General features: G+C 40.8%; 1 long non-coding RNA gene across 2 annotated transcripts; it reads right to left on the bottom strand.

Moving 5' to 3' along the window:
- Positions 1 to 35,679: 35,679 nt before the first annotated feature.
- Positions 35,680 to 66,074, bottom strand: LOC132400294 (uncharacterized). 2 transcript variants are annotated; one of them, XR_009514215.1, is made up of 3 exons: positions 65,787 to 66,074; positions 44,426 to 44,559; positions 35,680 to 36,396 (listed from the first exon to the last, which is right to left on the bottom strand). It is a non-coding gene; the product is annotated as an uncharacterized LOC132400294 (long non-coding RNA). The 2 variants fall into 2 exon arrangements; XR_009514214.1 differs by lacking the exon at positions 65,787 to 66,074 and adding an exon at positions 48,191 to 48,265.
- Positions 66,075 to 72,089: the final 6,015 nt, after the last annotated feature.

Below are 72,089 nucleotides of genomic sequence, written 5' to 3'. Positions count from 1 at the left end.
AAAGTATACCATACTGATAGACTGAGTGACTGCGTTCTGACATGAAGGAAATTATATTCATCTGGGGCTGTGACATTTAAATTTAACAAGAGCCAGCAGTCAATCAGGAATTTAGTCACATTGACATCTAAATGTAGCTTAGTCTACCATGATGTCAGCTGTGGAAACATTTCTGAGGTCAGCACTAATACTTCCCAAATAAAGTCTGCAATTAAGCAGACGAAAGATTGGCAGACTTATATACATTTACATTGTGCGGTCTTGTCCTTTAAATATCTACTTCAAATGCCCAGAGAAGTGACATAATCCTGAAGAGACTGAATTAGATCTCTATCCAGCAGCTCCCTGATGCAGTATATTATAAAGTTAGCAATGTTATGAAGGAAAAGATTATATCTTGCTTTACCTTACAATAGTTTTCACTGACCAGTGTTGAGAGAAGTCCAATAGCAGGCGTTCAATTTTGTTTAGTGCAGAAGTGAAGCAAGCTTATCACTGAAATGCTCCAAATCTAGATATACAGATCATCCCCAAGTTATGGCAGGGTTTCCTTCCTGTGAATTGTTCATAACCCAAACTGTTTGCAACTCAGAAGTAAAGCCACAAGCTGAGTTTCCAGATGGCAGAAAATGCCTGTAATTCCACAGCAGCTGGCCAAACCATTCCACCAGCCCCCATACACTCACTAATATACACAACTGAAAATAAGTCAAGTGTTCATAACCTGGGGAGGACTTGGATAACCCAGTTTATTAAAATTTAGGATATACAGTAGCTCATGGCCTATGAACTTCTTACCCACTAATGAACCTTTGCTCTAGCCCAGCCAGTAGCACACACAAGTGAATTCAAGCACAACTTTCACATAGTGCCATTTCTAATCAGCAAAGTCATTGCACTTTTCATCCTATTGTTATTGCTCAAAGTACCCTGCTGAATGGGAAAGGGAACAGGAATCCATCTACTATAGTGTAGTTGTAAAACTGAGCACTGACCACCCACATGAGTACTCATATATTCAGGGAGAAGAGTGGCAGGGTTTCGAACCCCAAGGCATCAGTAAAATACCATTAAAAAAGCAAGTGCTAGGAGCAGAATTGTTTTATCTCTAGACAGCAGTGTAATGCCAAGTCAATAGTTATTCTCATTAATAATTGCTACTGTTACATGAATGGCATCATGAAAGTGCTCAGTCAAAACTCATTGATTGGTTTAATGTTAAGAATTATATCAGTGTTCATGAAGTGAACATTGAGAAAGTGCCTATAAGTTCATCCACGGTCAATAGGCTAAAAATGCAATACTGTAGCATTTGTGCACTCTCATCTGCTTCAGAAATTCACTTTTGAATTGCTTCTATATTGCTCGTTTAGTTCTATTGGCTGAGGATGGAGTTCTCCTTCAGAGTTACCTAAAACCATTGATCATCTTGTATCATGGTTTCTACCTTCAGATGCATGGAAGTATAGAATAATTTGGTAATACTCAGTTAATAAGATGCTGAGCATTTTCTGTCCATCGTCAACAATTGCACTTTCATAGCCCGAAAGGATTATTGATGTTGCCATTGGCTGCTGCAGACCAGCCAAGGGAAGCTCTCTGAAGAAATGCAAATGGGGTTCCTTAACAAATTAGCCACCGTGTGTTGGCTCATCTCTGTGAACATAAACAGACAATATACAGTACAATTAGTGATCTCGATAGAATTCATGTCAAATCCCAGGAGCTTGAAAGGGAGAATTCAGCAGATGGAAATTCTCAAGTAAAAAAGATTAAATAAAATTTATTATAGACTTCTATAGCACACATTCAAACTGGATATGATCATCATTCAGCATTTTCTATCATTCTTAGCATGAGAAGTAATACAAAAATAATTCAGAGTATTAAAATTTACTGCTGCCAAGTGACACGAGTTGACCCACTTCTTCTCTGGCTGTCACTTGACCACACTCCCATTCAATACCTGAATGTGGACCTATATCAACTCTAGACTAACGTTCAATTCTTTATCTTGTATCCCAACGTCATTCATCACTATTCTCTGCTTGTCTCTCAATACAGCTCCAACTGCCATCACAACAGCCATTTAACATAAAATATAAGCTCAGCATTCACTTCAGTTTAGAAAAAGAGAGCTGATTTCACACTATTGATTAACATCCAGAAAAAGGTGAAGGGCACAACAAATCTATCAGTTGCAAAGTGAACTTAAATGGCCAGTGACCACGAGTTGCTATCCATTCACACATGTACACTTTGGTCACATTGCTCAAATATTCACAAGTTGTGTGAGCAGTGAACAATGGTTTAGATTTCAAAGGGTCATTTCAGCCGAACTTTGTGGTACAACAAGACCATTTAAAGTAATTCTGATTCATGCGAAAAAAAATTATTTTCTTATTTTGTTTTCTGAAACTAGCATTCTGCTAAGCACAAGCTGCCATTTCCATTGATCTCTTGTCAGACAACCCAACCCACTGAAAACCCATAAACTTATAAAAAGAAGCTCTGAATATATTACCAGCCTCGCCCTTAAGCAAGTCTGTATTTATAAACAGTTTCTCAGCCACCTAAATGGGCACCATGTTCACAAGTGAGAATCTTATCAAGTTGGTTTATTTCTGAAGGAAAAATAGATTTCCAGGATCATTTCATGATTTTAATATGATACTGAACGATACAATTCAATATGTTTACGCAGTTATATTACAGGCATAAAAGAGACTACCTTCTCAAAAGAGTAAAGTATTAAATATCCACTCCATTCATCATGGCTTAAGCTAAAGATGATTAAATCCTGTTTACAGGCAGCTTAAAAATATCCTTGTGCATGATAATTTTATGAATGCCCATCACACTCTTTGCATTTCTTTACAGGAATAGATGCTAAAAACATCTTAGCAACCAATTTAAATGTGCTGAATTGTTATTCCTATAAATTGGCCTGAAGTGGATGAAATCAAATCCCTTTCATTGGTGCATCAGAAGTATGAAGGACCAGAGGATTTTCTGTGTGGCATCAGACCCAGCCCACAAACTCAAAACTATGTATTAAGATACCATGCAATTCACAACCAGTATTCATGTCAGATTGCTGCTGGATCTCCTGAGATGACAGATCCTAAAGCAGTTTACCTCAACCATTAAATAAAAAACTCCACTTGACTGTTGCAATGTTATGCTGCATAGACCTGACTGTTCATACACAAATACATTATTTGCCATATTCATTACTAAAGTTAGTAGGGAAGCAAGCTGCAGACTGCAATTAAGCTAAATTTACAGCTTAAATGGATGTAGTTTGGATTGTTGGAGGCAAATTCTGTTTGATTCAATTCTTTATTGAAATATGTGAGCCTCCTTTGCTTGCATCTTTGGAAACAGCTCTATTTTTATCTTCAATATCTCTATTTTTCCCTTTCAGGGTTCTTTTGAAGATCCTGACCTGGAGGTACACACTGACTATTATTCTTTATGGGAATGGGACCCACTCTCAGGATTTCATGACTGGTCGTTTCTCGACATGCCAAGGGTGCGGCCTAAGAGCTATGCTCAACTTCAGAAGTCCAAGATTTTGTTGCTTTGGAGGTGGGGGGGGGAGTGGGGGGGGATCGAAGGTTAGTATGTCATGGGGGTCAAAAGATCTCAGGCTGTGTGCCCAGAGACCTGAGATCTTTGGGCACAGAGCTCAGAAAAAACAACACAACATACTATTAACATTGTAAACCAGTGAGTTGTTTGTTACGTCTCCCCTCTCGCTGTGAAACAGAGATACCTTTCTCTCCCTTATTAAGGAGAGAGAGAGCCTGTGGTATGTCGAATACTGGGTGAACGAGTACTTAGGGGTACTGCGAGTCTGTGTCTTTGCTGTTGCTTTGCTGCACACTTGAGTGTTTGGTGGTGGGTGCCGATGTTCTTTTTTTGCTGGTGAGGGGAGGTGGTATCGATGCTTGCTGCCGCTTATGCATGAGAGGGAGGGAGGCTGGGGGGGACTTTGGAGTTCTAATACTTAACTGTCATTCATTCTTTGCATTTCTCTGCTTTTTGTGGATGGTTGTGAAGAAAAAGCATTTCAGGAAGTATATTATTCCTTTGAAGCCTTTGATTAAATACCACATATAATTCTTCATACAAAACTGGTTCACTGGCAGAAAGAGAAGAGCAGAACCGAACCTTTTCATATTGGAATCAAGCATGCAGTAATGGTCCAGGGGCTGGTACTAGGATCCATTGCCTTTTTTGACATAAATTAATGACTTTGATTTGTGTATACAGGGCATGATTTCAAACTATGCAGATGATACGAAGCTCAGAAATGTACTGAATAATGAAGATTTTAGAACAGATGTTAGAAGGACATGGACACACTTGTGAAATAAGCAGAAAGATGGCAATGGAATTTAATGCAGGGAAGAGTGATGTGATTGACGTGACATAGGAAGAATGAGGAAATGGATTTAAATTAAAAGTTAAGTTTTAAAGTTCATGCGAAAGCAAATGTATCTGAGAGTGAGGATGAGGGTGGAATGGTCATGTTTGTAATTGCTTAAAGGTGGGCAGGCTAAAGCTAAGACTATTACCTAAGAGAATGAGATCATTGGCTTAATTTAAAGGGGTGCAGAATTCAACAGTGACCTTCTGTAAAACTCTAGTTAACATCAAATGGAGTATTGAGCAGTTCTGGGCAATAAGTAGCAAAAGATATAGTGAGGTCTTAAAATGGCTGCACGATTTATTAGTATTGTGTCAGAAATTACGAAAATCAATTTGGTGGAAACACTGGAGATCCTTAAGGCAGACCATATTAATAAGGGAATTAATAGAGATAATTGAATGTAGGAAGAGGGGAAAATCTGTTTCCATGGTGCCAATTTGAATCCTTTCTCTATATATTGATGAATTATGATCAAAAATCAACCTTCCCATTCCTTCAACCTTCTGATTTATTCATCCAGCAACATCAATGCCAAAACATGTATAATATGTCTCCAGGGCAATGTCATAGAGTCAAAGAGAATACAGCAAAATGTTCTTGTCTTGAAGAAATCACTCAATGGGATCCCACCCCACCAAGCACATCTTCCCACCCCCCACCTTCCTGCTTTCCACAGGGGTCGCTCTGTATGTGACTCCCTTGTCCATTCATCCCTACTCACTGACCTCCCTCTTGATACTTAAACTTGCAAGCAGAACAAGTACTGCACTAGCCTCCAACCTGATGGCATTTACATCAATCTCTCAAACTTCTGGTAATGCCCCCCCCCCCATCCTCCTTCACCATTCCCCATTCCCTCTCTCACCTTATCTCCTTGCCTGCCCATTGCCTCCCTCTGGTTCTCCTCCCCCCTTTTCTTTCTTCTATGGCCTTCTGTTTTCTCCTACCAGACTCTCACTTCTCCAGCCCTGTATCTCTTTCACCAATCAATTTCCCAGCTCTTCACTTCATCTCTCCCCTTCCTGGTTTGACCTATCACCTTGTGTTTCTCCCTCCTCTCCCACCTTTTAAATCTACTTCTCATCTTTTTTTCCAGTCCTGCCAAAGGGTCTTGGCCCAAAGCATTAACTTTTTTTCCATAGATACTGCCTGGCCTGCTGAGTTCCTCCAGCATTTTGTGTGCATTGCTTGTCATGAAGACTATAACAAAAGTCTGATATTGTTCCTGAATTAACAACTTTGTAGATTTTGTCATCCTAATCGGGAGCTGGTTATGTGCCCCCACAGAGAAGGTAAAAAAACAACTCAAAGAACTATATGGACAATTCTCATACACTTAATCAGCTACAACTATAAGTATTTATGGTCCAGCTAACTGAAGTTATTGGGGTCTGGTTCAGAAGGGTTGATGCATGTAATGAAAATTGGCTGGAGTGGATTGGGAAGTGTTGTGGGAGATAGGTCTGGCCCTGTGACTGCTCAATGTCCCTGTTAGCTAAATGTTCCCGCACTACCTATCCTTTCTGGCAAATAATTTTGATTAAACTCTTCTGACCACAAATCCATCAGACAGTGTTCAGTGTACAACATCTAGCAGGGCTGCAGAACAGGAACACTGTGAGATGATTCCCTGAGGTGACTGTCCAAACCATCTGGTGGAATGCCTCGTCTCACCAACAAGCAACTGGACCTCACTGGCTGGCAGTGAAAGGGACCCTCACAGTCAGATACTTCCTGCACAGAAGACATATCAATCCTAACTCACGCTGCCCTCTGGAAGCTGTGATAAGGAAGAAACAGTCAGCCACCTTTTTGTAAACTCTGGGTTTGCAGAGACAGTGTAGAGACAGACACAAAGGCCCCTGTCCCAGTTCATCAAGATAGACCAAAACAGACATTATGTGCTTCTGAAAGGATATCAGCTCAGTGAAACAAAGCCACTGGAGTCCACCTGCAATTTGTTGACCTTCCAGCACACCAAGACTGGCTTAGTCTGGGCTTTAGGAGCGAATGCTGAAGGATGCACTGAAGCTTAATGCAGGGAAGGACCACAGTATAGGTTCCTTCCAGTTCTGCACTTGGAGGGGTAGAGTTAGCTTGTGATGGCCATCAAAAGCAAAAATGAATAAGAATTTCAGATTGTATATTATATACAATCTCTGATATTAAATGGAACTACTGAACTATTAAACTTTTGGTCTTGGCATCTTAAGAATGTAATGGTATCCTGCACAGTGCATGGCAAGTTGTTCGATCTGCTGATCTACCCCATGCTACCAGACAAAGCTTCAAGCTAGTGCTTTTATTTTGAGCATGGCTAGATGACTGGCATGTAGATGTCAGCTTGGATGGTACAACAGCTCTAAACCCTCACAAAAGGCAACCTCCCTCTAGGGCAAGCTCATCGTGGCACTCATGAAAATGGGGAAACTGGAGTTTCTGCAGTTCATTCCAGCCATTCTGGGTTGCCCTGAGACAGTGTGGGGTCTTTTCTAGTTTCCCTTTGGATCATCCCTGCCATAATAGGGAAGATACATCAAGTGGGGTTAATCAATACAGCAATTCAGAAAGCACAGTATACATACAACCCAAAGAGGAAGAAGTATTCTAAAGGCAAAATGATACAACCGTGACAAACTAGAGAAGTCAAAGCCAACATAAAAGCCAAAGAGAGGGCATAATACAGAGCAAAAATTAGTGGGAAATTGGAGGATTTGGAAGCTTTCCAAAATCAACAGGATGCAACTAAAAAACTCAATATGAAGGAAAAGATGGAATACAAAAGTAAGCTAGCCAATAATATTAAAGAGGATACCAAACGTTTCTTCAGATACATAAACTGTAACAGAGAGGTGAGAGTGGATATCGGACTGCTGGAAAATGATGCTAGAGAGGTAGTAATGGAGGACAAGGAAATGGTGGATGAACTGAATAAGCATTTTGCATCAGTCTTCGCTATGGAAGACACTGGCAGTATGGTGGAAATTCCAGTGTATCAGGGTTCAGAAGTGTGTGAAGTTGCCATTACTAGGGTGAAGTTTCTTGGGGAACTGAAAAGTCTGAAAATAGATAAGTAACCTGGACCACGTGGTTTACATCCCAGGGTTCTGAAAGCGGTGGCTGAAGACTTTGGGGAGGCATTATTAATGATCTTTCAAGAATCAGTAGATTCTGGAATGGTTCTGGAAGACTGAAAAATTGCTAATGTCACTCCACTCTTCAAGAAGGGAGAGAGGACGAAGAAAGGAAATCATGGGCCAGTTAGTCTGACCTTGGTGCTTGGGGAAAATAATGGAGACGATTGTGAAGGATGTGGTTTCAGGGTACTTGGAGGCACATGATAAAATAGGCCATTGTCAGCATGCTTTCCTCAAGGGAAAATCTTGCCTGACAAATCTTTTGGAATTCTTTAAAGAAATAATAAGCAGGATAGACAAAGGAGAATCGATGGATGCTTACATTTTCAGAAGGCCTTTAACAAGGTACTACACATGAGGCTGCTTAACAAGTTGAGAGCCCAGGGCATTACATAAAATATTCTAGCATGGATAAAGCAGTGGCTGATTGGCAGGAGGCGAAGAGTTGGAATAAAGGCAAACTCATCTGGTTGGCTGCTGGTGACCAGTGGTGTTGAACAGGGGTCTGTGTTGGGACCCATTCTTTTTATGTTATATGTCAAAGATTTAGATGATGGAATTGATAGTTTAATGGCCAAAATTGCAGATGAGCAAAAGTAGGGGGAGGGGCAGATAAGCTTGAGGAAGTATAAAGGCTGCAAAAGGACTTAGACAGATTAGGAGAATGGAGAAGGAAGTGACAGATAGAATGCAGTGCCAGAAAATGTATAGTCAAGTTCTTTGGTAGGAAAACAAAATATAGACTATTTTCTAAAGGGAAAGAAAATTCAAAAACCTGGTGCAAAGGGATATGGGAGTGCCTGTGCAGGATCCCTAAAGGTTATTTTGCGGGTTGAGTCTGTGGTGAGGAAGACAAGAGCAATGTCAGTATTCCTTTGAAGAAGACTAAAATATAAAAGCAAGGATATAATGTTGAGACATTATAAAGCACTGATGAGGCCTCACTTAAAGTATTGTGAACAGTTTTGGGCCTCTTATCTTAAAAAGGATGTGCTGACACTGGGGAGGGTTTAAAGGAGGTTCATGGAACTATATTTCTGGTATTGAACGGCTTGTCACATGAAGAGTATTTAATGGTTGTGGGCCTGTGCTTTCAAAAGAATAAGGGGTGATCTAATTGAAATTGATTGAATGTTGTAAGGCCTCAGTAGGGTGGATGTGGAGATGTTGTTTCCTATGGTGGGAGAATCTAAGTCCAGAAGGCATAGCCTTAGAATAGAATGGTATCCTTTTATAAAAGAAACATCTTTAGATTGAGAGTGGTGAATCTGTGGAATTCATGGCAACATGCAGCTGTCAAGGTCAAGTCTTTAGATATATTTAAGGCAGAGGTTAATAGATTCTTGATTAGTCAGGGGATTGAGGAATACAGAGAGAAGGCAGGAGATTGGGACTGAGAGGGAAAATGAATCAACCATGATGAAATGGTGGAGCAGGGTCATTGGACCAAGTGGCCTAATTCTGCTCCTACGTCTTATGGTCTTATGATCTAAAGAGTATATTTTTTTGCAAACTTTTCCAGTAGTTCCTTTTCCAAAGATAAACAGAATACTCCATCAGCATTTCCATCATTAGTCATTCTCTTGAGTTCAATTCTGTAATTGTGCCCTCCAAGAAACAGAGCCCATCTCTGTATTTGTGCTGCCGCTGTGAGTGGAACACCATTCTATGGACTGAAAATGAACACCAGTGGTTGGTGATCAATAAGGGGGGTAAACTCTCTCCCATACAAGCAATGGTTGAAATGTTTACATCCCAAACCAGACTCAAAGCAATTTCTCTGCAGCAGTAAAGGAATGTGATACAAAGGATATGAGGTGTTCACTTCCATCACTCATTATGCGTGACATGACTGCACCTATCCCTAGAAGGCAAGGCATCACAGGAAAGGTTCACTGCATTATGTGTATCATAATGTGTGAGTACAGTGTCTGACAGCACCATTTCCTTTACCTTTTTGAAAGCTACCTTGCTCTGCTTTGATCATTGCAATCTCTGTCCAATCTGCAGCACTGAGTTCAAGAGGTGGAACACAGTAGCCAGGTTTGACAAGAACCTGTTATAGTAGTTGACAGGTTCTAAAAAGGACCACAACTGTAACATGTCCTTTGGCCCTGGGGCATCCACACTGTTCGAATGGTCTCAGTACATTGTGTAATCCTTGCGTGTCAATAGTGTGAGCACTTGTCACATTGTGCTCTAAGCCCATAATCTTCTAATCTTCTTAACACTATCTTGAGGTTTTGGCGATGTCTCTTGTACCTCATTACTTGCACCAGTAGTGTCTATCTTCAATCCATTGAAGGGTGTCCCACTCACAGTAACAGCACGAATGCAGAGATCGGCTCTTTCTTGGAGGACACAATCACAAGACTGAATACAAGAGAACGACTAATCATGGAAATGGTAGTGGTTTATCTCATTTACTCTTGGAAAAGGAAATAATGAAAAATATACAAAAATAAGACACTCCTCTTGTTGGTAACAAAGATGTAATCCAGGTAACACAGTGTCTGAACAACCTTGCAGCACCTGTTCCATAGATTTCTGCCAGAGTGCTGGTACAGAATCTACTCCAAAAATGCCCCTAATATAGTGGGGGGGAAAAACCCTTTGTGAGTGTTTATGGTTAGAAACACTTTGGACTCTTATTCCATATCCATCTGCAAGTAGTCTTCAGCTAAGTCCACTTTGCTGAAGCGTTTTCCTCCAGAAAGGTTTGTAAAGGTATCCTCTATCCTGGAACAAGGGTATTTTTCTACTTTCAGTACTGGGTTGATGGTAACATCAAAGTCACCACAGATCCTGAGAGACCAATTCTTCTTGGTTACTGGGACCACTGGTATTGCCCATGGGCTCCACTCAACTTCCAAAAGAACTTCTTCAGCCACCATGCAATCCAGCTCATTGACTACTTTATCACGGAACCAAATGGTATTGTAAAACTTGGGTGCGGCATTTCCATTTAAAACTATTCATCCTTGATGGGCTTAAGTCTTCCAATGCCATCCTTGAACTCTGCTGTGGCATCATCCAGTACCTTTCTCAATTTGTTTTCAGATAGCTTAATTACAGGGGATGTGACATGCAGATTGTGGATGGATTTCCAATCCAGTTGTAGTTGTCTCAGCCTATCACGTCTCCACAATGTTGGTCCTCCTCTTTTTACCATATTGATGCCCAATGTGGCTTATTGGTTGTTGTATTTCATTGTTACAAATGTCCTTCCCATAGGAATTATATTTTCTTCAGTATAATTTCTTGTTTGGATATCTGTAGGCTTCAGTTTATTATCTTTGAAATGCTTCTCAAACTCATTTTGATGTATGACTGAAACAGGCAAAAGAGTGTCCAACTCCATTTTAATTAGTTTGCCATTCAGTTCTGGGGTAAGCTTTATTGCTTATCTATTGTTAGTTTTCATATTGTAAATCTCAAGGCTAATCAATCCTTATCACTCTCAACATTATCAGATTTTCATCAACAGCATGCAGATTATCTGAAGGGTGTAGAGTTAGGTAAGGGAGAAATACAAAGAGATCTAGGAGTACTTGTTCATCAGTCACTGAAGGTGATTGAGCAAGTGCAGCAGGCAGTGAAGAAGGCTAATAAAATGTTGGCCTTTATTACAAAGGGAATTGAGTACAAGAGCAAGGAAATCCTTTTGCATTTGTACAGAGCCCTGGTGAGACCACACCTGGAGTATTGTGTACAGTTTTGGTCGCCAGGGTTAAGAAAGAACATCCTGGCTATAGAGGAAGTGCAGCGTAGATTCACGACGTTAATTCCTGGGATGTCCGGACTGTCTTACGCAGAGAGGTTAGAGAGACTGGGCTTGTACACACTGGAATTAAGGAGATTGAGAGGGGATCTGATTGCAACATATAAGATTATTAAGGGATTGGACAAGATAGAGGCAGGAAGTATGTTTCAGATGCTGGGAGAGTCCAGTACCAGAGGAAATGGTTTGAGAATAAGGGGTAGGTCATTTAGGACTGAGTTAAGGAAAAACTTCTTCTCCCAGAGAGTTGTGGGGGTCTGGAATGCACTGCCTCGGAAGGCAGTGGAGGCCAATTCTCTGGATGCTTTCAAAAAGGAGCTAGATAGGTATCTTATGGATAGGGGAATCAAGGGATATGGGGACAAGGCAGGAACTGGGTATTGATAGTAGATGATCAGCCATGATCTCAAAATGGCGGTGCAGTGTCGAAGGGCCGAATGGTCTACTTCTGCACCTATTATCTATTAGTGTTCTTTTTGAAACTACAACTTGACTTTCAGATTTTCTCTTCCCTGTGCAGTCCAATTATGTTTGTCTGCCCTACATGCTCTTTTTATTTGTCTTATTATTGTGTTATTTTTTGAAAGTTTTGCAATTAAACCTGCATTGGTCTGGTATACGTGAGCCCCTACCACAATGCTAACATGATTTGCTTGACCAGGCTGGTTTCTGTTTAGGTGTTGCTATTTTGTTCATCCTCACTTTCATTCCTGGCAGCAACTCTGTCTGCTGTTTCCATTGATAACTCGATTTCAATTGCTCTTTTAAATGCGAGTTGTACTTCAGTTAAGAACCATATTTGAATGCTTTCTTGTAAGATTCCATAAACTAAATGATCCCTCAGTGCATCATTAAGCCCATTATTGATTGACCATACTGAATCTCTTCAATTCAGCCACATACATTGAAATAGACACCCCTTCCTTTTGATTCTGCTTATGAAACGTAAAGCATTCTGCAATCATCAATGGTTTTGGCTCTAAATGTTTCTGCATTACTTTCACAATATCAGCAAAGTTCATTTCTGCTGATTTGGTTGGAGCAGTTAAACTTCAAAGCAAACCGTATGTCTGTGAAACCAGTGCACTCAGCAAAATTGGTGCTCATTTCTCATTGGCTATTTCATTTGCTTCAAAATACTATTTAGTTACTCAGTATACATGAGCCAGTTACCTGCTGTGTTATCAAAAACATCAACTTTTCCAATGCAGCCAGCCGTTTCTGATTGTTTTATGATTATTATAACCTGGTACTCGCTTTATATGAACCCGTGAATTCTTCCACATACTGCCCTTTTTTTAACTCAACAGTCTCTGCTTGTCCTGGGCTGTGTTTTTTACTCGACATTCCTCACTGTTAATTTTTCTTAGTTTAAACCTCCCATTGCACTTCAACAGATCAGTAGCCATCTCAGGTTCATTTTTAAATTATCCCGTCACCACTGTTATGTTTTGTAATTTCAGCACATTAAACTAATTCAAAGGAAGACTCGGGAGTCTGACTTCACGTTTACTTTAAGTGAGGCATGCACATATCATGTGGTAGCGTGATGACCTATGCAATTCACATATTTATACGAGTAACCCATATGTTTTATATAAACAAAGAAGAATGCTTTATCAAATACTATATATACAAGATTAATCAAATATTACTGAAATATTAAATACACAAGAGGTCGCAGTCATTTTCCACATATAGGAGAGACTGAAATTGGAGAGGATAGGTTTGAGATGAGAAGAAAAAGATTGTGCACAGGACCAAAATACCAAAACTTATCTTTAGTTACTGATACCAATTAAATATCTCTCCCAGTGTTTGACTCTAATGGTTTTACATGTTGAGAGTTTTGATAACAATTACCAGCCAATGTTTTTGCACCTACTGGCAGCCAAAAAAATCTTTTCACCTGCCATCAAGGATATACTTGCCATATATTTACTTGGAATTCCCACTCTACATTCATGAGACCGAAGTGTTTGTTCCACATGCATTGCTCTGGTAGCCTCTCTTGGGATGCACATGAGAGGTTATGGGTTGGGTCTGTCTGCTAATATTCATCAAATGCATGGAAGACTGTGGAGAATAATAAAGTTAGGTCTAGAGATGAAACAACAGTATTTAATTTACTTGATTTTCCACCATTTATCAGGAAAAAGTATCATTCTTTCCCCCATGTGACCTACTTCATGGAAAGGATTGATCATTTCAACCTATTCAAAGTTGATGAACAGATTCAAAGAAGTCAACATTGCTTTTAAAAATCTCACTTCTAAAAGATGTTGTACAGCTTTAAAGCATTTGGAAAGTAAGCCAATGGCCAAGTTAAATTTTCGTTGTAACTGAATCTATTCAAATCTTTTTCTATGACACAGCTTTTCGAATCTTTATATCATATTCAATAATCTGATCTGATTCTCTATGAACTCTGAAAGCAAGATTCCTTGGGCATGATATATGAAGAAAGGGAGTTACAACTGATGTGCAGTAACATTCGAGTTTTTAGTGACATTTGTTAGAAAGGTACACGTGGCCCATTAATTTTACTATCAGGCTATAAATATAGGGGAAACAAATTCTTGGATTTAGAACTTAAGGTGTCAAAAATTATAAAGCAAAACAAAACAAAATCCTCAGGTTAAAATTTATCATCAGGGCATTTTTATCATATTTTTCAGCTTATAACATTTTATTGGAAATAATATGAAAATATATCCAATGTTAAAATAATTGTTGGCACAACTTGCAATTTGTCTTAGGTATTTTGCACTATCTGAAGATAATGTTCAAGTGCAGAAACCCACAATCTGAAGTGAAGTATGTTAGGTGTATTTTATCATTATTTATTATCCAGTAGAGAAGATCTACTTAGGAGTCAATGCTTGACTCATATAGGTATCATATAACTGAAAATGTTATTTTGTTTCAAATTTTTATTTAAGAAAGCAAATGAAATCTGCAAGGACACTTGTGGCATTCTCATGAGGCAAAATCAGACAGACGTCTAATTGCATCATGCAGAATGACAATGTCTGAAAGAATATTAAGAGGCAAGCACACAGATCAGTGGGCATCTGCAAAGGGTAAGGATGACTAAAACAGTTAAATTTGGCAGAAGTGTATTACCAGCAAGTAATGGAGAGAAGGCTACGTGTGTCAATTCATGCTCTGGGCAAGTTAGGACTTGTTCAGTCTGACGATAGTCAGAGAACTACTTGGAAACACCCATTTCAGTACAATCCTCAAAACTTCAGGCAGTATGGTCCATCACACTGAGAGACATCCTACTTGGTATACCAGGACTGATCACTGGCTTGTGTCTACCTTAATACATATGTGAGTTATTTTCACACAAAGGATTTAATTGTCTTACATACATTTTAGATAAAAAATATTATCTGGACCACATTGTCCTGAGTTGTTTTCACCACCATCGTGGATTTGAAAAGAGTAAATGTAAATATATTACAAAGAGTCAATAATCCAAAGATCCCTGATGAGGAAGCAGTATTTCACAATTTCCCCTATCAAATCCTATGTTTCATTATCCCTTTTTTGCACTCTTCAAATAAAGCATTTTTCAAAATTACTGATTTTGAGGAAGGCATCATGCTGATATAATATTTTCTTTATTCATTTAATGAGTCAAAAAATAAGCTCTACATCATTGAGAGAGGTATATTGATATCCAAAACCCCTCACCACAGCATACTTTTCCAAAATATGGTTAACCAATGGGTCAGAAAGCACTCAAACCTTCTGATGACTTACCCTCCATGTGCACTTATCGTTTGTGAATCTGAGCCATCAGTCGATCTCAGGACTTAGCTGTAACAGACAACCTGTGAAACAAAGTGGTTTGTGAGCTGCAAGTCAGCCTCAGGAGGCAGATCCTATGATCCCATCATTGTGGCATTTTGATAGCCAGAATTATTACAACAGAGTTAAAACAGATATAATTTTTAAATAAACTTAACTAAATTAAATAAACGGAAAGTAATGATAAAGAAAAATGAACGGACCATTTACCTTTATATTATTGTTTGCATTCAAAATAAACAGTGTTGCATGACTATCTTCAACCAGAAGAGAGTCCAATGACTGCCTGGGAAGTCAGATGCATTAACATCACCTCCTTCTACCTTAGGCCATGAACTTATCAATCACCCCTGCTGTGGGCCGCTTCTACAAAGAAGGGACTTGTATGCTTCACAGCCGCTGGACTAAGTGTGTAAATGTAGGAGGAGACTATGTGGAAAAATAAATGTGCTAAGTTCTCTAAAATTGTCTCCTTCTATCTTAGGCCACAAACTTATCAATCACTCCTATATATCCCCTTTGTTACCTCTATGAAAAACTCCAAAAGATTTGACAGATATGAACTACACATCATACACCATCCTGAATTAGTAAGATGTTGTTGATCCTTCAGAGATGAGGCAATATCCTGATACAATTTTCCTAACAGAGTACAGTATCTTCGTTAGATAGACTACAACTGCTCAAGAAGTTGTCTTCCCTTCACCTTCTCAAGGACCATTATGAATTGACAATAATGCTGGTTTTGCCAATGACACTCATATTTAAATGCACTTGTAAGAAAGAACCCTATATGCTGCACCTGAAATAATAGTATTGTACGTTCAAGACAAAATACCGAAGTCAGATATTTTGTGTCAAATAGCACTTGCTTGGAACCTCAACTTCAATTGAATGACCTAAACGCACAATAGTTGTGTGTTGTATTCTCCTCCTAAGTTCAGTTCCTCTGAAGTCAATGGACAGACATTCACAATTATAACACTGTTCTGATGACAAGTTAAGGTTATCCAAGGAGCATGTGCCATGGTAACAGTAATCAGCTACATTGCTCTTCAACTTTACTGATTTCTGGAAAGCAATCTTGACTGCTGTTACTGCCAGGTTTTGGCAGGAGATAAAAGCTTTGTTGAACAGCATGCTAGCAGACCCAGATCATTTAAAAGGGATTGGGAAGAAATTGTGTTATTATGAGCAGTGCACTTTCAATGTATTATGTGCATGAAAGCCCCCTGCAATATTAAACAACTTGCACATAGTGAATTGACAATAATGAGTACTTCATTGTAGGCAGAACTTCATAATCACAAAAACTGATAGCAAGATACTCTGACTGGAAATAATGGATGCAAATATTACTTTATAAATCCATCAAAAAATGACATAAGTCATAATTTCTTGGTGTTTGCATTGAGAAAGTATTGCAGGTGTGAGCTATTGTTGAGGTATTACTTCTTTAGAACTGGTCTTAAAGCCAAATTTTCCTATATTTTTCCAGTGTACAAACACTAACAGTTATCAAACAAAATCATACTTCCACTATTCCATGAAAATTGTTCTTAACAGAATAATTTTTTAATTTCTGCTTTATTCTCCTCAAATTCATCCATCTTCCCAGAGCTTTGTAAAATGATTGTCTTTGTTTCTGACTACAATAAGTTCCTGATTTTTCTATTGGACTTTTTACAACCTCTTAACTGAAAGATCAACGTACTTCTAAGGATCAGACGTGAAAGGCAGAAAGTGTCAGAACTAAAAACATATACCAATCATGAACACTATCCCCCATTTGCTACTCCCACCATATGCATCCACTTGGCAACTGTGGCACATATCTAACGTAACCATCATCAGCAGTGGCTCTGTACTGCAGCATGAATGAGCAAGGCCCCATGATTCCAATTGTAAAGAAGCTGATCTAAACCCTGTTCCTAAGTCCTTGGCCATTGGTACTTCAGTCAAGGGAAGAGAGAGTGGGGATCTGAGGCTCCGGTAAGAGGCCAAGCCAGCATTTTTGCATGAGCTAGTCAGGAGCCAGCAAATAAAAGGCCCTGATGAGTTTGGAACTGCTCCTGTGGGAACACAGCAGAAATGCATGAATCAGTTCTCAAATATCAAATTTTCACAGGAAGTTCCTCTGTCAGCAGTGCCTTTTTTTTAATGAGGGAATTCTATGTCCCCGATGTCTGAGTTTACTTACTATGCCCAGAATCCAAAAATGGAAAATAATGGGAACCCCCTTGTTATCTTATGGACATTCAATCCTTTATGTTTTCTCAAATGCACTTCACCAGTCTTCCAGTCAGCAGACTGATCATCAACTTAGTGAGTTAAGACTAGAAATTTACTTCGATTTCATTAGTTTTGTAGTTCAACACAGAATATGCTAAGCAGCAATTAGATGCAATCTTATTCATTTGAACTAAGTGTTCCGGCCTCCAGAGGCACAGTTTGTGTTGTATGAACATCACTTCCCATATGTAAGCCTTTTTAAAAAAATCTTTTCCTGCACTGGTTAGTTTAGATTGAATTTGAATCATATGGTGGGAAGACACACATCTCCTACCTTCTTTATTTGCACCTGAACCAGAAATATCTGCGAGTGTTGGGTTTTCGTTAATGGTAAACACAGTAGATATATTTTGAAGGAAGCATTATGTTTATCATTTATCATTATTAAGATATCATTGCGCCACGAGTTTACTCTTTGTTTACAGGCATTTGCATATATGTGTTATCTTGGTTACCAGCGGTTTTTAGAATGATTAGCAGTATCAGTATATTCAGCCCTGCAATCATTCTGCATTATTTTACTTAACTTTCTGCAGTTTCGAGAGTAAGATCTCAGTAAAAACCTTGAAGAAAGCTTCCGTCTCGGGTGACTATTGAGAAGTTGTTTAGAAATGCACATTGTGAGGTCAGCAGAGTGAAAAGATTAACTCATCTTCAAAGGCGTGGCCTGCGGCCTAGAACCCAAGTATTATCAATCACCAAGACCTGAAAGTCAGGTCAGAATGGGGCTTATTGATCCCATCTTTGAGACGGTCGAACAAAATCACAATTGGCATAATTGCAGCACGAGCTCACATCGTCACTCTATTCTTCTGGGAAAGAAGCAGAAGAAAGGAAATGATAATCCAGTTAGTCTGAGATTAGTGTTTGGGAAGATGTTGGAGTCGATTATTAAAGATGAGGTCTCAGGGTACTTGGAGGCATATGATAAAATAGACTATAGTCAACATGAATTCCATAAGGGAAGATCTTTCCTGATAAAACTATTGGATTTTTTTTGAATAAATAATAAACTGGACAGACAAAGGAGAATTAGTCAATGTTGTGTTCTTGGATTTTCAGAAGGCCAAGTTGTCACACATGAGGCTGCTTAACAAGCTACAAGCCTATGGTATTACAGGAAAGATTCTAGCATGGCTAAAGCAATGGCTGATCGACAGGAAGCAAAGTGTGGGAGTAAATGCAGCTTTTTCTGGCTAGCTACCAGTGTCTAGTGATGTATCACAGGGGTCTGTATCGGGACTGATTCTTTTTACGTCACGTGCCAATGATTTGGATGATGGAATTGATGGCTTTGTTGCACAGTTTGCAGATGATATGAGGGTAGCTGGCAGGGTAGATAGCCTTGAGGAAGTAGAGATGTTACAGAGGGGCTTAGACAGATTAGGAGAATGGGCAAAGAAATGGAAGGTTAAATACAGTATCGGGAAGTGTTACGTCATGCACTTTGGAAGAAGAAATGAAAGGATTTACTGTTTTCTAAATGGAAAGAAATTTCAAAAAAATCTAAGGCACTAAGTGACTTGGGAATCCTTGTACAGGATTCCCTAAAGGTTAATTTGCAGACTGAGCCTGATGTGAGGAAGGCAAATGCAATGTGAGCATTCATTTCCAGAGGACTAGAATAAAAAAAAAGCAAAGGTGTAATGTTGAGACTTTATAAAGCACTGGTGAGGCCTCACTTGTAGTCTTGCGAGTAGATTGGACTCCTTATCTTAGAAAGGATGTGCTGAAACTGAAAAGGTGGTTCACAAAAATTATTCCCGAATTGAATGGCTTGTCATATGAAGAGCATTTGATGGCTTTGGGCCTGTATTTACTAGAATTCAGAAGAATGAGGGGTCACCTCATTAAAACCTATCAAATGGTGAAGAGTTTGACAGAGTGGATCTGGAGAGAATTATTCCTATGTTGGGGAGTCTAAGGCCAGAGGATGTAGCCTCAGAATAGAGAGACATCCTTTTAGAATGGAGATGAGGAGCAATCACTTTAACCAGAGAGTGGTGAACCTGTAGAATTCATTGCTACTCGCAGTTGTGGAGTCCAAGTCCTTATGTATAGTTAAGGCAGAGGCTGATAGATTTTTGATTGTTCAGGGAATGAAGGAAATGGGGAGAAGGCAGGAGATTGGGGCTGAAAGGAAAATTGGAGCCATGATGAATTGTTGGAGCAAACTCAATGGGCCAAATGGCCTAATTCTGCTTCTAAGAGGGGTGATTGATGTTCATGGCCTAAGGTAGAAGGAGTCAATTTTAGAAAACCTAGCACATTTATTTTTCCTACATTTACACACTTAGTCCAGCGGTTGTGGAGCATACGGATCCCTTCTTTGTAGAAATCAGCATCTTGGACCTCCAATAGTGATCCAAAGGGGGGGGGGGGGTGATTGATAAGTTCATGGCCTAAGGTAGGAGATAAGTTATTAACTTCAAACTTTCTGCATAATCACTCAAAGAGTTGAACTGCATGTGCATGTAACGAGAGCTGTATAACTCATCTCCTTCTACCTTAGGGCACAAACTTATCAATCACCCCCGCTGTGGACCACCTGGAGGTCCAAGACGCTCTTGTGACATGCACGTGCAGTTCAACTCTTTGAGTGATGATGCAGGAATTTTGAAGTTCTACTTTAGGCCACGACCTTATCAATCATCCCTCGTATATCTAATGCTCTTATGGTTGTATGGATGAACATATCATTGGCAAAATCAACGAACTTTGAATTATTCAGCATTCAAAGTTCTGTTTCCCCATAAATTCTAAACATCAGAACATCAGAAGTTACTGGAAGAAGAACCTGTTGATCTGTTGTAGAGCTAATAGAAGGGAAGGTCTGCTTACTCTTGGCAACCCTCATTGAATGTGGCCATATTCCCAACAAAGGGAATGAGATCCCAACCCCTGAAGCTGCTCACAGACATTCACATCTTAAAACCATAGCTGACAAGATCCCCCCACTTGAGATTCTGCTGCGATTTTCCTGTTGCTTGCCAGAGACACCATCCATGAGCATAAGGTGGATGAGCAGCACAATGGTCGGCACAGAGCACCTTACGCCCAATGACTGGATCTAGATTGGGTCATTGTGGGTGAACCCTATCTCAATGGCACTCATCAGCCCATTGTCAGTGTATTTATGATCGGAAAACATATGCCCAATCCATTTCAGACCTTTGAGAGTAGAATCGATATGAAAGAGAAGATTGTAGGTAAGCAAACCAAGCACACTGACATACTTACCACTGCTCAACCAGGTTTAGGCAAACTGGATGACGAGTCAAACAGCAGGGTCCCTCAGTTGCACATTAAGGAGGAAATTAAAAATGAAAGCCCATTATGTGGAGACCATGTTCATAGTGCATGAAGTCTGCTTCGATGGTCTTCATCAGCCCACTGTGGACACATTCAAGATTAATGGCATGGAAAGTAAGCACCCAAGTCATTTCTGACCTATAATATAAAAAAGAAGATTATAGAGTAATATAAAAAAGAAGATTGTAGGTAAGCGAACCAAGCACACTGATGTACTTAACTCTACACAATTAATTTAGGCAAGCTGATCTTCTGCCACTTCAAAGATGATTATAAACTGGCAAAGATGATTATAAGATGAGGCCTTCTTTTGAATCATGAACAAAGAGTTTTGCAAAAACAGGTCAAACATTTGGGTAGCTCCCCTTCATTTCTGTTGTCCACCACAACTCCTGCCAAACAACATAGGTGACATATCTCCTAGTCGCACATTGAGAAGGAAATGGAGGATCAGTATGTCGAGTTCATGGAGACACTTTTCAGGAACAATGCTGCTGACTTTGTCCTTCCACCGGATCCCAGCAAAGAAAACTGGTATTTACCCAGCTTTGGTGCTTACCACGCTTTGAAACCTGAGCACATACAAGCTGTGTTTGATTCAAGTGCACAGTTCAATGTGTTCTTGTGGGTCCAGACCTCAATGGCAGTCTGCGTAGAATCCTTATGCTGTTCCTGACGGAGTACGTCACAGGGACAGCAGACATTGAAGACATTTTCTACAGCTCCTTAGTGAGAGAGGATCATTGCAATAACCTCAGATTCATGTGGTTTCGTGACCACCAAATGGACAATGAAATTCTGGACTACTGCACGAGGTACTTGGTAGCTGAATGAGATTCTGGACTACTGCATCAGGTATTTGGTAGCTGAATGAGATTCTGGACTACTGCATCAGGTATTTGGTAGCTGAATGAGATTCTGGACTACTGCATCAGGTATTTGATAGCTGAATGAGATTCTGGACTACTGCATGAGGCATTTGGTAGCTGCCCCTCACTGACTGTGGCAATCTACAGTCTTAACAGGACAGTTATTGAGGGAGAGAAGAAATTTGGGACTGAAGTACGAAGGTACATAGAAAGGCATTTCTAGGTTGATGATGGTCTTAAATCATTTTCTAATGCAGAAGCAGTCAGCGTGTTGAAAACAGTACAAGACACGCAGGTGCAGCCTAATCTCAACCTGCATAACATTGCATCCAACAGTGCTGAGGTCATTTAATTATTCTGAAATCTGTCCAAAGGCCTACAGAATCTTGATCTTGGACATGACCCCTTTTCTATCCAGTGAAGTCTGGGCCTTGGATGGGGCCTTGTTACTGATACCCTTACTTTCCAGGTTGTTCATATCAAAAGACCCTCTCTGCGCCATGGTGTTATCAGCTATCAATAGCCTATTTGACTCTCTTGGATTTGTTTCTCCAGCTAGTATCCAAAGATGCTTCATGTTAAGAGACACTCTTAGATGCAAAGTCTCACTCCTTAAAGAGAAATATGAGCAGTGCTGCTCTTCCCTTCAGGATCTTAAAGGTTTGGAAATTCCAAGAACCTACACATCAACTTCTCTATCTACAGCTCAAAAGAATAAGGTCTGCACCTTCTGTGATGTATCTGCTGTTACATACCTAAAGATCACAGATGCTGCTGGATGTGGTGAAGTTGGATTCATGCTGAGCAAGGCAAAGCTTGCTCCCAAACCAAATCTCAACTTTCCAAATCTTGAACTTGGTGCTGCTGTTTTAGCAGATGAGACGGCAGAGATGATAAGCGAAGAGCTGGACACAGAACTAGATGATATCAAGTTTTTTACCAACTGCAAGGTTGTGTTTTGTTATATATTTAATGAAACAGGAGATCCAGCATATCGGGATATCAACTCAGAAGAGCCAATGCCTCCAAACTAATCAGCTCACCCTCTCCTCATGGTTAACTGGCACAGCATTTCTTGCTGATACCCACCAGGAACATCATAGGCCAGTATTTTTGAAGTAAGAATGAATAAAGACTGTGGAGTAAGACTGTTTTAAAGACCGGTCTTGAGACTATCCTTCTTTTCTCAAGGACTTAATGAAATGATCATTTGATTTTTAGTTTCAGTAGTTAAGTTTAACAGCTTACGGATGCCAGACAGGGAGCATTCTTGCCTCTTGGAGCGCAGTATGAAGATCACTTCCTGTATGTAAGCTGTTTGTTATATCATTTCCTGCGAGGATTCATTTTGATTCATTTGATGCACACGGTGGAAAAACACATATTTCCATGCTCTTTTTATTAGCTCTTAAAACAGTAATATCTGTGATGCTAAAGTTTTTGTAAATGATGGTGAAAAGTTAGTTGATATATTTCGAAGGAAGTATTATGTTTTTTTTGTTTAGCATTGTTAAGATATCATTGTGCCATGAGTTTACTCTTGTTTACATGGCATAGTTATAGAATACTGCATATCTATATTAACTTGGTTAACACCAGTTATTAGAATGATCGGCAGTATTAGTATATTCAGGCACATGATGATTTTGTATAGAATTACTAAATTTTCATTAAAAACTCTGAAGGAAGCTTCCGTCTTTGGCGATTTTTGAGAAGCTGTTTAATTCACTGCATTGCTCGAGGCTGTAGACTGAGCCTCAGGTCCTCTTTACAAGTGAGAAGAACAAATAGGCCATGTGCCCTTGCTTCAGTTAAACTGTTCCTGGTCAGTTTTAGCAATGAGTGGGAGATGGGTTACGCAGCTCTGTTCATAAAGCAGAATGTTATAGCCATAGTTGTCTCTCTCTGGGTACGCCCGTCCATGTCCGGGGTTATGTAGCTCTTTTCCATTCCTGTTCACTGGCAATGGGAGTGCAGAGTATTGACCTTTAACCTTGCCTTTGTTGACTAGTTGATCTGAAGGACTACCAATTAATTTCACCGAGTCTTCCGAAACAGAATTCCTATCATATAGTCCTTGCTGTGAATGTGAAAACATGTCATCTTATATTAATGATCCTCATGAAGCCTGATATGAGCAAATAAATTGCCTGTTGTCCTGGGTCCTAATGGATGTCTCATAAGTACGTCAGCGTCCCTTTATCACAACAATTGAGGCAACAATCCTCGAAGAACACAGGAAGAAAACTGCATCTTTATAAATGTAGCTACAAAACATTTGCTCATATTCATAAAGGCCCTCTTTAATTGCCAAAATCCCTAATTGTTACAGCTATACAATAGTAACTTCAAACTTCCCTCGAACTACAGAGGCAATTAATTACTGAGACCATATATTTTTACATTCGTACGTATGACAAGTTATTCTTGAGGTATTTTGCATGTTTACAAAAACAACCCTGATAATTTCATGAGCAAACACAAGGAAATCTGCAGATGCTGGAAATTCAAACAACAACACACACAAAATGCTGGTGGAACACAGCAGGCCAGGCAGCATCTATAGGGAGAAGCGCTGTCAACGTTTCAAGCCGAGACCCTTCGTCAGGACTAACCGAAAGGAAAGATAGTAAGAGATTTGAAAGTAGAGGGAAAAGGGGGAAATGCAAAATGATAGGAGAAGACCAGAGGGGGTGGGATGAAGCTAAGAGCTGGAAAGGTGATCGGCGAAAGTGAGACTGATCTGGAGAAGGGAAAGGATCATGGGACGGGAGGCCTCGGGAGAAAGAAAGGGGGAGGAAGCACCAGAGGGAGATGGAGAACAGGCAAACAACTAAGTATGTCAGGGATGGGGTAAGAAGGGGAGGAGGGGCATTGACAGAAGTTAGAGAAGTCAGTGTTCATGCCATCAGGTTGGAGGCTACCCAGCCGGTATATAAGGAGTCATTCCTCCAACCTGAGTTTGGATTCATTTTGACTATAGAGGAGGCCATGGATAGACATATCAGAATGGGAATGGGATATGGAATTAAAATGTGTGGCCACTGGGAGATCCTGCTTTTTAGGGCAGACCGAGCGTAGGTGTTCAGTGAAATGGTCTCCCAGTCTGCGTCGGGTCTCATCAATATATAAAAGGCCACACCAGGAGCACCGGACACAGTAAACCACACCAGCCGACTCACAGGTGAAGTGTCGCCTCACCTGGAAGGACTGTCTGGGGCCCTGAATGGTGGTGAGGGAGGAAGTGTAAGGGCAGGTGTAGCACTTGTTCCGTTTACAAGGATAAGTGCCAGGAGGGAGATCAGTGGGAAGGGATGGGGGGGATGAGTGGACAAGGGAGTCGCATAGGGAGCGATCCCTGCAAAAAACAGAAAGAGGTGGGAAGGCAAAAAAGTGTTTGGTAGTGGGATCCCGTTGGAGGTGGCGGAAGTTACAGAGAATTATGTGTTGGACCTGGAGGCTGGTGGGGTGGTTGGTAAAGACAAGGGGAACCCTATCCCGAGTGGGGTGGCAGGTGGATGGGGTGAGGGCAGATGTGCGGGAAATGGGAGAGGTGCATTTGAGAGCAGAGTTGATGGTGGACGAAGGGTCTTTGTTTAAAAAAGGAAGACATCTCTTTTGTCCTGGAATGAAAAGCCTCATCCTGAGAGCAGATGCAGCGGAGACAGAGGAATTGTGAGAAGGGGACAGCATTTTTGCAAGAGGCAGGGTGGGAAGAGGAATAGTCCAGGTAGCTGTGAGAGTCTGTAGGCTTATAGTAGATATCGGTAGATAGGCCGTCTCCAGAGATGGAGACAGAAAGATCAAGAAAGGGGAGGGAGGTTTCGGAAATGGACCAGGTAAATTTGAGGGCAGGGTGAAAGTTGGAGGCAAGGTTAATGAAGTTGACGAGCTCAGCATGTGTGCAGGAGACAGCACCAATGCAGTCGTCGATGTAGCGAAGGAAAAGAGGGACATGGATACCCGTATAGACTTGGAACATGGACTATTATATACCATCACCAACCTTATCAGCTTTGGGGATCTCCCATCCACTGCCACCAACCTCTACCACCATTCTCCTCCATCTAGCCGAATTAGTTCTTACTCTCAATAATTTCTCCTTTGGCTCCTCCCACTGCCTCCAAACCAAGGGTGTAGCCATGGGCACCCGTATGGGTCCCAGTAATGCCTGCCTTTCTGTTGGCTTTGTGGAACAGTCCATGTTCCAAGTCTATATGGGTTCTCCCTATAGATGCTGCCTGGCCTGCTGTGTTCCACTAGTATTTTGTGTGTGTTGTTGATAATTTCATAACATTGTCAGATATGGGATGAAAGCATAACAATGAAAGTAATCAGTGGGTCAAGAAGCATCTATGGAGGTAGAACATATAAGCTGTACAAGTTTCAGATCAAGTCTTCATCAGGACTGAGAAGAAACAGGGAAGATTGGTTGTACCTAGTAATGCATTAAGGGGTGATGGGGTGGGGAGGGAGTGGGTGAGTGGGATAGAAGCTGTTCCTAACAAGGTGATAGGAGCAACAGGATGGGAAGGGTTGATGGGTAGATGGTATCAGTTGCAATGGGAGAATGCAAGAGAGGCTGGTGATGGGTCAACCTGACTTACCCCAGTCCTCTCACCCACTCCAACTTCAGCTTCAGAAGATGCCATTTTATTGGCTCTTCACTCAACCTTGGAACATCTGGACAGCAAAGATGCATACATCAGGATTTTCTTTGTCAACTACAGCTTGGCATTCATTATCATCACTCCCTCAAAAATTATCAATAAGCTTCAAGACCTTGGTTTCAATACCTCCTTGTGCAATTGGATCCGCAGTTTCCTCACTTGTGGACCACAGTCCATTTGGATTGGCCGCAACATCTCCTCTACAATCTCCAGGTGCACCACAAGACTCTGAGCTTAGTCCCCTGCTCTACTCACTTTACACTTATGACTGGGTGGATAAGCAGAACTCTAATCCCATACTCAAGTTTGCTGCCAATACCGCTGTCATAGACCAAATCAAAGGTGGTAATGAATCAATATATAGGGGGGAGACTGAAAATCTACCTGAGTGGAGCCATAACAACACTCAATGTCAGCAAGACCAACAAGCGATTTTGGGAGGAAGAAACTGGAGGTCCATGAGCCAGTGTTCATAGGGGGATCAGAGGTGGAAAGGGTCTGAATTCTTTGGTGTAATCATGTCAGGGGATCTGTCCTGGGTCCAACACGAAAGTACAATTATGAAGAAAGCACAGCAGCCCTCTACTTCCTTAGAAGTTTGTGAAGATTCGGCATGATATGTACAACTTTGACAAATGTCTAGAGATGAGTGTTGGAGAGTATATTGACTGACTGCATCACAGTCTGGTATGGAAACATCAGTGCCCTTGAACGGAAAATCACAAAAAGTAGTGGATACGGCTGTCCCCACCACTGAGCTTATCTACACAGAGTGCTGTTGTGGGAAAGCAGTATCCATCATCAAGAACCCCTACCACAACGTCTTCTCACTGCTGCCATCAGGAAGAAGATACAAGAGCCTCAGGACCCACACCACCAAGTTCAGGAACAGTTATTACCACTCAGCCATCAGGTTTATTAGGGAATAAATTTTTTCATCCTGTCACTGAACTGTTCCCACGAACTATGGCCTCACTTTCAGGGACGCTTTGTCTCATGTTCTGAATACTTATTGCTTACTTAGTACCTCCATACCAGATGATGCTGCAACCATTCAGAATATTCCCCATGGTATATGTGTAGAAATTTGTTCATCTTTGGTCATGTGCCAAATCTTCTCAAACTACTAATGAAATATGGCCACTGGCATGCCTTCTACTTAATTACATCAATAAGTTGGCTCCAGGATATACCTTCAGAGATGTTGACATCCAGGAATTTAAAGCTATTCACCCTTTCCACTGTCGACCCCTCAATGAGGAAAGGGGTGTGACCAGTTTGTGTCACTAAAACATGATGGAAGATGAGGTTGCAGAAGCAAACCTGGGAATGGGAAACAGCTGACTGATCAGCACAGATGCAATCGGATGAGAACTGATTCCTCACCTAATTGGCTTTGGAACACAGGGTCGGAAAGTATGATGGGCTGAAAATTCACACATTACAAAATGTAAAATAAATCTATGGATCAGGCTCCCTAGAGAGCTGATGGAAGCTGAATAATACACAAAAATGCTGGAGGAACTCAGCAGGCCAAGCAGCATCTCTGAAAAGAGTAAACAGTTGATGTTTTGGGTCAAGATCCTTCATCAGCACTGGAAAAAAGGATTTAGAAGTCAGAGTAAGAAGGTGAGGGGAGGAGAGGAAGAAGTGCAAGGTAATAAGTGATAGGTGAAAGTAGGAGAAGGGGAATGGTGAAGTAAAGAGTTGGGAATTTGATTAGTGAAAGGGATAAGGGGGAATCTGATAGGAGAGGACAGAAGACCATGGAAGAAAAGGATCACCAGAGGGAGGTGATGAGCCTGGACAGAAACAAGTTGAGAGAGGGAAATGGGAATGGGTAATGAGGAATGGTAAAAAGAAGGGGGCAATTTACCGGAAGTTGGAAAATCAATGTTCAGGCCATCATCTTGAAGGCTACCCAGACAGAATATAAGATGTTGCTCCTCCAACCTGAATGTGGCCTCATCATGGCAATAGAGGAGTCTATGGACTGACATGTCAGAATGGAAGTGGGAAGTAAAATTGAAATAGTTGACCACTGGGAGATCCTGCAGTTTTCCTATGGAGAAGCATAGGTACTCGGCGAAGTGGTCCTTGCACCAACATTGATCTCTGGGCACTGGAGAGAGTAGTACAGACAGCCCAGCGCATCTGTGGATATGAACTTCCCTCCAGTGAGGGCATTTACAGCAGCAGGTACGTAAAGAATTCCTGGAAGATCATCGTGCACACCAGTCACCCCAACCATAAACTGCTTCTGGCACTTCTGTCTAGCAAACAATACCGTAGTATTAAAGCCAGGACCAACAGGCTACAGGACAGCTTCTTTCTACAAGCCATTAGATTCTTAAATTCACATGTCTATGCATTGTGATGGAGTCATAATGTAAAGATTTTTACTCCCTCACATTGTGGGATGGATGTAAGATTTAAATAAATTCAATTCCCAATGTGTCGGGTCTCACAAGTATGCAGGAGGCCACATCGGATGCAATAGATGACCCAAACAGACTCACAGGTGAAGTATTGCCTCACCTGGAAGGACAATTTGGGACCCTGATTGGTAGTGAAGGAGGAGGTGTAGGGGCAGGCGTGGCATATATTCCACTTTCAGCTGAAGTTGTTGATTCATTCACTTGGGGTCCAGAACAGTAGGTACAGGAATATGAATAGATTTTCAACCAGACCAGGAGTCCAGAATACCTGCATATTTTTTGCTCGCTTTCTACTTGCCAGATTCACTGACAAATTTATTATACCTCTGTATAGCATGTTAAAGAAAAGGTGAAAGGTGTTTGTGTACTAAATGGAACATCTAATAGTCTGGAAAATATGCTAATTTGGCTTTACTAAAGTCCTAAATTTGCCAGCATACTGGGGCATTACTGTATCAACACTTTATAATACAGTAACCGAACATCACTGATACTGGTCCAAACACAATTACATCACAACCCAGAAACTCACCAACACCTCTCACTCCTCAGGGAACTAGAGAAAGCTAGCATGTCCAATTTTTTTCCAATGCGCCATGGAAAGCATCCTATCTGGATGCATAAGGCCTTGATATGGCATCTGCTTTGCTTGTGACTACAAGACACCACGGAGAGTCTTGACCCAGCTCCACACTTCATGGAAACCAATCTCCCCTCCATGGACTCTGTCTATACTTCTCACTGTTTTTTACTTCAGCAACCAGCACAATCAAAGACCCCACCCACCCTGGATATTCTCTCCTCTCCTCTTCCATTGGGCCTGAAAGCAGGTACCACCAGGATCAAGGACAGCTTCTACCCCAGTCTATAAGACCTAAACAGTTCCCTAGTACATACAATAGGTTAGACTGCTGACCTCACAATCTACCTCAGTGCATACCAGCACCGCACATTCTCTGGAGCTGCTGCACTTTATTTGGCATTCTTGTTGTTTTACCTTGTTCTCCCTCAATGTACTGTGGAATGATCTGCTCAGTACGAATGTACACAAAAAAGTCTCACAATATGTCAATACGTGTGACAATAATAAACCAGTTCCAATTCCAGTTACATTATTTGAAAGAAGTTTTAAATGTCATTACTTTTCTTTAACTTTATTTTAATTGATTGTTTAATTGTTTAAAATGATTCACTTGTTGATCATTGATCAAACACATTTTAAAAATGGATCGGTGGAAAGTCCCATAGGGTGATCTGTAGGAAACGCCTTGATCTCCTGTGTCTACTGCCCTGTCGCCCTTCATTGAATGGCTGTAATACCAGGGTCTAGATGGGCCATAGGGCCTGCTTCTATGCGGTAATGTTCTATAACTATGACTCCAGAAAATACACAGAATCTAAAGTCAATAGAATGTCAGGTCCTGCCTCATTGTAAAATGTTAAGTACAACTGTGGGCATCTGGTGAACATGAGGTTTGGTAGGTGCAGCACAATATAGCCTAATAATTGTTACAACCACGAATTAGATGGGATGTAACATGTTCCCTCACTCTGCCTCACCTCAGTGCCTTTATCTGCAGAGCAATACCATTTCGATAGCTGCAGCTATATCAAGGCAATCTTGCACACATGGCATGGTTATGAGCTGAGAATACGTACACGACGCTGGAAGAACTCAGTAGGTCAGGCAGCATCTGTGAGAAAAGAGTAGCCAACGTTTCGGGCCGAGACCCTTCATCAGGAATGGGGGGGAAGAGAGGACCGAAGCCCAGTAATAGAGATAGGGGAGGGGGTAGGGTCTAGAGGTGCCAGGTGGAAAACCAGTCAGAGGAGAGATAAAGGGGGAGGGGGAGGGGATAAGCATGAAAGAACTGTAGAGATAAAGGAGCAGAAAGTTGAAAGGGGAGCGAGACAGAGAGGGACCTGGGATGGGGGAAAGGGAGGGGGAGGGGGAGGGGGAGGGAATTACTGGAAATTGGAGAATTCAATGTTCATACCACCAGGCTGGAGGCTACCCAGACAGTAGATGAGGTGTTGGAGGAGATCAGGTTGGAGGAGCAACACCTCATCTACCATCTGGGTAGCCTCCAGCCTGGTGGTATGAACATTGAATTCTCCAATTTCCGGTAATTCCCTCCCCCTCCCACTTCCCCTATCCCAGGTCCCTCTCTGCCTCTCTCCCCTTTCAACTTTCTGCTCCTTTATCTCTACAGTTCTTTCATGCTTATCCCCTCCCCCTCCCCCCTTTATCTCTCCTCTGACTGGTTTTCCACCTGGCGCCTCTAGGCGCTACCCCTTCCCCTATCTCTATTACTGGGCTTCGGTCCTCTCTTCCCCCCCATTCCTGGTGAAGGGTCTCGGCCCGAAACGTTGGCTATTCTTGTCTCACGGATGCTGCCTGACCTGCTGAGTTCTTCCAGCGTTGTGTACGTATTCTTTGATCCACAGCATCTGCAGTTGTATTTTTGTGTTTTTATGTTTATGAGCTGGATGCCAGCCAGGAAGACAGAAGAATAACCAGACTCAATCCATACAGAAATCTTCCTACCAACAGGGGAATTACACGGTAATTCCTCAGCTTGCGGACACATGCATATCTCAGTCGGAGATATGGTGACAGTCCAAATGGCTCCTTAATATTTACAAGCACAATAAAGTCTGCAGATGCTGGAAAACCAAAGCAGCACACAAAATTGCTGGAGAAACTCAGCAGGTCAGGCAGCATCTACAGAAAAGAGTAAACAGTCAATGTTTTGGGTCGAGACCCTTTTCCATAGATGCTGCCTGACCTGCTGAGTTCCTCCAGCTTTTTTTTGTGTTCCTTACTACTTAGATGCCAATTAGTCTCAGATATATTATCAGAAATTTCAAAGGTGTACCAAATGGAAGCCTATCTATGATGTGTCAAACTTTAGCACTGGATTTAATTGAAATAGTATCTTCCAGATGAAATAGTATGGGTTAGGAAAAGGAGACCTTGTTACTCCCAGGCTAATTTTCCATCAACATATATCCCACATCTTCTCTGGTCTCATCTGGCAAGTTTGCAAAAATCCAGGTCACTAACTTCTCAAATGTCATGAATGATAGATTGAATAAAATCTAACAGTTTCCCCTCAGGAGTGTAATAATAAAAAAAAACTAGCATCCACAATAAACAAGCTGTGATATACAGTATCACTGAAGCTGGCCACTTGCCTTGGTAGAAATTGCTTGTTCTCATTCTCTGTTGAGGGAGGAGAGTGGAAAAAGTTCAAAACAAGTTCAAGTTCCACACAGGATGGAAGTCCATGCTTAGGTACAGTGGATGCTGCATGGCAAAGCAGGTTTTAGAAAGGCTATACATTTCTGTGGAGGATTTCAATACTTAAGGCATATGTTTCCAAGAATAACAGATGCCAAGATCAAGGAAGGCATTTTTGTTGGTCTACAAATCAAACAGTTCATCAAAAACAAGCAATTCAAAGAGCTTCTAGTGGGACCAGAGAAAATCGCATGGAAGGCATTCAGTCACGATAATGTGGTCAACTGGATCAGCAAATTTGCAGATAACACCAAGATTGGGAGTGTAGTGGACAGTGAGGAAGGGTATCATTGGCTTGTGGAGGGATCTGCATCAGCTGGAGAAGTGGGTTGAAAAATGGCAGATGGAATTTAATGCAGACAAGTGTGAGGTTTTGCACTTCGCTAGGATAAACCAGGGTAGGTCTTACACAGTGAACGGTAGGGCACTGAGAAGTGTGGTAAAACAAAGCGATCTGGGAATACAGGTCCATAATTTGTTGAAAATGACATCACAGGTAGATACAGTTGTAAAGGCACATTGGCCTTCATAAATCAATACATTGAGTATAGATGTTACTTTGAAGTTGTATAAGATGCTGGTGAAGCTTAATCTGCAATATTGTGTGTAGTTTGGGTCACCTACCTACAGGAAAGATGTAAAGAGTACAGAGAAAATTTACGAGGATCTTGCCGGGTCTGGAGGTTCCGAGCTATAAGGAAAGATTGAATAGGTTAGGACAGTATTCTTTAGAATATAGAAGACTTTGAGGAGATTTGGTAGAGGTATACAAAATTATGAGAAATATAGATAGGGTTAATGAAAGCAGGCCTTTTCCACTGAGGTTGGGTGAGACTACAACCAAAGGTCATGGGTCAGGGTGAAAGGTAAAAAGTTAAAGGGGAACATGAGGGGAAATTACTCCACTCAGAGGGTCGTTAGAATGTGGAATTTGCTGCCAGCTCAAGTGGTGCAAGTGAGCTCAATTTCAACACCTAAGAGAAGTTTGAGGTACCTGGATGGTAGGGGTATGGAGGGCTATGATTCCAGTGCAGGTCGATAGGATGTTTGTGGCATGGACTAGATGGGCAGAAAGGCATGCTTCTGTGCTGTAATTCTGTGAGTCCATAATTCTATAACTGGTGTGTAGAAGAGCATCTCTGAACCCACAACATACCGAATCTCAAAGAAGACCGTGAAAATACACTCAGTGGCCACGTTATTACGTACAGGAGGTACTCAATAAAGTGGCAACTGAGTGTAAAGTTAATGGGTTGAATGGCCTCCCTCTATTTCATAAGGAAATAAGAAAAGTATGAAAAAAATAATTTTCGTAATTAAATCTTTCTTGATTCCTCATTGTCAGGGGGATTGTAAGCATATTTGGAAAATTTCTCCTTATATTTTATTGAATAATGTAATCATCTCATTCCTTTAGAATTTTATTGCATATTGCAATGAAATAAATTATCCTGTTATTTCTCAACGTAGATTATATTCAAAAAATCATTGGCCTGTTTTGCTTAAAATATTTCTGATGAATCAGAAACCTGAAGGAAGAAAATATTTTCTTAAAGTTTAGTCATATAAAACAATTATAGTTTGCTGCATTCAAAACATGGGGTTTCCACACATTCTGAGTGCATGTGATCTTGCTAAATCAACCTGAGGTGTGCTGGCTGGAATACTTTATTTTTGCTGGTAAAGATTTCAATTAAACAAAGTATTTAATATCCAGAAGTAGGTTGATTGTTATGATTAATTTAGGACTGTTAAAATGGTTAAAATATAATTAACTTCTATGATTACTAATTAATGCCAAATATGCATTTCAAAGCTGCCTTCTGCTACTATCTCGACCTTCTTATTCATAAGCATCCACGTGTATTAGAATTTTGCAAGCTGCTGACATAATTCTTGTATGTGTTAACAACACTAAAGATTTCTAATCTGTTTCTTTCTAAATTTACCCTATGACTTATTACTGAAAAAATCTAATGATGTCATTGTATTGCTCAGATTGCACGAGACCAATAGGCGTGTTGGGGTGGTGGGTGGGGGGAGGGGGCGGTGAATGCTCATTCATTCAGACAATACTGCCCTCTTCTGACAGAAGTGCTTTTATTCTTCAATCTTCATATTCAGGTTTTTATTCATGTTTTCCTCTGTTATTTGTTTCTTTTGCATCAAAATATAGGAAATGTTTTAGAAAAATGGAAATCAAAACCAACGAGATCTCATAGAAATTTAAATCCCCTGCATTTTCATTTAAAGGTACTGTGGATCCATCAATAACCAAATGGTAAGATAACAATGTTGACAAATAAACCATGATGCCAAAGGAAGTTCATTTTGTATCAATATAGATAAATTATAGAGTATGCAAATTCAAAATTTTCATACTTAGTTGATTGTACCCACAGTTATCTAGGCAAATTAAAACAAACTTAAATTGTGCGTAAGCATTTATAATTATAAGCACCTGGTCACAAAGTGAAAGCTTTCACCCACAAAAAAATTAATTCTCCTTCAAAGTTATATGACGAAAGCTATCATAAAAAAAGAAACTAGCATAATGTTCATGGTTGGTAGGTTAATTAACCATTGTAAATTGTCCTTAATGTGTAGGTGGTGGGGGGGGGGGGGATTGTTGGGAAAGTGGGCAGGCTAAAGTAGCATTAGTGTGGATAGACACAAAATGGTCACTGTAGACAGTGTGGATCAGAGGGCCTGTTTCTATATGGTTTAAGTCCATGGCTTTATGAATATCTCCGATTTGTTCCTTATATTTGGGCTGCATAAAGTCAGTGAAGCTGCTAACTGTGGCTCTGAAGTTATGGGTTTTTCGATGAGTTTCTATTGTAATGGGCATGTACTTCAATGATTGGATATTGGGACATCTCCAAGTAACTGAAGAGCTCATGAGGTCAAAAAAAGCCTAAACGTTTTCTGCGTGTGCTAATTAATGTATGTTAGAATTTTTATTACACAATGAAAAAGAGAAATCTTGCTGGATTTTGTATTTGTATCAAGTTCAGTTTGGGATAATGTTTAGGAAAAATTTCAGTTAGTTGACAGAAGTGAAGGAAAACAGGCATCCATGAAGGTTGTGTCCTCATAATATGACTTCTAGAAAAAGAAACCATCAGGTAAAATGACATGGGAAACGTTGACACTCAGTACCTGAACAAATGGCTGACAAGGTGCGTCTTGAGAAAACTTACCCCTCTAAAGTTGTAAAGAGAGTGGTTGAGGTAAATTGGAATCAGGGCATTCTTAATTGAGTTATTTTGGGTGTTTTGATAGATCAGAACAACTTTGCAATATGCTACAGTTCACATATCCCTAAATAGCTGTATAGCTTGCTGTATTCTGTAAGGTTGTCTCTTTGGAAAACCCATGGACTGAAGTTTCCCAAGTGCTTCCATTCATAACTTGAAAAGTGGAAATGTAAATAGTGTGCCATTGAGAACAGAACGATGTACGAATTTAGAACTATGCTTCTCTTTCAATATTTTATTAGTTTCTGCATAAAGGAATAGAGAGTACAAGAAGGATATATTAGATCAAAAGAAAAAAAAGTACCAAATACATTGTATTAAAAATACAGTTACAATCACAAAACCCTGTATTCATAAAAATTAAATTAAATCGTAATATTGAAATATAATAATTTTGTTATACAGAAAAAAAATCTAAACCCGCTACCAAAGTCAGAGCTGTTAGGAAGGACTATGCTTCTGGATGAAATATTTTTGCCAGCTGAACCTAACCTACCATTATTGCAGTTGCCTTTACTCCTTTTATACCTTTCCACAGTAATGATGGCTCATCAATACTGTGGCTTTCATACAATATCACATCAAATAAAATTTCTTTGATCAAATAAAGCTATGAAGTCTTTTCATATCCAATTGAATATATCAGTTTAAAGACAAGCACAAAAAAGTCTGCAGATGCTGTAAAGTCAAAGCAACACATACAAAACACTGGAGGAACTCAGCAAGTCAGGCAGTATCTATGGAAGAGGATAAACAGTCAACATTTCAGGCTGAGACCCTTCTTCAGGACTGAGAAGAAATAAGAAAGCTGCCAGAATAGGAGGGAATTGCTGCACTGTTAATGGCAGTATCTCTGGAGTTTGGATTTAGACAGTCTTTTAATGCATTCTGTAATGCTGTGCACCTTATACCATGAGGGAGGACATCAGATGCCTGAAATGTGTCATGGTCTTGAAAAGTTAGGCCTCATTTATCTTGTTCCAGCTGTCGCTGCACAATTTCCCAACTTGGCTTGTGATGATGATTGGATCTTGAGAACTCTGAGAGACAGCAATATGCACTTCCATCCGTAGTGTCTGAAAGGCAATATGAAAATGCCCCACACAGGTTATCATCCTGCAGACAATGGCTGCAGATCCCAAAGAAACAATCATGTATACTGTAAGACCTGTGTGAAGAAAATGTTTTCCCAATGTCAGCACAGACTTCTATTACATTCCCACCACAATGCCATTCACTTCCCTAAATTCTGCAAATTGTATACTGGATACTGCATCTGTTTTTGGCTTTCTATTAATGCAGACAGGAAGGAGAAGCAGAGAGGCAGGAGCTAATCAAGAATAGTTGTTTTGACTGTCTATTGCTAACTCTCAAAGAAGCAATATTTCAGGCACACCAGATCCAACAACCGCTGAAGCAGTGACCAAAGGCATGGAGTAATCAGTTGTTGCTATCCTCCGCTATCTTCCTCACTTCCTACTTACCTCCAGCCCATGTTCTCCTTTGAATGACAAGCTGTATATGATGTTTCTGCCATTTTCAGAACTGCGCTGTCGTTTCTGATAACCTGGAAGAGCTACTTGGCCAGACAGTGGAGGAGGCCCAAAAGAACAATGATAACAACACAAGAATCATTTAATTTTCCTCATGGATGCTAACTCATGTACTAGTTCAACATCTAGATTAGAAAATAGCACTGTGGGAAAAGCATAATTTGATGTAAACATTGTAGAAGTGGTCTGCAGCCAAGATGCGGACAAAGCAACTGCCAGTTCTCTGGCGGCATGAGGGTTTATACTGCAGTGTGACTAAATGAGAAGTTTGATTGGAAAAGATCACAGAAGATGATTGACAGTTGTGCACAATAAAATAGCCAATTCATTGGAGAACCTGCCATAAAACTACCATTTAGATTTTGGGTCTGGCATCATCCTGGCACGGGGCTTTATCCACAGCATGCAGTTCATATTTTCCAACATTGAAGTGGTGATCAATTCCATCAGAGTACTTAGCAATGATGGCCGATATCACAGCATTCATTGCTGAACAAACCACTTACCAAATGTCTAAACGCCAATGTGGAAACTTTGATTTCTGTAATGCAAAATCTGCTTAATATAGTACATGTTCAGACAGGTCTCAGTTAAGCCTGGCTCATTACAATGTCTGTCCAGTGCACCACCATTATAGTTGCAGATATGAATTATTAGTTACCAAGAGGCTTTCAATATTTCATAAAGTTGGGAAATTGCTCCTGCAGAAGATTACTCGTACTGCTGAGATGTTGTTCCAGTGGAACAGTTGTTAGTTCATGGAATGTGCATCCACAATTTAATGCATTTTTTTATGTCTGGGGTTAAGAGAAGACACTGACTGGATTGTTGGCAGAAGCTGCAAGTTGACAGTATTGTCACCAAATCGGGATGCATTCCATGATAAACTACTATGCATACTTCCAGTGGATTTTGCATGTGGGTGTACTAAATAGACCCTGAAACAGAAGAGATTCTGCATATGCTGGAAGTCCTAGGTAACACACACAAAATGTTGGAGAAACTCAGCAGGTCGTGCAGTGTGTATGGAAAGGAATAAAGAGGCAACGTTTTGGGCTCAGACCCTTCATCAGAACTTCTTCAGGAAGGGGGAAAACAGAATAAGAAGATGGGGGCAGGGGGAGGAGTACAAACTAGAAGGTGATAGGTGAAGCACATGGGAAAAGAGTAGGAATGCAGCAGAGGTTACAGAGGGGAAGCAGCGACAGGGTCTCACTGCATGGCCATCGAAGTGAAGATTTAAACTTCTTCAGGGTAGGTATTCCTCAAGAAGACTTTGCAATGGAGCAGCAAATCATAGACACAAATGATTCTTAAGCTGGAAATCCAGAATGATGCCATTTTGAAATTCTAAGAACATTTATCATTTCTAAAAATAGATGATAATGATAAGCACACAAAATTCTGCTGATGCTGAAAATTCAAACCAACACACACAAAATACTGGAGAAACTCAGCAGGTCAGGCAGCATCTTCGGAAATGAATAAACAGTTGACATTTTGGACCAAGACCCTTCTTCATCACTGGAAAGGAAAAGGGAATTTACCAGAATAAAAAGGTGGGGGCAGGGTGATGGAGAGTAGCTAGAAGGAGCTAGAAGTCAGGTGGTTGGGAAAGTAAAGGGCTGGATAGGAAGGAATCTGATTGGACAGCAGTGGGAACCATGGGAGAAAGGGAAGATGGAAGGGCACCTGGGGAGGTGATAGGCTGGTGAGAAGAGGTAGGATGCCAGAGTGGGGAATTAAAGAGGGAAGAGAGAGAGAAAAAGATATCTGAAAAAGAAATCGCTATTCATGTCATCAGGTTGGAGGCTACCTAGAATATGAAGTGTTCCTCATCCTGAGAGTGGCCTCATCATGGTACAAGAGGAGGCCATGGACTGACATATTGAAACAGGAATGGAAATAGGTATTAAAATGGTTGGCCGTTGGGAAATTCTGTTTTTTTAGTGGATGGAGCAGAAGTGCTCAATAAAGCGATTACCCCCAGTTTACGAAAAGTCTCACCAATGTAGAGGAGGCCACATCAGAAGCACTAGATACAGTAGACGACCCTTGCAAATTTGCAGAAGTGTTGCCTCATTTGGAAGGTCTGTTTGGGGCCCTGAATGGAGGTGAAGAAGGAGGTGAATGGGCAAGTGCAACACTTTGTATGGTTAAGTGCTGGATGGGAGATTAGTGGGGAGGATGAATGGACTCGGAAATTGCACAGGGAATAATCCCTGTGGAAAGTGGAGAATGGGGGAAGGTAAAGATGGGTTTTGTCAGTTTAATCTAATACCTTAATAACTTTTGATTGAGTTATGCTTCCATCTAAAGTTAGCTATTATTGCCAATATCTTAGCAAGTAAAATATCTTTTAACTGAAGTATGTTTTATCATTTAAACATAATTGTATTCATTACAGTCTATTGAAAGTCAACTAAACAACCGTTCTGTTTTCTTCCTTTTTTTAATGTACTTACCTATCTTAACATAAAGTTACTGATATCTTATTTAAAACATTTGTATTCTGAGTTGTCCTCTGGGAAGAGATTTATGAATTGTTGATCCTGCATCACTAACATCATGACCCAATTGTGTCTTAAAACGTTATTACTACAAAACAGACAAATGTCTGCAAGTGATTGCAGGCCCTGTTTGTTTCATCATTTAATAGCAAACTAATAGTATTGCTGCTGTCCATTTCAAATGATAACACAATTGTTATTGCAATATTAAATCCACTGAATTTTCTGTGTCTGATTAGCACAGAGGATTCTGTAGTCTGAAGAAAGAATAATTTTAGTCAAAGTTTTTACTTTTTGAAATGAAAGAGTAATGCATTCTTTTCATTAACTCCAACCAGGAAGGTGTACTCTATGAACAGAGAAATTAGATTTGAATATGCAGTTAACCTAATACTCAATTCTTAGGTACCCGTGGCCCCTTCAGTTATATGTTGCTTGGTTCAAACTCAGTTGGTTTGAATACAATCACATCCATGATTTACTACATGGAAAACTAATCATTTCTGTTTCATTTTTAAAATATCTGCTTCATTAGATATCGACTGCAAAAATATTGGCCTGATGCTATTTAGGTTGAATCCAGCAGAAAAATTGCTCAGCTGACACACTGAAAGAATGGCTGTACCTCAAGTATTTAAAGCCTATCACTAATTAACTAAAATCAAACACTGCAGAATATCAAAAATCTGAAAAGAAAGCAGAAAATTACTGGTAAAACTTGGCAGGTCAGGCAGCATTGATGGACAGAGAAACAAAAAGCAAAAAATCCTGATTTGAGACACTCTGAGACACTCATTTTAAAATCCCACTACTTTGGGCATAACTTTAACTTTTTACTCTCCAAACGGTGTCAGCCATTCACCTCAGATCAGTAAAATTTATACCCAGCTTGCAGCTGTTCAGGGCTTACAAAGATCGTTTCTGCCCTTTCTTATTTCATTTTGTCATAGCAACAGCAGGGATTTAGATTCAATACCGTGTTGGGTCATAGATCTTTCAATTCCCTTTGCAAAGTTTCAGTTGAATCAGCATTTACCTAGGTGACAGTCAATTCAAATCTGAGGACTGGAATTGGCATTAGGTTTTGTCAAGGAGTCAAAGGCTGACGTGTGCCCTATCCCACTTCACCACAGCAAGGGAGTAACAAGTGGAAATGGAGTTCATCCAACCCATTAGACACAGCCTTTACCCAAGTCAGAAATGTATTAGTGACCTACATGACAGGACTATATCTTATAAGATAATTCTCAAACTTGTATGGAACGGTATCTTTTGCAAAGGCAGCTGTAAGACCTCATTGAAGGTTGAGTCTCTCCACTGACAGTGACACCATTGCCAGCTCCTTTAGCTCTATAAAGGAACTGGCACCCTGGCTGCTGCACAAGAAAAGAGACACCTCAGCGCCTCATCTGACAGCTTTCTGCTGAGTGGCAGCAGTGCCAAGAGCAACAAATGTTGCCGACCACGTCTTCTGGCTCTGAACAGATAGAGCACTCAGTCCTCACAATCAGGTTATCAAAGTCGCTTCTCTGCAATGCCAAAGACAAGCAAGATCTCACAGCCAGAAGACGAAAGTCACTGTTATGGGTTTTAAGCAACTGCCTATGAAAATTCTTTGAGCAGTAAAACAAAGCAAGTATAAAAAAGATAAAAGTAATAAAAGATCTGGACGTAACATTTCTTGAGTTGTGCTCCCTCGCATGTTCCCGGAAGCATTTCATTAATTTCCAGCCTGCTCAGCTGAATTGTTTTCCAACTGCAGTGAATAGTTGCATACACCAGCTAGGGTGATCATTTCCATTGTCCCTGGTTGGCATTTTCCTATCGCTCCTCCACAATCACCATCTGTTATGCCTTACTTGAGGTTCTCTTCAGAAAAAAACTTTCAATACACATAGGACACTGTTTAACTATATTCTCTTGATTCAGCCAGAAAAGAATGGCAGATTCTATGGGAGAGTGTGCTATTTGAAGGAGAATCTGTAAGTCAAGGTGTTCCCTTGTCTTTCTTTATGGTAGAGATCTAGGGTTTTGGAGGTTCTGGCAAATAGCCTAATAACCAATTGCAATGTATTTAATGGATGAGACTAACTGTGTGCAGATGATGGGTGGGCAGGGTGGGGGGAATAGATTTCTAGGGTGTTGACAGAGCTGACTGCTTGTTCTGGACACAAACAAACTCCTTGAAAGTTACTGGTGGGGTGCTTACCCAAGAATGTCATCACATTCCTGACTTGTGCCTTGTTGAGGTGTAAAGATTTGCCACTTACCACAGGAGACATGCTTTTGTATTCACATTATTTATGTGGCTGCTCTAATTGAGCTTCTGTTCAAAAGTAATCCCCAAGGATATTGAAGGTGATGTCATAGAGATGGTAGTGCCATTGAACGTCAAAGGTGGGTGATTTGCTGTGATGGTACAAATGTTACTTGGCACTCAATCAGCCCAACCCTGAATATTGTCTGGAACTTGCTGTATGCTGTTATGGCCTACTTCATTTTCTGAGGAGTTCCAGATGGAATTGAACTTTGTGAAGGCATCAGAGAACGTCATTATTTTTGTATGATGGAGCGAAGTTCTTGGATGAAGCAGCTGAAGATATTTGAGCCCAACACACTAACCTGCAGGGAAGTCCTGGAGTTGTGTTGATTGACCTCAGCAAACCACAACCTTTAGGTAATATATAGATTCAACCACTGGAAAGTTTTCACTGTGATTCCCATTGTTGTCAGTTTTACCAGACCTCCTTAATGACTAATGGTTATATTCTGCCTTGATGTCATTTTCCACTCACCTCTGGAATCCATAATTGGACTAAGGGTTATGTTGAAGTCCGGAGCAAAATGGTTCTGGCAAAACCCATAGTGAGCATCAGTGAATGGCTATAGATGAATAAGAACCTCGTGATAGTACAGTCAATGATAGCTTACATCATTTTGCTGATGATTGACTGAAGACTAACAAGATAGAATATAACAAAGCAAGTCATATATGATGCCAAAAGTGAATTAGGTTTGTTCAAGTATAAACTTAAAACTCTCCCCAACCCTATCAAACCCTAGTCAATCCAAACCCAATACAATGCTTAAAGTTAATTATGCTCCCCTGTTTGTGTAATTTGTTATTAACAGTGAGGCTCTGAGATAAACCAGGCCAGACTATAATAAAAATGTAAGAAAATCTGAGCCAAAATAATGTCAAACAGAAATAACCAGTTCTAATAGACAGAAAGAAAGACCAAGTTACTTAAAATAGAGAGCTTGATATTGACTCAGGAGGGCTGCAACTTGCCCAAATGGAAGATGAGGTGCTGTACCTCAAGCTTGCATTGGGCTTCATTATAACAGGGGATAGAAGCAACAGGATCTCAGAATCACCCATATGGACTAAATGGAAATACTCTATTAAGCACTCAAACTATCTGCAACGAAGCAAAAGCTGGAAGCACATCAGTGATCAGGTGGCATCTGTGGAGAGAGAAGCACCATGTTTCAAGTCCATAGTGCTTTGAAAGGCACACAAATGTGTTTTAAGTTCTTAAGGAGTTCAGAGGTAGACAAAATAAGGGAAAGGATAAAGATCAAGATTTTCATGTGACAAGCTTGCTTTCAGTGATTCATAAGAGACAAAATGAATGTTTATTAATCATTGTAGATCTCTCTTGAACAGTATAAGTAGACGAAGCATAGAAAGTAAAATATGCTAGAACTGTAACTTGCAGAACACAGCAGTTTTTGGAAATCTGTTGTAAAAAGAAAATGCTGGAAATACCCAACTGCTGAGATAGCATCTATAGAGAGAGAGAAACTGAATTAATGTAATAGGTGAATGACCCCTCATCAAAGTTCTGATACAAATGGGAATGGCTGGATCTCCACAATTGTTGAATTCAATATTGAGTCCAAGAGGATGTAATGTTCCTAAGCAGAAGATGAACCGCTAGAACTTATGCAGACCATTGTTGGAACAACATAGTAGATAAAAGACAGGTGATGTGAAGCTGAAGGTCACTCAAGAAGACGGCATTGAAAAATAGACAGGACTGAATTTTCTGTGTCAAGCTCAATTTGCTGTTAGCCGTGTGAAAACAGCGTCTTTAATGCATTTCAAAGTTGAAGTCAAAAGCAAGTGAACTGTTTTGCTAAGCTAATAGAAGGGTAACACAACTCAGGGAATAATAGATTGCAGCTTGATCAGGAAGGGAGTGATATGTTACCACTTGTAGACAAGTGTGCAAAGCTAACACGACATCTGGATCAGCTATTATGTTATTAAATAACAGAGCAGATCCAAACGACTAATGACTTGGTCCTGCTCCCAACTTGTATGTTCATTTAAAAGCCCTAGCACATATCAAATTTATTGCTGATATATTTAAATAGCTCTAAGAAAGCTGAATACCAGATATTCAGTTTAAATGAATACAGAAGGCTTTGCCGCCGCTTTACTAACTTCAGCTGGTCTGATATGATGTGCATTTCCAATATTTCAGAGTAAACAAAAATGTTCAATTTCACAAGTATGCCTGAGACTAACAGATTACACTACTTGAATGGTTTCTACCAAGAATCATGATTAATAGGTCTTTTATTGCACTCATTCATTTTTGTTCATCAGTCATTTGCCAATGCTTGCCCTTCCTTCAGTTCCCTTGAGCTAAGAGGTTTACCGGCCACTTCAGGAGGCAGGTGGAAGTCTACCACATTGGTGAGTCAAGAGTCACATATGGGACAGGCTAGAGAAGGATAGCAGATCTCCACCCTGAACATTATTAGTGAACCCAGGGGTTTTTGCAACAGTCTCATAGCTCTACGGTTAACATTATTACTTGTTTATAATTCCAGATTATCAACTGCATTAAATTTCCCCAGCTGCCCCAGTGTGACTTGAATTTTTGTTTCTATATTGAAAGTTCAAATTTCTAAGTAACTTTATTATCAAAATATTTCTATGTTGCCATATACCACCCTGGGATTCATTTTCTTGCAGGCATTCACAGTAGAACAAAGAAATACGTCGGAGTCAATGAAAAACTACTCACAAAATCTGAAGCCAATTGATAGGCAAAAGAAGAGCAGTAACTGCCCCTGAACCTGGTGATGTGGGACTTGAGGCTCTTGTAGCTCCTTCCTGATGGCAGCAGCAAGAAGAGATCTTGGTGATGGATGATACATTCTAATTAAAGGTAAAAGTTAAAGGTAATCTCATTGTTGGAACATAAAGATACAGAACAATGCTTTCTTTGCAAGTGTTCTGATGAAATATTATCAAACCTGAAACGTTAACACTGTTTTCCTGTCCTCATTGTTGCTGCCTGACCTCATGTGTATTTCCACTCTTTTCAGTTTCTAGTTCTTTCACCTATGCTTTGCTAAAATTGTCTTTTGAGACTGAATATGGTGTAATTGCCAGCTTATCAAGTCCAACAAATAAAATTAGTGTCTAATAAAATAGAATTTAACTAAACATTGTAGATGTAGTAAAGTCTAATATATTTTAAGCATGTCCTAATTTTTCCAATATGACTATCAAAAAAGAATTTTTGTACACTATAAGTTTGCAAGTCATAGCTCTGATCTCATCCTTTTGTGTGAGAGCTGTTTCAATTCATATAAGCAATCAGGTTCCCAGGTGTGGAAATATGTGTGCTCAGATCCATCCCCATGATTTGGTGAGATTAAGGGGACAAATAATAGTATTGGTTGTTTAGCTGATGTGGATATTTAATATGTTTGAAATTATTTTCTGTTGTCATAATACAAAGATTATGACAAAGGATTGTCATAATCCTTTGACAATCAAAGGATTCTCAGCTGCTCTTTGGTCAAACAAGTGTCAGTACCTTAAGTCATTTATTGATCAAAGTTCATGTTTTTGATTAGAAAGAATCTCAGCAACATGAGATGATGAGTAATTTCTCATTTAGTTAGCAATTATACAAATTACTCAAAACATTTATATCTTGCCTGAATATGCAATATTAATTACAATATTTACTTATTGTTTGTTTCACTGCCCTGTTATCACAGATCGGTTATGCGATGTCAACAAAATGAAGTGACATTAATATAAATAAAAGAAAGAAATTCATCTGAAATCATGTAATTATGGAAATGTCAGCTATAAGTGCTTGGCTTGAAACTTCCTACTGGAACATATTAAAGTGAGGCTGAGTGTAGCATTTTGCAGAATTGACACCAATATCTGACAAGCTTTGATTGACAACATAGATTATTTGTATAGGTTACCTCTGAGACAATTTCACTTTGTGTTGCAAGCCCTTTGAGGACCAAAATACATTTGTAGCTTTGAAATCATGCATATATTTGAGCCACAAAAATGATTTTCTGTCAACTTCTAATGCTGACGATAATCTATATTAGTTTTGCAGAAAGTTCAATCTTATGCCTACCATACGAATTGGTAATGCTGAATTGATTGCAAAGCCCATTCAGCAGTCATCTCACATACTAGGACCAAAGCAAAAGAGAGCATCTTATAAGGAACTCATATTTAATGACCACAATGACATAGATTGTGTAGCTGACATTTGTGTTTTGAAACTTGCATTTTCCATTGTTATTCCAGTATGTGTCAAAATGGTGCAAGCTATGACTGAGTTTATGGGCAAAATTATGAAGAAAGTTTGCAATCAATGAGACAAGTTCACTTGGTGCGATATACAAAACACTGGAGGAACTCAGCAGGTCAAGCAGCATCTATAGAGGGAAATCAACAGGTACCACTATGGGTCAGGAACTTTCATTGGGACTGAAAGATACAGGTAAGACAGCCACTGCAGAAAGGCGGAGGAAAGGGAACCAAAATATCGACTGTCCATTTCCCTCCATAGTTGCTGCATGACAACCATGAATTCCTCCAGAATGTTGTGTGTTGCTCTGGATTTCCAGAATTTTCAGCTGGTCGTAGGTGCTGATGGGAACTAAAGAAAGACTAAGGGAAAGGTTGTAACACACAGGTTCCATTCGGAAGCAGAAAGACTCTAAATATCCACCAAAATTCCTCAACATCTGTAATTACAGTAAATGATCAAGAACAAGATGAAATATAAAATCAGAATGTTTTGGAATTAGAATCGGGTTATTGTCACATGTACTGAGGTACAGTGAAGAGTGGGATAGAAGCTGTCCTTGTGCCTGGTGGTACATGCTTTCAGGCTTTGTATCTTCTACCTAATGGGAGATGGGAGAAGAGGTCCGGCGTAGGTGGAGCGTTTGATTATGCTGGGTGCTTTGCTGAGGCTGTGAGAAATATAGACAGAGTCCATCGAGGGGAGGGTGGTTTCTGTGATGTACTGAGCTGCATCCAGAACTCTCTGCCATTCCTTGTGGTCACAGGCAGAGTAGTTGCCATACCAAGCAATTATGCATCCAGACAGGATGCTTTCTCTGGTGCATCAATAAAAATTGGTGAAGGTCGATGGAAATGTGCCAAATTTCTTTAGCTTTCTGAGGAACTAGAGGTGTTCAAACGGTTTTCTAACCATTGTATCTACTTGGTTAAACCAGTACAGGCTATTGGTGATGTCCACTCTTAGGAACTTGAAGATCTCAACCATCCCAACCTCAACACCATTGGTGTAGACAGGAGCATGTATACCACCCCCTTTCTGAAGTCAATGAATAGTTGTTTTGTTTGCTGACAATGAGCAAAAGCTTGTTGTCATGACACCATGGCCCTAAGCTCTCTGTCTCTTTCCTGTACTCCGACTCTTCGTTATTTGAGATACAGTGCAGAGTGGCAGTAAAAATCTGCAGATGGCATTTGAGCAGAATATGGCTATGCAATCAAGAGTGTACAGGAAGTAAAGTAGTGGGCCGAGGTCACAGTCTGTGGGGCATCAGTATTCAGAATAATTGTGGTGAAGATGTTGCTGCCTATCCTTATTGATTGTGGTCTGTTGGTCAGAGATTCAAGGATCCAATGCAGAGAGAAGTGTTGACTCCTAGTTCTCAGAGTTTGAAGCTGAGTTTGCTTGGAGTTATAGCATTGATTATTGAGCTGTGGTCTATAAACAATAATTACAGTAAGTATCCTTCTGCCAGATATTCCAGAGATGAAGTATAGGGCTTGAAAGATGGCATTTGCCATAGATCTGTTTCAGCAGTGGGTGAATTGCAGAGGGCCTAGGAGGCTGTAGTCTTTGAAAGCACTTCATAATGCACAGAGATCTTGAGACATGCAGTACGAATAGGGTTGCATCTCATGAGAAGAATCACAGTGCTGATGAGCCAGGCAATCTTGCATGGAACCCGCCAAAAAATGTAAGAAATGCTGAAAAGATATTTCAGTCTGGTTGAATAGTAAACCAGTTTTTTCAGTGCCAGATGGAAGCAATCTTAAGCTTATTACAGTTGTGTACAACAATCCCAAATCCTAAATACAATTCAGTAACTGCTATTGCCATCTGTTACAACTGAGGTGTTTAGAATAACAACTAGTGATTTTAATGAATATTAAATAAGTTAGACTGATGCTTTTCCTGTTCAGAATGCACAGCCAAAAAATACTAGAATTTAGAGACAGCGGAAATGATTTGTCTTCTACAGATTTTCTTGTAAAACATTTGACATAAACATATTATTGAGAATCTTAAGAACTGACTTAAGCAGACATGAAAAAAATCACATGAATGCTCCAAAAGAAACAAATCTGCCTGGTAATCCTGGTATGATTAGGAGAGTTGAGTAATGCCACTCGGATTCGCATCCAAACATTACCTCCAGCCTCACATTTTCTAATGCCATATAAGCCATCTTTGGAAAGAAAGAGGTAGAAAATGCACCTTAGACAGTAGCACGAAAGTGACACCATCACAGCTCCTACCAGTTAAGATCCATGCCGAAAAGTCAATGCCATCTAAATTGGTGGAAACAAGAGGGATATAGAATGAGCAACTAATGTGATACTGTATGCGTTGCAGCACCATCACAAAGGAATGACTATTCAAAGGTGTTCTCCCAGAGAAGTCACCTTTACTTCAATAGTTGAATACCATTTAACCTGTCTGCTTCTACAAAGAGAGCTGAGAAATAATTCAGTCAATGTTCCAACAGTAACTTCGGCAATCATTATTGTCCAACCAGAGTTTGATGAAAGCAAGATACTCAGAGGTCAGGCAGCATCTGTTGAGAGAGATATAGGTTTAATGGCATCTTTATGTCCTCGTTGTCCACGGGAATGGTACCAGAGGATTGGAGGGAAGCGAATGTTGACCCCTTGTTCAAAAAAGGTAGTAGGGATAGTCCAGGTAATTATAGACCAGTGAGCCTTACATCTGTGGTGAGAAAGCTGTTGGAATCTGTTGGAATCTCTAAGAATCTGAGATAGGATCTATGGGCATTTAGAGAATCATGGTCTGATCAGGGACAGTCAGCATGGCTTTGTGAAGGGCAGATCGTGCCTAACAAGCCTGATAGAGTTCTTTGAGGAGGTGACCAGGCATATAGATGAGGGTAGTGCAGTGGATGTGATCTACATGGATTTTAGTAAGGCATTTGACAAGGTTCCACATGGTAGGCTTATTCAGAAAGTCAGAAAGCATGGGATCCAGGGAAGTTTGGCCAGGTGGATTCAGAATTGGCTTGCCTGCAGAAGGCAGAGGGTCATGGTGGAGGGAGTACATTCAGATTGGAGGGTTGTGACTAGTGGTGTCCCACAAGGATCTGTTCTGGGACCTCTAGTTTTTGTGATTTTTATTAACAACCTGGCTGTGGGGATAGAAGGGTGAGTCAGCAAGTTTGCAGACGACACAAAGGTTGGTGGTGTTGTAGATAGTGTAGAGGATTGTCAAAGATTGCAGAGAGACATTGATAGGATGCAGAAGTGGGCTGAGAAGTGGCAGATGGAGTTCAACCCAGAGAAGTGTGAAGTGGTACATTTTGGAAGGACAAACTCCAAGGCAGAGTACAAAGTAAATGGCAGGATACTTGGTAGTGTGGAGAAGCAGAGGGATCTGAGGATACATGTCCACAGATCCCTGAAAGTTGCCTCACAGGTAGATAAGGTAGTTAAGAAAGCTTATGGGGCGTTAGCTTTCATAAGTCGAGGGATAGAGTTTAAGAGTCGCGATATAATGATGCAGCTGTATAAAACTCTGGTTAGGCCACACTGGAGTATTGTGTCCAGTTCTGGTCGCCTCACTATAGGAAGGATATGGAAGCATTGGAAAGGGTACAGAGGAGATTTACCAGGATGCTGACTGGTTTAGAGAGTATGGATTATGATCAGAGATTAAGGGAGCTAGGGCTTTACTCTTTGGAGAGAAGGATGGTGAGAGGAGACATGATAGAGGTGTACAAGATATTAAGAGGAATAGACAGAGTGGACAGCCAGTGCCTCGTCCCCAGGGCACCACTGCTCAGTACAAGAGGGCATGGCTTTAAGGTAAGGGGTGGGAAGTTCAAGGGGGATATTAGAGGAAGGTTTTTCACTCAGAGCGTGGTTGGTGCGTGGAATGCACTGCCTGAGTCAGTGGTGGAGGCAAATACACTAGTGAAGTTTAAGAGATTACTAGACAGGCATATGGAGGAATTTAAGGTGGGTGGTTATATGGGAGGCAGGGTTTGAAGGTCGGCACAACTTTGTGGGCCAAAGGGCCTGTAATGTGCTGTACTATTCTATGTTCTATGTTCTTCTGATGTGGTCTTGGTTGTAAGTAATTTGAATCCAGAATTTTGGATTTATACCACAGTGCGTTCATTATTTCTAGGTATGATGGAATGATGTTGTAGCCATCAATGAATCGCGGCTGAAGGATGGTTGTAGTTGGGAGCTCCAAGGTTAAACATTATATCAGAGAGATAGGAAGGTAGGCAGAGGTGTAACTCTACTGGTAAAGAATGGCATCACCAGGTTGATTCCAGAGATTAATGGGTTAACCTGGGAGGAGAGATTGAGTTGCCTGGGACTATACTCTCTGGAATTCAGAAGAATGAGAAGGGATCTTATCGAAACATATAAAATTTTGAAAGGGATAGATAAGATTGAAGTAGGAATGTTGTTTCCATGGTAGGTGAGACTAGAACTAAGAGACATTGTCTCAGGATTCAGGGGAGATTTAGGATGGAGATGAGGAGAAACTGTTTTTCCCAGAGAGTGGTGAATCTGTGGAATTCTCTGCCCAGGGAAGCAGTTGAGGCTTCTTCATTAAGTATATTTAAGATACAGTTAGATAGATTTTTACATAGAAGGGGAATTAAGGGTTATAGGGAAAAGGCAGGTAGATGGAGCTGAATTTATGGACAGATCAGCCATGATCTTATTGAATGGCGGGGCAGGCTCATTGGGCCAGATGGCCTACTCCTGCTCCTATTTCTTATTTTCTCATGTTCTTATGTTCAAATAGGTAGAAAGATGTTACAGAGGATAGAGAATTGGGAAGTTTCAAAAACTTACAGAGAGCAACTAAAAAATCATTAGCAGGGAAAAGATGAAATACAAAAACAAGCAAGCAATTAATATCAAAGTGGATCAAGTATGTTGAAAATTTAAGAGAAATGAGAGTGGACTTAGGACTGCTAGAAAATGAGGCAGGAGAAATAATAATGGCGGACAAGTAGATGGCTGATGAATCAAATGACTATTTTACATCAATCTTCACTATGGAAGACACTAGCAGCATGCCTGATGTTGTAGTGTGTGAAGGAAGAGAAGTGGGTACAGTTCCTATTACAAGAGAGAAGGTGCTCAAAAAGCTAAAAGACCTAAAGGTGGAATAAGTCACCTGGACCAGATGAACTGCACCCTAGACTTCTGAAAGAGGTAGCATTAGAGATTGTGGTGGCATTAGAAATGATCTTTCAAAAATCATTGGACTCTGGCATGCTGCCAGAGGACTGGAAAATTGCAAATGTCACTCCACTCTTTAAGAAAGAAGGAAGGCAGCAGAAAGGAAATTATAGACCAGTTAGCCTGACCTCAGTGGAAGATGTTAAGAGTCAATTGTTAAGGATGAGGTGATCGAGTACTTGCTGACAAAGGACAAGATAGTACAAAGTCAGCATGATTTCCTTTAGAGAAAATCCTGCCTGACAAACCTGTTGGAATTCTTTGAGATGATTATAAGTAGGATAGATAAAGGAGATAGAAAGGATGTTTTACATTTGGACTTTCAGAAGGCCTTTGACAAGGTGCCACGTGAGGCTGCTGACCAAGTTAAGAGCCCATTGTATTACAGGAAAGTTACTAACATGGTCAGAGCATTGGCTGATAGGTAGGAGGCAGTGAGTGGGAATAAAAGGATCCTTTCCTGGTTGGCTGGTAGTTTTCCACAGGGGCCAGTGTTGGGACTCCTTTTATTATGCTGTATATCAATGATTTAGATGATGGAATAGATGGCTTTGTTGCCAAGTTTGCAGATGATATGAAGATTGGTGGAGGGGCAGGTAGTATTGAGGAAACAGGTAGGATGCAGTAGGACTTAGACAGATTAGGAGAATGGGCAAGAAAGTGGCAAATGAAATACAATGTTGGAAAATGCATAGTCATGCACTTTGATAGTAGAAATAAATGTGCAGACTGTTTTCTAAATGGGGAGAAAACTCCAAATATCTGAGATGCAAAGGGACTTGGGAGTCCTTGAGCAGAACACCCTGAAGGTTAACTTGCAGGTTGAGCCGGTGGTGAGGAAGGCAAATGCCATGTTAGCATTCATTTCAAGAGGTCTGGAGTACAAGAGCAAGGATGGGATGCTGAGGATTTAAAAGGCACTGGTGAGGCCTCACCTTGAGCATTGTGAACAGTTTTGGGCCCCTCATCTTAGAAAAGATGTGCTGCCATTGGAGAGTGTCCTGAGAAGGTTCATAAGGAAGATACTAGGAATCAAAGGGTTATCATACGAGGAACATTTGATGGCTCTATGTCCGTACTCACTGGAATTCAAAAAATTAAGGGGGAATTTCATTAAAACCTTTCAAGTGTTGAAAGGCCTAAACAGAGTAGATGTGGAAAGGATGTTTCCCACGGTTGGAGAGTCTAGGACTAGAGGGCACAGCCTCAGGAGGGGGGGCTCCCTTTCAAAACAGAGATGCAGAGCATGTTCTTTAGGCAGAGGATGGTGAATTTGTGGACTTTGTTGCCACATGCAGCTGTGGAGGCCAGGTCGTTGGGTGTACTTAAGATAGGGATTGACAGTTTCTTGATTGGACATGGCATCAAAGGTTATGGGGAGAAAGCCAGAAACTGGGGCTGAGGAGGAGAAAAAAGGATCAGCCATGATTGAATGGCAGAGCAGACTTGATGGGCAAATGGCCTATTTCTGCTCCTATTTCTTATGGTCGTATGATCTTATACATGGGATAAAATTTGTTAAATAATAGTTGCAGTTCCCGGCATTTATTCTTGCAAACGGCCAAAGTACTACACCTGCCCATTCACCTCCTCCCTCACCTCCATTCAGGGCCCCAAACTGTCCATCAGGTGAGGCAACACTTCACCTGCAAATTTGCTGGATTCAACTTTTATGTATAGTGCTCCCAATGCAGCTTCCTTTACATTGGTAAGACACATCATAAATTGGGGGACCGCTTCATCGAGTACCTTGTTCTATCCACCATAAGCAGAACTTCCCAGTTTCCATACAAATTCAGAGTGGTGAATCTGTGGAATATACTGCCACAGGCAGCTGTAGAGGGCAAGTGTCTATGTATATTTAAGACAGAATTGATAGATTCTTGATTGGACAGGGCATGAAGGGATACAGGGAGAAGGCAGGAGATTGGGTCTGAGAGGAAAATTGGATCAGCCATGATGAAATGGCGGAGCAGACTTGATGGGTCAGATTGACTAATTCTGCTCCGATGTCTAATTGTCTCATGGTCTTATGGTTTTATGGATCTTGCACCAGATTAGACCTGGCACAGAACAACAGATTAAAAACCAAGAGGATGTATGTGGTGTTTTAATTATTTCACTTCAATATTTTGTTTGTTTTATTTTTACTTTAATAAAGTTTATTTTGACTTAATTATTAGTTTTTAAAGGACCTTAAAACAATTAAAATTGATTGCAGTTTATGCAGCTAGCAAAATAGCTCCCATCCTTGCTGGTTGGCAGTCAGTCAGTACTCCTTAGAGGGTGGAGAGGAGTGGTGAGACTTCCACTCTGCACCATCCACATCCAATCTTCTGCTGGATCCCAGGACTTGGAGGTGTGATAAGAATGTCCCTCTGTCTCCAGTCCAGGTGTATGCAGCTATTTTAGGGCTGTGGTCAGTGGTTCCAGATCAGCAAGGTTGACCCTGCTAACAAGATAGTTTATTCATGATGATTTGCTTTGGCATTCTCTTGCTTGCACAGGAAGCATAACAGAAAAAGCAGCATGAAAAAAAAATGCAGCAGAGGCTATAAGGGATAATATGAAGCCTCTCAGGATCTTGTAGCATTGCTTCAGTGATAAACACACTTTCTATACCCATGTATGCTACATTGACTTTTAAAATTACATCAGTAGTAGAATCATTTTTAGGCGGCCCAAAGCAGCTGACTGATGCAAAGTGAAAGTGCTTTTGAGATGCATTAATTTTATAACCTTTGAGCTTTCCTCTGTATGAGTTTATATTAAACAAAGATGCAATTTCACCATCATTGGTAGCAAAGTTAATGTCATAAAATCACTGATTGATTGACATATGGAGTCCATTAATGCCACTGAGCAGTTTCAACCACTAGCTTCTTGTGCTTCATCATTTGATCGCTGTTCACCTTCGGAAAAAGCAATGCTCCAAGGAAACCTAAACCATAATAAAACTCTGATGAATTGAACGTGAATGGGGTGTGAAAACTCACACACCCTGCTATTTCCTACTAGCAGTATGCTTTATAAACTCACTGTACAACCACCTTTGTTCCACATCCCTTGTTAGATTTACCTAACAAAATCCATCTTTCTTTTCTCTGCATATGTGATATTGGCAAGGTCATTTGAAAAAGCATTGGAAGACAACCTTCCCAAAAAATTAGAATGACATTTAGTTTGGTCTCGGGAAGGGTGGCATACATTTATGAGAAAACAACTGCTTTCATGGTTAGTTTTTTTAAGCATACAGTCTTATTGGAGTTGAGCTCATAACTTCTGGATTGCAAGTCCAGTGTCATAAGGTACAGTGCAGAATGCAATTTTTTCATAAAAAGTTATTCAACATTAATATAGAATGCACTTCATTGAAATAAAGGTGACCATTTTCTCTTTTTCATTTCATCTCCACTGTTTTCCTTCTCCTTCCTTGACAGGAAGTATTGCAGCTTGCTGGCACCTAAGTGGGCACCCACCAGTTGTCATTGTTGTCCCCCTCCCACCCCAAGTTAATAGCAAGTGGAAATGTGACTCCATGCAGACTGCATCACCATGCTAAGAAATTCTGGCATCCACTTTTTTTCTACTTAGCATAAAAGCAAAACGTTCGGTGGTTGAAGAGCCTCATTGGATCCATTCATTCTTTATACCTTTGCTGTCATCTCTTTCTCTCCACCTCAGGAATATGAAAGGTTTCTTCTTTTCTTCACCTTTCACACCCCACCCCTACACACCATTTATGGGACCTCAAAGGAGATGCAGTCAAGAGTTTTGTTAGCAATCCATTGTGATATAGGTGTGGGAATCCTACCAATTCTCACAGTTATCTTAACTGCCACACACACTCTTCTAAGCATTGTATTCCCTTCTCCAAGTATCTCCAATTCTGAGTAACTTGCTCCAATGATAATCCAATTGTTATCCCAGATTAGAGAAGCTGATCAGCAGGTTTTTGACACAGAGAATGGTGGGTGTATGGAATGAATTTGCCAGAAAAAGTGACAGAGGTGGGTACTATTGAAACATTTTAAAGACATTTGGACAGGTTCAGGTAGGAATGGTTTAGTGGATATGAACCAAATGTAGGCAAATGAGACTAGCTCAAGAAGGCATATTAGTCACCATGGTCAAGATAGGCTGAAGGGCCTGTTTCTGCACTATATAATTCCATGATTCCAACTTATCATACAGTCTGCCATCTCCCTGAACTATGGCTTCTCCTCAAACTATGTCTTCTCCTCTACCATTGTTAACAAAGCTCTTAACTACACCTTAACCATTTCCCATGCCATTGCTTCCCCCCCCCCCACCTCCAAAACAGAACAAAGATAATATTTCTTGGTTCTTCACCTTTGATGTCACCTATTTTCACATTCAAGTAATGATAGTCTGCTGTTTCTGCCACTGTCAATGAGATTCAACACTAGACATATTCTCCTCCACTTTCATTTCAATTTCCTTTTGCAACTTCCTGGTCCACTCTTTCATTCCCACCAACTGTCCCACTATCACCCCTTCCTATCTTTCTCTTGCAGCCACAGGTGATATAACACTTGTCCTTTTATTCTTCCCCAAACACCATCAAGGAACTCAAACAGCCTTACCAGAGGAAGCAATGATTCACTTGCACTTTTTCTAATCTACTATATGGTATTTGATGTTCCCAATATAGTTTCCCCCACACTGGAGAAATCAGACATGGAATGCGTGATCACTTGTCAAACACCTCACAGTTTGGAGAGGAGGAGACTTCAATCAGGTCCACTGCCCAAGGATAAGAGACAGCAGTGGGTCGGTAGAGTGAAAAAGATCAGTAGGCAATTGGCAGTTGAGATTGATTAGTAAGAACAAATTAAATGAAGATGGGGGAAGCACAGGGGCTGTTGTATGAGTGAACATAGTCAAAGTAGTGATCTTGAGGTTTTAGCTCTTCAAGGCTTCAATAAAGACAGGTTTCACTCAGAGAAAGCAAAGGGAAGATAAGCTCAAGTATTTTCATTCTCTTCTTTATATCTGCTCAGTTAGGACAGTAGAGATGCCAGGCAGGATAGTTGAATGTTCCTTCTGCAGGATGCAGCTCTAAAAATCCAAGTTATGGAATTGGAGCAGAAACTGGATGAACTCAGGATTATTCAGGAGGCTGAGGGGGTGATTGATAGGAGATATATAGAGTGCAGGACTCAGGAAACTGGATGACAGTCAGGAAGGATAAAGGGGTTAAGGAGCCAATGCAGAGTACAACTGTGACCAACCCCTCAACAATAGATATATCACTTTGGATACTGCCAGAGGGGAAGACCTAACAAAGGAAAGTCACAGCGGCTGTGTCTCTGGCACCGAGTCTGCTTCTGTGACTCAGAAGGGAAGGGGGGGAGAAGGGGTGTGGTGTGGTGATAGGGGAATCATTAGATAGGGGAATGGACACGAGGGCTGTGGGCAAGAACAAGATTCCTGGATGGTAATTTGCCTCCCAAATACCAGGATCTGAGTTATCTCAGAACAAGTCTTCAGCATTCTTAAGTAGGAGGGTGAACAACCAGGAGCAGTCGTCCATGTAGGTACCAATGACATGGGTAGGACATGGGTAGGATAGTGTGGTCAGGGAGTTAGGTGCTAAATTAAAGGACTGGGCCTCCAGGGTTGTGATCTTAGGAATGATACCTGTGCCACATGCTAGAGAGGACAGAAATAGAAAGATTTATACAGTTTAATACAAGGCTAAAGAGTTGGTATAGGAGGGAGGGCATAAGATCTTTGAATCATTAGGGTCTCTTCCAGGGAGGGTGGGTCCTGTACAGAAGAGACAGTTTGCACCTGAACTGGAGGGGGATTGTTATCCTAGTGGGAAGGTTTGTTAATGCTGCACAGTGGAGTTGCAGGGGGATGGAAACCAGAGTGCCAGGACAGTTAGTAGAGAGGTCGTGGTGGCAGATGTTAGTAAGACCTTAGAGAAAGTTAGGAATCAAAAGGTTGAGCATGGTGCAACTTGTGTCCTGAGCTACATGTATTTCAATACAAGTAGTATCGTAAGAAAGGCAGAAAATAGTGCTCAAGAAGGGAGAGGAGCAGGAGAAAGGAAACAATAGGCCATTTAGTCTGACATTGGTGGTTGGAAAGATGTTGTTGATTATTACCGATGAGGCCTCAGGATACTTGGAAGCATGTGATAAAGTAGGCCATAGTCAACATGGTTTCCTCAAGGGAACTTCTTGCCTGATGAATCCGTTGGGATTCTTTGAAGAAGTAACAAGCAGGATAGACAAAGGAGAATCAGTTGATGTTGTGTACTTGGATTTTCAGATAGACTGATAAGGTGCCACACATGAGACTGCTTAACAAGCTACGTGCCCATGGTATTACAGGAAAGGTTCTAGCATGGATAAAGCAGTGGCTGATTGGCAGGAGGCAAAGTGTGGTATAAAGGGAACCTTTTCTGGCTGGCTACCGATGACTAGTGGTGTTCCATTCTTTTTACATTATATGTGAATGATTTGGATGATGGAACTTATGGCCTTGTTGCAAACATTGCAGACGATATGAAGATAGCTGGAGGAGCAGGTAGTTTTGAGGAAGTAGAGGGGCTACAGAAGGACTTAGACAGATTGGGTGATTCGACAAAGAATTGGCAGAGGGAACGCAGTGTTAGGAAATGTATGATAATGCATTTTGAATAAGGAGACAATAGTGAGGACTACTAGAAACAGAGAAAACCTACAGCAAAATACAAGCCTTCTGGCACACAAAGTTGTGCCGAACATGTCCCTACCTTAGAAATTACTAGGCTTACCTATAGCTCTCTATTTTTCTAAGCTCCATGTACTTATCCAAAAGTCTCTTAAAAGACCCTATCGTATCCACCTCCACCACCATTGCCGGCAGCCAATTCCATGCACTCACCACGCTCTGCATAAAAAACTTACCCCTGACATCTCCTCTGTACCTACTCCCTAGCACCTTAAACCTGTTGCCTCTTGTGGCAACCATTTCAGCCCTGGGAAAAAGCCTCTGACTATCCATACGATCATTGCCTCTCATCATCTTATACACCTCTATCAGGTCACCTCTCATCCTCCGTTGCTCCAAAGAGAAAAGGCTGAGTTCACTCAACCTATTCTTATAAGGCATCCTCCCCAATCCAGGCAACATCCTTGTAAATCTCCTCTGCACCCTTTCTATAGTTTCCATATCTTTCCTGTAGTGAGACAACCAGAACTGAGCACAGTAACTCCAAGTGGGGTCTGACCAGGGTCCTATATAGCTGCAACATTACCTCTCGGCTCCTAAATTCAATTCTACGATTGATGAAGGCCAACACACCATATGCCTTCTTAACCACAGAGTCAACCTGCGCAGCTGCTTTCAGCATCCTATGGACACAGACCCCAAGATCTCTTTGATCCTCCAAGAGTCTTACCATTAATAATATATTCTGCCATCATACTTGACCTACCAAAATGAACCACTTCACACTTATCTGGGTTGAACTCCATCTGCCACTTCTCAGCCCAGTTTTGCATCCTATCAATGTCCCGCTGTAACCTCTGACAGCCCTCCGATCATTGTGTCATCAGCAAACTTACTAACCCATCCCTCCACTTCCTCATCCAGGTCATTTATAAAAATCACGAAGAGTAAGGGTCCCAGAACAGATCCCTGAGGCACTCCACTGGTGACTGACATCCATGCAGAATATGTCCAGTCTACAACCACTTTTTGCCTTCTGTGGGCAAGCCAGTTCTGGATCCACAAAGTAATGTTTCCTTGGATCCCATGCCTCCTTATTTTCTCAATAAGCCTTGTGTGGGGTACCTTATCAAATGTCTTGTTGAAATCCATATAAGCTACATCGACTGCTCTTCCTTCATCAATGTGTTTAGTCACATCCTCAAAAATTCAATCAGGCTCATAAGGCATGACCTGCCCTTGACAAAGTCATGCTGACTATTCCTAATCATATTATACCTCTCCAAATGTTCATAACTCCTGCCTCTCAGGATCTTCTCCATCAACTTAACAACCACTGAGGTAAGACTCACTGGTCTATAATTTCCTGGGTTATCTCTACTCCCTTTCGTGAATAAAGGAACAACATTCTCAACCCTCCAATCCTTTAGAACCTCTCCTGTCCCCATTGATGATGCAAAGATGATCGCCAGAAGCTCAGCAAACTCCTCCCTCACCTCCCACAGTAGCCTAGGGTACATCTCATCCAGTCTCGGCAACTTATCCTACTTGATGCTTTCCAAAAGCTCCAGCACATCCTCTTTCTTAATATCTACATGCTCAAGCTTTTCAGTCTGCTGCAAATCATCACTTCAGTCACCAAGATCATTTTCCACAGTGAATACTGAAGGAAAGTATTCATTAAGCACCTCTGCTATTCCCTCTGGTTCCATACACACTTTCCCACTGTCACACGATAGGTCCTATTCTTTCACGCCTTATCCTCTTGCTCTTCACATACTTGTAGAATGCCTTGGGGTTTTACTTAATCCTGCCCACCAAGGCCTGCTCATGGCCCCTTCTGGCTCTCCTAATTTCCTTCTTAAGCTCCTTCCTAGTAGCTTTATAATCTTCTAGATCTCTAACATTGCCTAGCTCTCTGAACCCTTTGTAAGGTTTTCTTTTCTTCTTGACTAGTTTTATTACAGCCTTTGCACACCATGTTTCCTGTACCCTACCATAACTTCCCAGTCTCATTGGAACGTACCTATGAAGAAGTCCACACAAGTATCCCCTGAACATCTGCCACATTTCTTCCATACTTTTCCCTGAGAACATCTGTTTCCAATGTAACCTTCCAGTTTACTGCCGGAGAGTTTCATAGTTCCCCTTACTCCAATTAAGCGCTTTTCTAACTTGTCTGTTCCTATCTCTCTCCAATGCTATTGTAAAGGAGATAGAATTATGATCACTATCTCCAAAATGCTCTCCCACTGACAGATCTGACACTTGACCAGGTTCATTTCCCAATACCAAATCAAATACAGCCTCTCCTCTTGTAGGCTTATCTAAATATTGTGTCAAGAAACCTTCCTGCACACACCTAACAAACTCCACCCCATCTAAACCCCTTGTTCTAGGGAGATGCCAATCAATATTTGGGAAATTAAAATCTCCCATACGACAACTCTGTTATTATTACACCTTTCCAGGATCTGTTTCCCTATCTGCTCCTCGATATCCCTGTTACTATTGGGCAGCCTATAAAAAACACCCAGTAAAGCTACTGAACCTTCCTGTTCCTAACCTCCACCCACAGAAACTCTGTAGACAATCCCTCCATGGCGTCCACTTTTTCTGCAGCCGTGACATTATCTAAATGGGGAGAAGGTTCAAACTTCAGAGGTGCAGAGGGACTTAGGGGTCCTTGTGCAAGACTCCCAGAAGGTTAATTTGCAGGTTGAGTTTGTGGTGAGGAAGGTAAATGCAATGTTGGCATCCATTTCAAGGGGACTACAATATAAAAGCAAGAATGTAATGTTGAAAATTTATAAAGCACTGGTGAGGTCTCACTTGGAGTATGTGAGCAGTTTTGGACTGCTTATCTTCAAAAGGATGTGCGGAAACTGGAAAAGTTTTATAGGAGATACACAAAAATAATTCCAGGATTCAATGGCTTGTCATATAAAGGGCATTTGATGGCTCTGTGCCAGTATTCACTGGAATTCAGAAGAATGGGGGAGACCTCATTGAAACCTATTGAATGGCGAAAGCCCTGGATAGAGTGATTGTGGAGAGGATGTTTCTTATGGTGGGAGAGTCTAAGACCAGAGGACACAGGCTCAGAATAGAGGGGTGACCTTTTAGAATTAAGTTGAGGAGAAATTTCTTTAGCCAGAAATCACTCTGAGCACCGGTGCCCCACAAGGCTGTGTACTCAGCCCGCTGCTGGACTCACTGTACACCCATGATTGTGTAGCCAAGTTTCCATCGAACTCAATATAGAAGTTTGCTGATGGCACCACAATTGTAGGCCGCATCTTGGGTAATGATGTGTCTGAGTACAGAGAGGAAAGTAAGAACCTGGTGGCATAGTGCAAAGACAATAACCTATTCCTCAGCATCAGCAAGACGAAGGAATTGGTTGTTAACTTCAGAAGGAGTAGCGACCCCATCTACATCGGTGATGCCCAGGTGGAATAGGTCAAAAGCTTTAAGTTCCTTGGGGTGAACATCACAAATGACTTGACTTGGTCTAACCAAGCAGAGTCCACTGCCAAGAAGGCCCATCAGCGCCTTTACTTCCTGAGAAAGCTGAAGCAATTTGGCCTGTCCCCTAAAACCCTCACTAATTTTTATAGATGCACCATAGAAAGCATTCTTCTAGGGTGCATCACAATCTGTTATGGAAGTTGTCCTGTCCAAGACCAGACGAAGCTGCAGAAGCTCGTGAACCCAGCCCAGCACATCACACAAACCTATCTTCCACCCTTGGACTCACTTTACACCACACGCTGTCGGAGCAGTGCTGCCAGGATAATCAAGGACAAGATCCACCCAGCCAACACACTTTTTGTCCCTCTTCCCTCAGGGAGAAGGTTCAGAAGCTTGAAGGTTCATATGGCCAGATTTGGGAACAGATTCTTTCCAACTGTGATAAGACTACTGAACGGATCCTGACCCGGATCTGGGCCGTACCTTCCAAATATCCGGACGTGACTTGCACTACCTTACTTTCCCTTTTCTATTTTCTAATTATGATTCATAATTTAAATTTTTATTATATTTACTTCGATCTGTACTTCAGGGAGCGCGAAGCGCAGAATCAAATAATGCTGTGATGATTCTATGCTCTCGTATCAATTGTTTGGTGACAATAAAGTAAAGTAAATGTGTACCTGTGGAATTCTTTGCCAGAACCAGCTGTGGAGGCCATTTCTTTATGTATATTTAAGGCAGAGGTTGATAGATTCTTGATTGGTCAGGGCATGAAGGGATACAGGAAGAAGGCAAGAGACTGGGGCTGATGAAATGGCGGAGCAGACTCGATGGGCTAAATGGCCTAATTCTGCTCCTGTATGTTATGGTATTATGGTATGCCTTTGTGCTTTGCATTTTGCAGCTCTTACATTTTTCTGTCAATGTTCTCACTCTAGCTGTTCCAATTCACTCATTGAACAGCTAACCTTGTGTACCGCTCATTCCCTTGACATTCATTTTACAAGTTTCTTTTGTCCCTTTTTGTGTACAGTTTTGGTCTCCAGGTTTAAGGAAGGACATTCTGGCAATTGAGGAAGTGCAGCGTAGATTCATTAGGTTGATTCCTGGGATGGCAGGGCTGTCTTACGCAGAGAGATTGGAGAGCTTGTACACGCTGGAATTGAGGAGATTGAGAGGGGATCTGATTGAAACGTTTAAGATAATTAAAGGATTTGATAGGATTGAGGCAGGAAATATGTTCCAGATGTTGGGAGTGTCCAGTACCAGAGGGCATAGATTGAGAATAAGAGGTCAGTTATTTAAAACAGAGTTGAGGAAGAGCTTCTTCTCCCAGAGAGTTGTGGAGGTGTGGAATGCACTGCCTCGGAAGACGGTGGAGGCCAATTCTCTGGATGCTTTCAAGAAGGAGCTAGATAGATATCTGATGGATAGGGGAATCAAGGGATATGGGGACAAGGCAGGGACTGGGTATTGATAGTAAATGATCAGCCATGATCTCAGAATGGTGGTGCAGACTCGAGCGGCTGAATGGTCTACTTCTGCACCTATTGTCTATTGTCTATTGTCTTTTCCAGTTGTGACAATGGGTCTTCTACCTGAATTGTTAACTGTTTTGCTCTTTCCACAAATACACCTTAACCTGTTCATTACTGCTCCATTTTACCATCTAGTTTGTACTCTAGTTTCTGACAACCACTTGAGGAAAGATACCTGATATGAGCACTCAGTTGTGTTTGATTGAACTTAATAAGATGATCTTCAAACGTTGAGCTCAAGGAAAAATTAAACTAGAAGATGTGGTTATCAAGGGTGAGCCCTGTGAAGTTTGAAGGCTACAATGGCCTTGGGCATCAGTCTTTTATTTCAGAGGCTGTGGTGACAAGATGGAGTGTATTTGGAGAGATCAATAGGTTTGCCCATGGCAAGGAAACTCTTTCAGCTCATATTTCTGAAACTCAAACCAGAAATAACTAATCCACCCCTTCCAACATCCTTAAAATAATTTACACTTGAGTAGGGTCATCTATCTGCTAACTGAATAATTCTTCTCAATCAAGCACTGAACTGAAAGCATGGACACTTAATTACTTATGTTCAATTTAAGCAAACTTTTCATGATGGAGTGTAAGATTTACCTCCTCTTATTTTCTAAACACTGTTGTTGGAAGAGTTCTGTCTTGCCTGACAAATCTGTTCGAGTACTTCAATGAAGTAACAAGCAGAGTAGACAAAGGAGAGGCAGTGGATGTCATTTACTTGGATTTTCAGAAGGCGTTTCATAAGGTGCCACACTTGAGCCTGCTTAACAAGATAAGATCTTATGGCGCTACAAGAAAAATATTGGCATGGACAGCGGAATGGTTGACAGGCAGGAGGCAGCAAGTGGATTTAAAATGGGTGGCCACTGGGAGATCCTGCTTGAACTGGTGGATGGAGGGTAGATGCTCGGCAAAGCAGTCTCCCAATCTACGTCGGGTCTCACTGATATACAGGAGGCCACACCAGGAGCACTGAACACAGTATATGACCCCAACAGACTCAGGTGAAGTGGTGCCTCACCTGGAAGGACATTTTAGGGCTCTGAATGGTAGTGAGGGAGGAGGTTTAGGGGCAGGTATAACGCTTGTTCCACTTGGAAGGATAAGTGCCAGGAGGGAGATCAGTTGGGAGGGACGAATGGACAAGGGAGTTGCGTAGGGAACAATCCCTGTGGAAAGCAGAAAGTGGGGGAGTGGGAAAGGTGTGCTTGGTGTTGGAATCTAGTTGAAGGTGGCAGACGTTTTAGAGAATTATATGCTGGGCACAGAGAGGTGGTAGATGAGGACAAGAGGAAGCCTATCCCTGGTAGGGTAGCGAGAGGATGGGGTAAGACTAGACGTGTGTGAAATGGAAGAGATGCAGTTGTGGGCAGCATTGATGGTGGAGGAAGGGAAGCCCCTTTCTTTGAAAATCTAGGACATCGCCTTCATTTTAGAATGAGAAAACTCATCTTGAGAGCAGATGCGGCACAGACAGAGGAATTGAGAGAAGGAGATGTCATTTTTACAAGTAACAGTGTGAGAGGAGGTATAATCCAGGTAGCTGTGAGATTCTGTGGGTTTATAATAGACATCAATGGATAAGCTGTTTCCAGAGATAGAGACAGTGGCATTGAGAAAGGGAAGACAGGTGTCAGAAATGGACCAGGTATGTTTGAGGGCAGGGTGGAAGTTGGAGGTAAAGTGAGTGACATTGACGAGTTCAGCATGGATGCAAGAAGCAGCACCAATGAAGTCATTGAGGCAGCGTAGGAAAAGTGCGGGACAGTCACCAGTGGAACATAGACTGAATCTCTTTTTGCAACTCTAGTGGTTTCCACAGAATAATTGACAATAATGTAGCAGGTGCTTTAATTTTGCCATGGCCATAAAAGTGGTGGCATCAAATTACATTTCCATTACTAATACGCCCAGCTGATTTTAAAAAGTCCTAAATCACATTAGAAACATAGAAACATGGAAAACCTACAGCACAATTCAGGCCCTTTGGCCCCACAAAGTTGTGCCGAAAATGTCCCTACCTTAGAAATTACTAGATGACTAATAATAGCCCTCTATTTTTCTAAGCTCCATGTACCTATCCAAAAGTCTCTTAAAAGACCATTAATAAATAAATTAAACCCAAATTTATCTGATCAATGTTTCTGATGTAATCAAGAAATTGGTACTTTTTTACACTCTACTTAGTCTTGTTTTAAAATTCAACCTTTTTGGACAAATTTAAGAATTTTATTGGAACAATTTATTGGAACACAACTTCCACATAATCCAACATTATTTTTATTAGGCGATATTGAAGAGATAAAACCGAAATCCAAACCGAATAACTATCAGAAAGAATTTGTAAAAATTGTATTGGCAATTGCCAAAAAGGCTATTGCAGTTACTTGGAAATCGGATTCATACTTAAGTATAGATAGTTGGAAGAATGAAATTTTTAGCTGCATTCCATTTGAAAAAATTACTTATAATTTAAGAGATAAATATGAAATATTTCTGAAAATTTGGCGCCCTTATTTACAAAAGATAGGATTAAATATATAGGTGCTCCGAAGATAAAATTATTGGTTATCTGGGGAAAGAAAGAAATATATATACTAAAGCTATTATGAACTCCATAGAGTGTGTGGGGATCTTCCGATATCCAGGCATTCTTTCGTTCTTTCTTTTTCCTTCTCTTTTTTTTTCTCTTTCTACAGGGATATGTTGGGGGGGTAGGGGTTAAGGGTTGATAATTTTTTTTTACAATTTTTTTTCCTTCTGTAACCTATTTGAAAATTCAATTAAAAAACTTTATTAAAAAAAAAGACCCTATCGTATCCGCCTCCACCACCATTGCTGGCAACCCATTCCACACACTCACCACTCTCTGAGTAAAAAACTTACCCCTGACATCTCCTCTGTACGCCTTCCCCCTTCCTTCTCAATCCTGAAGAAGGGTCTTGGCCCGAAACATCGACACTTCATTCTTTTCCTTAGATGCTGCCTTGCCTGCTGGATTCCTCGGGTGTGTTGCTTTGATATCCTTGCTGGAGTTCAAAATTCTGCCCAGTTAGTCATTTCTGATGAAAAGCCATTTTCAATTACTTATCTTTCATACCAACTTGGTTTTGCATTTTGATGGTGAGGCAAACATAAAAATCACACAGGAGGTTGAAGTCTGATTTAGAATCCACTTCAACTATGCATACCAGAGGAAAAAGATTTAAAAGGAATGTGGGCACTGTCCTTAATCGCATTTATTTTAGTTAGGTGCTAGTTAGGTAATGGAGGCAGCAGTTAGGGCAGTCCAGTGCTCCGTTTGCAGTATGTGGGAAGACAGGGCGAGCACAATTGTCCCTGATGACTACACCTGTAAAAGGCGCATCCAGCTGCAGCTCATGATAAACCATGTTAGGGAGCTGGATGAACTTCGGATCATTCAGGAAGCAGAGGCAGACATAAACAGGAGTTTCAGGGAGTTCCTAGGAGTCAGGAGACAGGTAGATGGGTGACTGTCAGGAGAGGGAAGGGGAATAGGCAGGAAGGGCAGAGCAGCCCTGTGGCCATTCCCATCAATAATAAGTATACCGTTTTGGATACTGTTGGTGGGGACGACTTACCAGGGACAAGTTGCAGTAGTTGCATCTCTGGCACCGAGACTGGACCCTCAGCTCAGAAGAGAAGGAGAGAAAAGAGGAGAGCAGTAGTGAAAGGGGATTCGATAGGGGGGCAGATAGGAGGTTCTGTGGAAGAGATCGAGAATCCCGGATGGTCTGTTGCCTCCCAGGTGCCAGAGTCCACAATATCTTGGATCGAGTTCTCAGTATTCTCAAGAAGGAGGGTGAGCAAACGGATCTCATGGTCCATGTAGGGACCAATCACGTGGGTAGGAAGAGTGAGGAGGTTCTGAAAGGTGAGTTTAGGGAGTTAGGCGCCAAGTTAAAGGACAGGACCTCCAGGGTAGCAATCTCAGGATTGCTACCAGTGCCACGTGCAGGCGGGTTTAGAAATAGTAAGATAGTGCAGATCAACACGTGGCTGAAGACATGGTGCAGGAGGGAGGGCTTCAGATTTATAGATAATTGGGCAGTTTTCCAGGGAAGATGGGACCTGTTCTGGCCGGATGGTTCACATCTGAACTGGAGGGGGACAAATATTCTTGCAAGTAGGTTTGCTGGAGAGGCTCTAGTGGATTTAAATTAGATACAAGGGGGGAGCGGAACCAAAGTGTAGGAACAGATGTATGGGAGAAGGAAGAAAATGAAGATAGCAAAGTTGTTTACACCGTTAGAGATAAACAGAGAGGAAGAGGTGGAGAATATCATAAATGCATTTATTTTAATTCTAGGAGCATTGTAAGAAAGGTGGATGAGCTTAGAGCATGGATTGATACCTGGAAATATGATGTTGTAGCTATTAGTGAAACATAGTTGCAGGAGGGGTGTGATTGGCAACTAAATATTCCTGGATTTCATTGCTTCAGGTGTGATAGAATCGGAGGAACAAGAAGGGGAAGTGTTGCATAGCTTGTCAGAGAAAATATTACAATGGTGCTCTGGCAAGATAGATGAGAGGGCTCACCTAGGGAGACTATTTGGGTGGAATTGAGGAATGGGAAAGGTGTAGTAACATTTATAGGGGTGTATTATAGACCACCTAATGGGGAGCGAGAATTGGAGGAGCAAATTTGTAAGGAGATAGCAGATATTTGTAGTAAGCACAGGGTTGTGATTGTGGGAGATTTTAATTTTCCACACATAGACTGGGAAGCCCATACTGTAAAAGGGATGGATGGTTTGGAGTTTGTAAGATGTGTGCAGGATAGTTTTATGCAGCATTACATAAAGGTACCAACTAGAGAAGGGGCAGTGTTGGATCTCCTGTTAGAGAATCAGATAGGTCAGGTGATGGAGGTATGTGTTGGGGAGCACTTCAGGTCCAGTGATCACAATGCCATTAGTTTCAATATAATTATGGAGAAGGATAGGACTGGACCCAGGGTTGAGATTTTTGATTGGAGAAAGGCTAACTTTGAAGAGATACGAAAGGATTTAGAAGGAGTGGATTGGGACAAGTTGTTTTATGGGAAGGATGTAATAGAGAAATGGAGGTTGTTTAAAGGTGAAATTTTGAGGGTACAGAATCTTTATGTTCCTGTTAGGTTGAAAGAAAAGGTTAAAAGTTTGAGAGAGCCATGGTTTTCAATGGATATTGGAAACTTGGTTCAGAAAAAGAGAGAGATCCACAATAAATATAGGCAGCATGGAGTAAATGAGGTGCTTGAGGAATATAAAGAATGTATAAAGAATCTTAAGAAAGAAATTAGAAAAGCTAAAAGAAGATACGAGGTTGTTTGGGCAAGTAAGGTGAAAATAAATCCAAAAGGTTTCTACAGTTATATTAATAGCAAAAGGATAGTGAGGGATAAAATTGGTCCCTTAGAGAATCAGAGTGGACAACTATGTGTGGAGCCAAAAGAGAGGGGGGAGATTTTGAACAATTTCTTTTCTTCGGTATTCACTAAGGAGAAGGATATTGAATTGTGTATGGTAAGGGAAACAAGTAGGGAAGTTATGGAAACTGTGATGATTAAAGAAGAGGAAGTACTGGCACTTTTAAGGAATATAAAAGTGGATATATCTCTGGGTCCTGATGGGATATTCCCTAGGACCTTGAGGGAAGTTAGTGTAGAAATAGCAGGGGCTCTGACAGAAATATTTCAAATGTCATTAGAAATGGGGATAGTGCCGGAGGATTGGCTCATGTTGTTCCATTGTTTAAAAAGAGTTCTATGAGTAAATCTAGCAATTATAGGCCTGTCAGTTTGACGTCAGTGGTGGGTAAATTAATGGAAAATATTCTTAGAGATGGTTTATATAATTATCTTAATAGACAGGGTCTGATTAGGAGCAGTCAACCTGGATTTGTGTGTGTAAGGTCATGTTTGAAAAATCATACTGAATTTTTTGAAGAGGTTACTAGGAAAGTTGACAAGGGTAAAGCAGTGGATGTTGTCTATATAGATTTCAGTAAGGCCTTTGACAAGGTTCCACACGGAAGGTTAGTTAGGAGGGTTCAATTGGTAGGTATTAATATTGAAGTAGTAAAATGGATTCAACAGTGGCTGGATGGGGGATGCCAGAGAGTAGTGGCGGATAATTGTTTGTCAGGTCTGAGGCCAATGACTAGTGGTGTGCCTCAGGAATCTGTACTGGGTCCAATGTTGTTTGTCATATACATTAATGATCAGGATGATGGGGTGGTAAATTGGATTAGTAAGTATGCAGATGATACTGAGATCGGTGGCGTTGTGGATAATGAAGTAGGTTTTCAAAGATTGCAGAGAGATTTAGGCCAGTTAGAAGAGTGGGCTGAATGATGGCAGATGGAGTTTAATGCTGATAAGTGTGAGGTGCTGCATTTTGGTAGGAATAATCAAAATAGGACATACAAAGTAAATGGTAGGGCATTGCAGAATGCAGTAGAACAGAGTGACCTAGGAATAACAGTGCATAGTTCCCTGAAGGCGGAATCTCATGTGGATAGGGTGGTGAAGAAAGCTTTGAGGTGCTGGCCTTCATAAATCAGAGCATTGAGTATAGGAGTTGGGATGTAATGTTAAAATTGTACAAGGCATTGGTGAGGCCGAATTTGGAGTATTGTGTACAGTTCTGGTTACTGAATTATAGGAAAGATATCAACAAAATAGAGAGAGTACAGAGAAGATTTACTAGAATGTTACCTGGGTTTCAGCACCAAAGTTACAGAGAAAGGTTGAACAAGTTAGGTCTTTATTCTTTGGAGCGTAGAACAGTGGTTCCCAATGTGGGGCATACGCCCCTCAGGGAGTAATTTGATTTTTAAGGGGGGCAATTCGAGAATGAGTTATTAACAGTGAATTTTTTCTAGTAAGTCTGTGTGAGTATGAGTGTGTGTGCGAGTTAATACATATGTGTATATACAGTATGCATACATAAAAATACTTGTGTGTATGTACATGTGTAATTGCGTATGTACTGTATATATAGTGTATCACCATCATTACAACCATCAAATGGCTTTCATAATTAAATTAATGAATTGACTGATGTAGGAAGGAATGAATGAACAAGTCCAAACGCGTAAGAAACTCGTACGAGGTCGCGCCAATGCTGCTTTTTGCAATAGCTTTCGGTTCTTGGTGGTGTGAAGGTGTGTACATTGCGTCATCTCTTTTAAACGGTGTATCTGTCTTTGTATGCTGTAGAAACGAATCGGCATTGTTTTATTATATTTATCATGATTATTATTATTATTCTAATATCACTTAATGTTTTTTTTTACAATTTCTTAGTAATTTCTTCCTCAGAACTTTAACAGTCCTTTGGTTCTTTTATTTTTCTCTTTCATGAATGCCATGTTCTTTGGAAGCTTGTTTAAACCAAGTTAATGGTCTTTTAGGCTTCCTCCAGGTGAATAGGAGTTCACTTTTTGAATAATAAGAATTATATATCACCACAGGGGGCATCAGGATTTTAGAGGTGATTAGGTGGGGCATGGCCAAAAAAAGGTTGGGAACCACTGGCGTAGAAGGTTGAGGGGGAACTTGATAGAGGTATTTAAAATTATGAGGGGGATAGATAGAGTTGACATGGATAGGCTTTTTCCATTGACAGTAGGGGAGATTCAAACAAGAGGACATGAGTTGAGAGTTAGGGGGCAAAAATTTAGGGGTAACACGAGGGGGAAATTCTTTATGCAAAGAGTGGTAGGTGTGTGGAACAAGCTTCCGGTAGAAGTGGTAGAGGCAGGTTCAGTATTGTCATTTAAAGTGAAATTGGATAGGTATATAGACAGGAAAAGAATGGAGGGTTATGGGCTGAGTGCAGGTGAGAGTAAGCATTCACCTGCATTCAACCGAGTTGGCCTGTTTCCGTGCTGTAATTGTTATATGGTTATATGGTTATTGTTTTGATGACCCTACTCAAAATCCTTTGTGATCTTAACAGTGGTGAATCAACAAAATAAAAATGAACATCTGGAATGTATGTATTGATTCTCATGCACAGGCGTCTGTAAACACCTAATGTATGAGATAAAGGAATCTGTCATATTAGCTATGCAGTGAGAGGAACTATAAGAAAATGCTGCCTTTTAGCACAGACAGATACATTTTCATTAACTTAACGTACTGTCAAATACAAATATAGGTCACATACATCAGATTTCTGGCAATGAACTGATCGGATCTCTGCCAACAATCTTCTACTTCAATCATACATTTAACTTGAAAGCTTAGTTTTTTTTTTAAACACAACTAAAGGGCTCCAACTCCTCCCATGGGATACATTTCCTTGCAATGTAATTGTGGCCAAGATTGCATTTAAAGCATTGCCACTGGAAACAGCCTACTACACCTTTCACTTTAACATTCATGAACAGAACAGTTTACTGTAGCAGCAAGGTAGCTGTATATCAACATTGTAAGGTAGCATAACTACAATGTCACTTTGAATACGAACAATACTATATCAATTATATAATCTTGATTAAATTTTATATGTACTGTTTATTAAGCAGTAGACTGGTCATGAATTGCACCCACCTGTTACACATCCAGTGTCATTTTATTGGATGAGAAATATATCAATCAAATAGGCATACAGCTTACACACAATATGCATCACATAGGTGGCTGAACAATCTAAGAAAAGGCTTTCACTTAAGTGAGGATTTCTTGTATAAAAATATAATGCTGGAAGCAAGCAGGTCAGGTAACTTCTGTGGAAACAGAGATAAAGGTTCAGATTGATGTCCCATCAACAGAACTAGAAATGAGAAAAAACAAATAAGTTGCAGAGAGAGTGGGTAAAGGGATGGACAGGACAAAGTGTACAGTATGTCTCTGATAGGGTGGGAATTTAGGGATAAACCATAGATGAAATAATCTGGCTGATAGGTTCATGAGAGTAGTTAGAGAGACAAAACATTAGCAGAACATAAAAGCTAAGAAATGGAGTGTGTGGCAATTAGAAAGAGACACATAGAGCACAAAGAAACATAAAAGCTGCAATATTCAGAGCAGTGAGGAATTCCCAGCAGATTAGGTTATACTTATGGTGGTGGATCATAGACCATGACAATAGGGTTTCAACACACCCATCACCACAGGTGCTATCTGCTACCTCTAGCTGCCTCCATTTATCTGGGCTTATCTTATTACCCCAC

This window comes from Hypanus sabinus, chromosome 10 (genome assembly GCF_030144855.1).
Source record: "Hypanus sabinus isolate sHypSab1 chromosome 10, sHypSab1.hap1, whole genome shotgun sequence".
NCBI lineage: Eukaryota > Metazoa > Chordata > Chondrichthyes > Myliobatiformes > Dasyatidae > Hypanus > Hypanus sabinus.
This window is presented reverse-complemented; position numbering and strand designations above follow the sequence as displayed.